Raw genomic sequence first — 72,089 nt, 5'->3', positions numbered from 1 at the left:
TTAACTACACAAAACTGTTTCTTGATATCAAGAATTTTTTTTTATATCAAGAATTCGATTTCGCGCTCGCATCAAATTTTTGTTTAGCCAGGTACTTATTCTGTATTTTGTTCTTGGTTACAAAAAGGGCTTAGAATGTTAAGTTTTCAGATAAGAATATTACATATTTTCAGCCCACCCTTCGCGCTAGCATTATTCAATTGATGAGATATGTATCCTTTTCATCAGTCACTATGCAGTCCTTACCAGCTTCCTTTCCTTTATTTTAGAAATTCAGCTCGCGCCTCGCGATTGCGTCACTTATTTAGGTAGATAGACATCATTTTCATGATTACAAAAACTAATTTTCAGGTCTTATTAGTACATGCAATATCCAAAAGTTTGAGCCCACATCATCTTGCAGCATTTTTTTTCGTGATATTAACCAAAATGCAAGTTTCACAACTTTAGAGATTTGAAAATGTTTTTGCTCGCGGAAAAAAAGCCTAAATATATATTTTTTATCAACTAGAATTCATAGGCTTAGTTTACCCAACTTACTACAAAACATGCAATTACTTAACGCAGATGATATCATGGTGAAAATATAACTTTGCACCAAAATGCCCACTGTGACATTTTGGGGCGCTTTGACCCACCTACAAACGAAAATGCGTTCCGCCGCTCCTGATAAGACATGAAACACACGCAGGATTATCACTGATGCTTGATTACTCTTATTTTCTAGTTTCATGAATTAGATTCACATAGTTATGATATAAAAAAAAATAAACTTGGTTCAGATTTTGTTTTTGATTTCCCCGAAATAATCTGATTTAATTGCCCCAAATGACTTTTGACCTTCGTCATGTGACCTGAAATTCAGGCAAGGTATTTAGTAATACATGATTAATTTTATTTTTAAGTTTCATGAACCAGATCCATTAACTTTTAAAGTTATGATGACATATCAAAAAGTTAACCTTCGGTTAAGATTTTGATATTGATTGCCCAAAATGGTATAAGTTAATTGAGCCTAAATGACCTTATTCATGTGACATCAAAGTCTCGCAGGCTATTGAGTAATACTAGTACTCGATTACTCTTATGTTTAAGTTTTATGAACTAGGCCCATATACTTTTTATGTTATGATGACATTTCAAAAACTTAACCTTAAACTTGATTTTTTGACATTGATTCCCCCAACATGGTCTAAGTTCTCTGACCCTAAATAGCCTTTGAGCTTGGTCATGTGACATCAAACTCTTGCATGATCTTCAGTAATACTTGATAAGCATTATGTCCAAGTTTTCCGAAACTTTACCTTCGGTTATTATTTGATGTTGACGACGCCACCGCCTCCGCCATCGGACAAGCGGCGCCTGCAGTAGTCGCGCTCTGCTACGTAGGCGAGGCAAAACTTGTAAATCTGTTAACTGCAGGGGGGGGGGGGTACTGCATTTTTAGAACAATTGTACACCTTGGTATCTATATTCATTGAACTCATTGGAATATTTTATTTCAAAGAGACACTCTGTATCTATGCAAATAAACCTTGATTAGCATAAAGCAAAATTAGCCTCTGAATTGAGCAGGTATCAAAACATTCTTGTAAAAATTAATACCTTGTAGCTACTTTATGGAAATGTTAAAATTGATATAAAAATGTTTAAAAAAAGAATGCGGAAATCATGTTGAATGATCTAATTTGCATACATGTAAATCATGCGCATTTTCAAATTAAAGTGAGAAGTTTTCCGATGATTCTGAATAATTGGAATTAAAAAAGAATGCAAATTTGACATGAATGCAGTAAATGGATCCATTATAGCTACACAGGTTAAAAAATCTGGTTTACTGTAAGAAATAATGATCAGGGATTGTTTTAAATTCAAACAGCAATGTTCTCTTTGTAATTTTGAAAATATCATTACCGTTATTATTTCCATTATTATTAATATTTTCATGAGTATTACATTACTTTTATTATTATTATCATTGTTACTTTTATTATTGTTATCGTCATTATCACTATTTTTACTATTATTATCATTATTATCATTATTTTTATTATCATTGTATTTTTCATTATCACCAACGCCGTCAACAACAACTTGATGCAATGTCTGATAAGCCTCTTCCAAGCTCTCGGGATATCAATCACAAATTTATTATAAGATAATGTATGATTACAATTCTACCTGTTCGTAAGCTTGCCTATTGCTCAGTTCATTTCTATTTGATATATTACCACACAATTTTTATATTTTTACTTTTCAAAGATGCATCGTGCCCCAGTGGATGGAACAGTGTAGGACCCGGATGCTACAAGTTAGCGAATCACCCAACCGAATACAGTAGTTTTGATGCCCCTAACATTTGCTCCGACATGGGAGGTCAACAGTATGTCCCAAATACCGATGAAGAGATGGCAATGTTCAGTTCATCAAACTACTGGAATCACCTTTTCTCAAGGGATAGTGTATTGTCCATTTGGATTGGGTGTACTTATTCTTTATATGATATCAGCTGTAAAGATGGCACTGAGATAAATGACTTCAATAGGCCAGATGACAATAGTAGTAAGTTCAGCTACATAAGCAAGGTTTCCACTTTGGCGAGTTAACATCGCGAGTTATGGCGAGTTATAGCAAGTTGCCAAAACGGGCACTCGCGATAATTCGCATAAAGCTCACCATGAAACTCGGGATAACTCGCGACAACTCGGCATGACTCGGTGGAGCTCGTTCAAGCTCGGGACAACTCTCCTTGAAGTCGTGAGCAGTTTCAAAATTTTTGAACATGTTCAAAAAATTTGCTAACGCGCTGTAACTCGTGCTGAACTCACCTAAACTCGTTGTATACTCGCAGTACTCGTAATAACTCGTAAGAAGCTCGAGATAAACTCACAATAACTCGTAATAACTCGCCACATCTGAATATACGCGAGTGCGTTTCGAGTTTTCAAGAGCGAGATACGAGCATTGCGATCGTTTTACGAGTCAAGTGGAGGTGCTCACGAGATTAGCGCGACTTTAGATCGAGCATCCCGAGTTACAGCGAGTTTCGTATGAGTTTATTCCGAGTGCGTGGCAATACAAGGGCTCAGAGGCATGCCAGCTGAATGATAAATGTCCAGTGATCTATATTTTCCCCACATATAAACCCCTCAAAAAAAATTTGGAAATCTGAGTTTGGCCACTAATTTCTCCGAACTCCAAAATTTACACATTGCATATTTGACATCATTTAAAAGGTCATTCGATTTTCTTTACAATGATACCATGCTTGTTATGATCATGTCATCACGAAAAGAGCAGGATTCAAAGTGTTGGATGAAGTTTGAATTGAAAAGCTACAAAACGAGCAAAAAAGTTTGGAAATCTGAGTTTGGCCATTAATTTCTCCCGACTCCACTTTTTACACAATGCATATTTGATATCTTTCAAAAGATCATTTGATTCCCTTTAAAATGATCCCATGCTTGTTATGATCATGCCATAAAAAAGAGCAAAATTGAAAAGTGTTGGATGAGGTCTGAAGTAAAAAGCTTGCAAAACAAGCAGAAATAATCATGGAGGGTCAATACAGAACATGATTCTTTTGTCTGTGTCAATACAGATGAAAGTCCATTGGCCCTGCTTTTTCATTACATAATGTTTTCTTGTGGTTTATGTTTGTTTGTTGTGTGTTTGCTTGTGCAGAGGTATGTTTGATTCCATTTGAATGTTGATGTTAAGGTGCATGAAAACAATTGCTGAGAATCTCACTCATCATCATGGATGAAAAGAACATTGACTTTCAATATTATGTCATTTTGCACATTTTGAATTTTGACCTTGACCCACATTTCAAAGAACTGCACCTCCATGTGAGCCAAAATCACATCATGGAAAGTATCATTTTAAAGAAAATTAAATGAACTATTCATTGATATTTACTAAGACCGAGGCGAGATTACCGATCAAACTCAAAAGAAACCGCTTAAAAAACTCACTCATCACCACGGAAAAAGGAACAGTGACTTTCATTATTGTGTCACTTTGCAACTTAATTTTTGAATTTTGACCTTGCCCCACATTTCAAGGCACTGCACCTCCATGTGAACCATAATCATATCATGTAGGGTATCATTTTAAAGAAAATTAGATGATCTTATCATTGATATTAATAACAATTGATATTTATTAGAACCGAGGAGGGAGTTTATTTTAAAGTGAACATTTTAACTGACCCACGCAATGTACACTTACTCTTAAAAAGGCTGTTGCCACTGCATTATTACAACTTTAAACAAATAAGGAGAGAAATATGCCTCGATCCAAAAGATCCAAGAGTTGTGGCCATTCAGGTAGGGCAAACAGCGAAAGAAGATGACATTCAAACAAGGGTAGAAGAAGTGCAGGAAGAGACAATTGAAACGGAAGAAAAGTTCAATGACGAGCAGAGCCAAGGTAAAAGAACAAGACATCAAACTAGACAAGGTCCAAGTGGAGAGCCTCTGGCAGTCTAACCTGCATCACGCTATCCAATATAGTAGCAGTGCTGACTTTGAAAACTACTATAAAATAATTATTCACAAAAACACCATTCATACAATGATACAATACTACGTTCATTTGACAATAAATGACATTTGACCTTGATCATGTGACATAAGACTTCAGTTGTCAGTGATACTTGATTACCTTATATCCACATTTTATAAACTGTATCTAAACTTTGAAAGTTATGACAGCAATATAGTATTAATATCCAAAATGACCAAAGTTCAGTAACCTTAAATGACCTTTGACTTTGGTCATGTGATCTGAAACTGGCATGAGATGTTCGGTCATACTTGACTACTTTAAAATCGAAGTTGATGAATCATATCCATAAGCTTTCAAAGTTATGATGGTAATTCCGCAAATACCCCCAACATGGCCAAAGTTCGTTGACCTTAAATGACCTTTGACCATCGTGTGACCTGAAACTCTCACAGGATGTTCAGTAATACTTGATTACTCTTATATCCAAGTTTTATGAATCAGATCTATACACTTTCTAAGTTATGATGGTAATTCAACAGATCACCCGAACATCACTAAAGTTCATTGACCTTTAACCTTGGACATGTGACCTGAAATTTGCACAGGATGTTTAGTGATACCTGGGGAGCGTTTCATGAAAGGACTTGTCAGGCGTTTTATCCGACAAGTCCCATTTCATCCGACAGTTACCATAGGAACAGTGCCTCCCAGCCAATCAACATCAGGGAAAGATGACAGACCTGACAACTTGTCGGACAAAAACGTTGATGAAACGCTCCCCAGATTACTCTTATGTTCAATTTTCATGAATCAGATTCATAAACTTTCAAAGTTATAATGTTAATTTAACAAATACCCCAATTAGCCAAAGTCCATTGACCCTAATTGAATTTTGACCTTAGTCATGTGACTTGAAACTCAAGCAGGATGTTTATATTCTTTAATAACCTTATGTCCACGTTTCATGAACTAGGTTCATATATTTTTTAAGTTATGATGACATTTCAAAAACTGAACCGTAGGTTAAGATTTTGATGTTGATTCCCCCAACATGGTCTAAGTTCATTGACCCCAAATGTCATTTCAAAAACTTAACCTTCGGTTAAGATTTGGTGTTGACGCCGCCGCCGGCATCCATCTTTGAGTGCCAAAAAATGTGCATATCTCGTCCCTTGGTCGTATGAAACTCTTATCACTCGTAACAAAATCTTGATAACTCGTTCATAGCTCGCTTTAAGTCGTATAAAGGTCACTGCAACTCATACTAAGCTCGGCCTTACTCGTTTCGCGCTCGGTTCACTCGTACAGCGAGCGTAGTGAACTCGATGTTGAGTCTTTTGTCACTGAAGCAAATTCCAGGAAAAAATGTAAATTTCACGCGAGCTTGTGCGAGCTTACGCGAGTTAGAGCTCGCGCAGCTCGCGTATGACTCGCAACTCCAACTTTCCACTTTGGCGAGTTGGAGTTGCGAGTCATATACCATGTATACGCGAGCTGCGCGAGCTCTAACTCGCCTTAACTCGCACAAGCTTGCGTGAAATATACATTTTTTCTGGAAATTTGCTCGAGTGACAAAAGACTCAACATCGAGTTCACTACGCTCGCTGTAAGAGTGAACCGAGCGCGAAACGAGTCAGACCGAGCTCAGTATGAACTTTATACGACCTAAAGCGAGCGATAAACGAGTTATCAAGATTTTGTTACGAGTGATAAGAGTTTCATACGACCAAGGGGCGGGACATGCACATTTTTGGATGCCGGCGGCGGCGTCAACACCAAATCTTAACCGAAGGTTAAGTTTTTGAAATGACATTTGGGGTCAATGAACTTAGACCATGTTGGGGGAATCAACATCAAAATCTTAACCTACGGTTAAGTTTTTGAAATGTCATCATAACTTAGAAAATATATAAACCTAGTTCATGAAACTTAAACATAAGGTTATTAAAGTACTACTAAACACCTTGCTTGAGTTTCAAGTCACATGACTAAGGTCAAAGGTCATATAGGGTCAATGGACTTTGGCCAATTTGGGGGCCGGTATTTGTTAAATTACCATTATAACTTTTAAAGTTGATGAATCTGATTCATGAAACTTGAACATATCAAGTCTCACTGAACATCCTGTGCGAATTTCAGGTCACATGTCCAAGGTCAAAGGTCAGTGAACTTTGGTGATGTTCGGGTGATCTGTCGAATTACCATCATAACTTTGAATGTTTAATAGATCTGATTCATGAAACTTAGATATAAGAGTAATCAAGTATTACTGAACATCCTGTGCGAGTTTCAGGTCACATGACTAAGGTCAAAGGTCATTTAAGGTCGATGAACTTTGGCCAATTGGGGATATTTGTTGAATTACCATCATAACTTTGAAAGTTTATGGATATGATTCATCAACTTGGATATAAGATTAATCAAGTATCACTGAATATCCTGTGCGAGTTTCAGGCCACATGACCAAGGTCATACACTGTTAGAAAATTTGTCCTTAAAATAAAAGAAGTTCCTGCAGCAGAGTCTCGAGAACACCTGTAATCTTACCAAATTGCGTAATCTTACAGGAAATTGGTATTGGGTGTATGGAACCTTACAAATTTCCTTTAATAAAACACCCTTATCCCTTTTTTAAACAGACCTGATCTGTTAAATTGCAGAAAAATTCCTGTTTTATGAATTTACAGAATGATTCTGTGATTGCTCTTTGCAAAATATTCTTTCTTTTTTCTGTAAAATCAGGGTATTTTTAACAGTGTATGGCCAATGGACTTTGGCAATATGTTGGGGGGTATTCAGTGGCGTAGACAGGTCCTTAGACCTGGGGGGATGATCCCTAGCTGGGTCATATATATATATATATATATGTATATATATATATATATATATACATATATATATATATATATATATTATACAATTTATATATACATATATATGTATATATATATATATATATAATATATAAATATAAAGAATGAAGGAGATAACGTACTCGATAAAAACAAAATATCAAGGGGCCAAAGCAGACGAGTTAAAGATAACAAAATAACACGATCTGCCTCATGGATTATCTCGTGTGTCTTTTAATCACATTGCTTTCAGCAATAAACAGGGCATCCAGTAATAAACAAACTTCCTTGCACACTTTTCATGGCAGTAATCTTTGTTTGATTAATGACAATGAGTAAAGATGATCATAAGAGAAATGTCATTTGTCGGATGTCTAGTTATCATCTTGGTCATGACAGTCCTGCTAAACATGAATTAGAATAACTAGTATTCCTTATTTTACTAGTATAGTAGTATACTATTTTTAAAAGTAGCGATATTGTTAATGATCAAACGAATGAATCAACAACTAAAGGAATAAACAAATAAACAGCCAAATAACTAAAAAATATCAATTACAATTATAGTAATAGGGGTAAAATAAAAAAAGCTCAACATTATATTTCTTATCCACGTGCAGATATGCGGACACTAAAATGATAAGCACACTCTGTTTAAAATTACCATGATTACAAAGGCTTGATTGAATTAAGTATGGAAATGAAATAAACCTCACCGGGTTGTCGGAAGTAAACTGTATAGATAGTAATTTGATATAATTTCGATTTATTTCTTATTATGTACCTTGTTATGATGATTATGATAAAAACATAGGTAAGGAAATGTAACAGTTTATAACCTTCAAACCTAGAAGACTGCGCACGTACAGAAATCACTGGTATAAGTAATTCCAAAATACATTGCGCCAAAAATATTGAGTGAAAAAAACCTCGGATATCACTGAGGCCATCCAAAATTTGCACTTTCATTCCAAAATCATTCATTTACTAATTCGCTCCTTAGAGACTGAAAATTTTCACCTTTCCTTTGCAAAGTAGGGGTTGAGGACATGACCAGCAGGGAAAAGTGTCAGTGTATGTGTATAGGTAATTTCTTATTAATTCGTTTGAACAGTGTAAATGTGTTATGAAAGCAATTGCTCTGAAAGGGAGTGATTAAGCGACACTTTCTTAAAAATCTGTAATGAAATATTTTGAACTTATCTCCTTTGCAAATACATAATTATTATAAGGAAATGTACTTGGTGAAACTCTGAATAACGATCCTTAAATGTATATATGACGACGCAAGACAGTTGTTATTACTTAAAACTTGCAAGTTGTAAATGCATATAAGATGATTGACTCTGAATAAAAGTCCAATTTTGATCATGTTTGTCATTGCTGTACGTTATGATTATTACTGCTATTATTATTGATTGATTTTAACTAGCATTCATTGCTTTATTACTGTATAGTTTTGCTTCTTCCCCCACAGAAACCTGGGGGGGTGATTGTACACACCATCCCCCCCCACCTAAAATTCTGGGGGGATGCATCCCCCATCCCCCCCGCTATCTACGCCCCTGGAGGTATTCTTTGAATTACAATCATAACTCTGAAAGTGTATGGATCTAGTTCATAAAACTTGGACATAAGAGTAATCAAGTATCACTGACAAGTCTTAGTTCACATGATCAAGGTCAAATGTCATTTATTGCCAATGGACGTAGTATTGTATCATTATATGAATGATATTTTGTGTGTCTTGTTCTTTTACCTGGCTCTGCTCGTCATTGGCCTCCTCTTCCGTTTCAATTGTCTCTTCCTCCACTTCTTCTACTTGTTTGAATTACATCTTCTTTCGCTGTTTCCCTACCTGAATGGCCGCAACTCGTGGATCTTTTGGGTCGAGGCATATTTCTCTCCTGTTTTGTTGGTAGTTGTAATAATGGAGTGACAACAGCCTTTTTTAAAAGTACGTGTACATGCGTGGGTCAGTTAAAATGTGTTCTCACTTTTACTCCTCAAAAAAAGTCTGGAAATCTGACTTTGATCGATAATTCCTCCCCGATTTTAGTAAATATCAATGAGTAATCTGATCATTAATTTCTTTTAAAATTGATACCCTACATGATATTGATTATGATATGATTCAAATGGAGGTGCAGTGCCTTTAGATGTGGGGCAATGTCAAAATTCAAAAGTTGCAAAATGACACTATATTAAAGTCACTGTTCTTTTCTTCCATGGTGATGAGTGAGTTTCCCAGCGGTTTCTTTTGTTTTCATGCACCTTATCATCAACATTCAAATGGAATCAAACACTCCTCTGCACAAGCAAACACATAACAAACAAACCAACATAAACCACAACAAAACATAAGAAATGAAGAAGTAGGGGCTTGATTTGAATGAATTTTCATCTCTATTGACACAGACAAAAGAATCATGTTCTGTATTGACCCTTCATGACTATTTCTGCTAGTTTTGCAGCTTTTCAATTCAATTTCAATTTTTTTTTACAACATCAATAGATATCATGCTTACATCATCCTTTTATACCATTGATAACAAAACTCGATTTTATATGTTTCAATTCAACTAGCTTTTCTGAGAAAGGAAAAAATGAATTTCCATATGAATTGAATTCAAAAACACGATTTTAGAAAAAAAAAATGATTTGGTTTATTGTCAAAATCCTGAACTGTCTAATCCCTGAACAGAAACTGCAATTTGTCTTCCCATATATAATTTTCATTGACTCAATTAATTTATTCTTATTTACTACAAAGTGACTAGCCGTGGCAAGAATTCTGTAATCTCTCTGCTAATAACATCTAAAAAAGCAAATATAAACACATGCACATGATTTGTTGCACTACTTGTCTATATTTTTGCCCTTATTCGGATCTTTGATTGAGTGAGTTTTTCTTACGAGTTGCGATAATGAGTTTTTCATCTAAGCATAGGTTGCAGATTCCACTTGAAATCCCGCATTGCCAAGTTGGATTTTTTCATTATTGCCCATTTTAGATTGTATTGTTCCCCGTTCTTTTGTAGATTCCATATTTAGATAGTTCTGTTTCGTGTTGATATTTGTCGTTTCGGAAAGATTTTGTGTGATTTCTGAATCTTTCTTTAAAAGTTCCCCCGGCTAGGCCAAAATACACTTTGGTGATTGAATCTCTTTGGCCGTGTGTGACAGATGCTTTGTATGTTGTATATATTATCAACTTGGTCAGGCAATTTCCCCGTAGAGGGCAGCCTTCCTTCACTCGGCCACAGAGATACGATCTTACGTATACGTAAGCTCCCGCACTCGGCAGTTGCATGGCACGGCATGGCACGAATTGGATAAGTGTAGACATTTTGGAGGGAAAAGTCAGTATATTAACAAGCGTATATGCCTCAATAAAAAGCCTTTTTTGATATTGAATTATTTCGGAAAGGTATAGTTAAGGTCTCGGATATAATAGTTGGAGGTCAATTAAGACCAGTTTCACACTGGTATAATCTGAAATTTTAATCTGAAAATTTGCTAAAAAATCAAAAGATATTTTCAGTAATAACAGCTAGAAAAGTGGATACAAGGTGACTTTATGGAAATGAATATAGACAACTTTGAAATTCAACTGATGATATGTGGGCATGTTCACGAACCATGTGATATAAAATCTAGACGAATATATGACCACTTCATTGAAAATTTTCAAATTGATTAGGTATTTCATGTTACAGATGGGCAATCTGAATATGATTTGGGAATGGGGAACTGAAAGAGGTGTTTCTGAAACTGAAATGTGCAATGCTATGCAATAAACACAGAGAATTTCAATACAAACAATTGCAAGGGGCTGTGTACACGAAAAGGGAACTTTTTAAATTTAGTTTTGAGACAGATAATTTGTGTTCCTTTTGTTAAAAAGAAGTTGAGTCTTTACCAACATTTATTTTTTTTATTGTCCTGAAGTTAAGCGATAATTGGAAGAGATGAGTAGTATATCAACTGAATGAACTTGGCAAAGACAGTTGGAAAATAATTTTCATGGGGATATCTTGAAATACTACAAGAGCAACTTTAATAAACTGTACTATATTCTTAATTAAGTATATTATTTTTAATTCAAGAAAACAAGGAATATTGCCAACCGTACAGAAAGTGACACATTTGGTTAAAGAGTATAGAGATACGGAATATCAAATAGCGTTTAAAAAGGGGGAGCTAGGGGTGCACTTTAGGAAATGGGAACAAATCAATGCATAGGGGAAGGCGGGGTAAGTTGAGCATAGGGGCAAGTTGAGCCACCAGCCCCAGGCCAATAATGAATGAGTCAGACATTGTAGTGGTGTCATGTATTGATGACCCATAGCATAACCCGTAACCCCACCACATTGTTTCCAACTTTGAAACAAAAGGTATTTTTTTAGAAGGAAAAATATGAATTTCAGCCAAAAAAGTAAAAAAGAGTGTGAAATAGATAAGTGCTTTATAAACACATACGTCTTTAAATATAATAAAGACATGATAACAACATTATTAGTCCAGGTATGAATCTTCATTCTTGTCATAGTCTTTTATAGGATGGATGCAAAATAAATGTGTGGATACAAATTATCGCACTAAGTTGGGACTGGGGTAAGTTGAGCCAAACAGCATGGGGCAAGTTGAGCCATGGTAATTCCTATGGTAATGTATCTTAAAAAACAAACAAACCATAAAAATCGATTGAAATGCAAGCTGAAAGGAGCAAATTTACATGATTGCTCTTTTCCTTTTACAGGATGTTAGTATTTAAAGAGAATTAGCAAGTGAAAAGACTTTAGACAAAAAATTGACATGCTGGTTCTCCCCCATACATTTTGTACATAGTTTTTGTGGCTCAACTTACCCCAGAAGGTGGCTCAAACTTACCCCATATATGGGGCAAGTTGAGCCATTTGACATCGTTTTTTTTCAAAGGTCATGATGACTTTCAGTGTGGGGATAGAAAGTTATATATAGGTGGAAAATATTTCAGAAGAATTAAATTTCAAGGCAAGGTACATATTTCGACAAGATTATTAATCATATCAATTCTAACATGCAAAAAGTAAAAACTGTCACAACTTACCCCGCCTTCCCCTACCTTAATTAATACTATGGCTGTATTGGTTGCTTCATGTTGTTTCTGTTTTGTTTTGATTATTTGTTCAAATACAGATAGTTGTACCAGAGCAGGATGCATCGTGTTTGGGTGTACGTGTGTAGATGGATGTGTGAGTTTTGTGACGGGGAAAGGGGGGGGGGGGAGCTGTGGGTGGTTTGAGTTTAAGTGAGCTTGTGTGAATGTCTGGGGAGAGAGATGAGGAGGGAGGGGGTATGGGGTGAGGTGAGTGTGTAGGGACGTTTTAGGATAATAACCTTCCTTTAAGTAACCTTTAAATCAATCTTTATTTTTTTTTTCTTATTCTTGTACAATTAACATGTTCAAAAGAGATTATTTCTATTCTATTCAGGGAAAAAGAGTCCTCTTTTAAAATGTATGTTTTTCTTGTTTTTTTCTTGTCTATTCATATGGGGTTTCCCCTCTGCTTTGACATTGTTATAGAAGCGAAATTTGGCAGTTTAACTTCATTTGTAATCATTTTAAGAATATTTGTAATCTCATTGATATTGATATATTCATTTGTTTGATTGCTCATTGTATAAGTGCAAAGACTATTTCAATTGTGATGGTAAACTTATTGATTTGAAAGAGGAAGAAAATTAACAAAAAAAAGTTTTTTTCCGGAGAGTTCTCTTTTTCTTTTGATTTTCTGATGACTTTTTCGTTGTTGCTCAGGGCTTCGCTGTATACCAGTGCTGCGGTCTTAAAATTTTCTTTATTTGAAGATAGGGATGAGATTCTTACTTGTACTGATGTGGGAATTTGCTATTATATATATGATATATATATTCATACCTTGGTCAGTTCAGTCCACTACCGTCGGTTTCACGCTTTCGGGGATCTTCAGGCAGACTGATGTTTTGACCGTGGTTGTGTCTGCGTACTGCGATGGGTCGTCACACCTGATTGGTTTTCTGGGGGTCTTGGCCGGTGTCTGTGGCGGCACTTTGATATTATTTCTGATCATTTGTTGAGGCACTTTTTGCTATTGGTGATAATGACGTATTTCTCTTCTAGGCAGAGATTTCAAAGCCTACTCTTTCTTAGGTTAGTGTCATCCAGCACATTAAAATCAAATTTGGTATTTGCTTCCTTTAGTTTCCATATATATACTTAGAGAGTTGAGTTTCATTTTTGTATTTTTCGTGTTTCATTGATTTGATGTGATTTCTGTACCTGTCCTTGAAAGTACCACCTTAAGACATGTAAGACCATAGTAGCATTTTTCCTCGTTTCCGTGTAGGGACGATGACTTTGTAGACGAGGGCCGTTTCTAAACATCTCCCTTGTAGTGGGCACTGTGTTTTTACACGACACTTACATTTCTGCCTCGGCTCCTCGTCTATAGTCTTGGCTTGTTTGATAACTCTCTAGTTGTGTGTTTTCATTACTGCATGTTTCTTATGCAGCTGTAGCTGACTTTAAAGTAGAAATATATTGAAAATCGTAAAAATGGAGAATCATATGGAGAAAATATAAAAGGAGGACATGATGGTGTACATCATTTATCATGGAGACCGATGAAACTCGGTTAATTGAAAGTTTAAAGTTCTCTCTCTGAATGCTTCAAACACGCGCAGAATTACGTCCGCGAAATTAGGGTTTTTTTAATGACGTCACTGTCTGTACGAGTGGCGCGTGATCCGGGGGGGGGGGGCAAAAAAGTGATGGGGGTGTGCCGCGGGCGAGACAAAAATGGGGGCCTTGGAGCGGGCTTATTGTAAAAAGGAGGGTCCTCGGAAAGGGCTTCGGAACTACAAATGTTTGTGAAATTAAACGGGGATCCTTGGAACGGATCGCCAGCGTGTGAGTGCGTATGCATCCCTATAAGGAACGGGTATGCGTGTATGATGCAGCTAGCCCGGTGGCAGAGGCGATGGTTGGACAGTCACGGTGCTCTGCCGCAGTGCAGCCGCTTTTCACCAAAATTGCAGCTCACGTAGCAGATCACATATCGAATCCTATGGGACACTAATAATGATAATAATTATACTTGCTTATATAGCTTAATACTTGCTTTGTCAGAAGTCTCTAAGCGCTCTACAGTATGCAGCATAATTACCCTGGCTTTAGCAGTGCAGCTGTTACGCTAACTGCGCATGCTGTCCGCGCGTGTCTACACTGTTAGAAAATTTATCCTTAAACTAAAAGAAGTTCCTGCAGCAGAGTCCCGAGAACACCTGTAATCTTACCAGATTGCGTAATCTTACAGGAAATTGGTATTTGGTGTATGTAATCTTACAAATTTCCTTAAATAAAACACTCTTTTCCCCGTTTTCTTACAGACCTGTTCTGATTATGCCATATCCAGGGTTATGCCATATCCAGGGTTATGATTTTGTATATAACAATAGGATAGGTAGAAGAGGCGGTGGTGTTGGCGTTTTCTTAAAAGATTCATTATGTTTTAAACGTAGACATGATTTGAATGTGGACAGTGATGTTATTGAAGGTTGTTTTGTTGAAATAGAAAATAAATCTGGCAAAAACATAATACTGGCCGTCATTTATAGGCCTCCTGATCAACCATTGCTCGAATTTTTTGATACATTACGATCTATTCTTAGTGTTGTTAATAATGAAAATAAAATATTGTATTTCATAGGTGATTTCAATGTTAACTTGCTTACTGCCACTTCTTGCCATGAATCTAATGATTTTTTGAATTTGTTTACAACGTTTTCCATGTACCCGCTTATTCACCACCCGACTAGGATGACAGAACACTCATTAACATTATTGGATAATATTTTTACAAATGACATTATGAACAAGTTTAGTGGTGTTATTGTAGTAGATGTTAGTGACCACTTCCCGGTTTTCAGTATTTCCTGTTATAAGATATTTGAAAAAATAAATCGTATATACAAAAGAAAAATTAATGATAATAATATTAATGTATTAATTCAGCGGTTGCACAACGTTAGTTGGAATTTAAAATCTGATGACCCCAATGTTAGTTATAACCAATTCTTGGATAAGTTTTTACGTATATATGATGAATGCCTTCCTTTATGTGAAATAAATATTAAAAATAATCGTAAAAACAAACCTTGGATTACTTATGACCTTTTAAAAATGGTAAAGAAGAAATATCGATTGTATAAAAAATTCATTAGAAAGCCAACCGAATTCAGAAAGAGTGTATTTAAACAGTATAGGAATAGAGTCACTTGTGAAATTAAAAGAGCTAAATATCAATATTATAAGAACAGATTTAATAATAATAAAGGCAATATGAAAGCCACATGGAAAACAATCAATGAAGCATTAGGAGTTGGTTCTAGTTCAAAGCAACGAGTTGATAAAATAATCGTCGATGGTCAGGAGGTTACAAATAAACTTGATATATCCGAATCATTTAATAATTACTTTGTAAACATTGGCTTTAATCTAACAGATAATGATACATATTGTAATATTAGATCCCACCACCAGATAGTTAGAAATAATAAATCTGCCTTTTTTCCCCCTGTAACTTGCAAGGAAATCGTTAATATTGTGTCTGCTTTAAAGAATGGAACAAGTGCAGGATATGATGGTATCGATATTCATGTTATAAAAAGGATAATCAATTTAATTTCTGCTCCCCTTTGCTTTATTTTCAATTCATATATTTCAAATGGTTTATTTCCAGACAGACTAAAAATAGCAAAAGTTATACCAATTTTCAAAAACGGGTCACTCTGCATCGATGGCTCTTCTCGATTTCATTGATAAAGTTTCACATTCTATAGATTCTAAGGATTACATGATTGGTTTATTTTTAGATTTAAGTAAAGCGTTTGATACTTTAGATCATAATATTTTGTTAAAAAAATTAGAAACGTATGGTATTCATGGAAATTTGTTATCTTTATTTAGAAATTATTTGTATAATCGCTTTCAGTTTGTTGATTTCGATAACCATAAATCTTCATATAAGTTGATTCGATGCGGAGTGCCCCAGGGTTCCATACTTGGCCCACTACTTTTTTTGATTTATATTAATGATATTATTAGTTCTTCGCAACTGTTGCACTTCATTTTATTTGCAGACGACACCAGTGTGTTCATGTCAAGTCCAAATTTAAATTTATTGATAGATACATTTAATAATGAATTGATCAATGTGAATGACTGGTTGATCAACAATAAACTAGTCGTTAATGTAAAAAAAACACAATTTATTATATTCACAAAAAGAAAAATTAACCTTAATAATCCAATTTTACGATTCAATGGTCAAAACATATCCCGTGTTTCTGTGGTTAAATTTCTTGGTGTGTATATTGACGATAAACTGACTTGGCATGAGCACATTGGTGTCGTGTGCAATCGCATTGCAAAATGTGTGGGTGTTCTCTACAGACTTAAACACTTTCCTCGATATATTTTAATTATGTTGTATTATTCAATGATTCTATCACACATAAATTACTGTAATATTGCATGGGCTAGTGGGAATGATTATTTTATTTCTAGATTATTTATACTTCAAAAAAAGGCCATTCGTATAATTTGTAATGCCCCTTACAATGCCCACTCATCACCTCTTTTTATTCAGTTGAACATGTTGAACGTATATGACACAAATGTTTTCAATATTGCCTCATTTATGTTTATGTGTTCCAAAGAATTATTACCACCATATATACTTTCTAAATTTTCTCTCAATAATACTTTTCATGAATATAACACTCGCATTGCCACAAATTTTCATTTACCCAAGATAAGAACAAATGTTGCAAAAAATTCAATTTATTTTAAAGGTCCAATAGTTTGGAATAATATCCCAATGCATATAAGAAATATCCCTTCTTCAAAGAGTTTTAAAAAACATTTCAAATCCCATCTTTTGAGTTTGCATGACTTTGATTGAGTAATTCCTTTTTTTAATAGATACAATTCTTGTTTTTACCTCCCCCCCATCCATCTGTTTGTTGTTTATTTCTTGCTGTTCTTACTCTGTATATATACAACGCATTGCTTTAATTTTGTATAAGAGGTCGGCGTTTATAAGGCTTTTAGCTCTTTTTGTCGTCCTCAATTCCCATAAAACCTTTTGTTATGTAATTGTATTTTCTTTTGTTCTTATTACCTTTAATTGTTTATAATATTTCTCCTTTGTATGTATTCATGTTTTTATGGTGAATGAAATAAATGAACTTGAACTTGAACTTGTTAAATTGCAGAAAAATTCCTGTTTCATGAATTTAAAGAATGATTCTGGTATTGCTTTCTGCAAAATCTTCTTTTATTTTTCTGTAAAATCAGGGTTTTTTTTTAACAGTGTACCACTCTATGGAAATACCATTGGAAATAGTTTGTTAACAATTTTGTCATTCCTGAAAAAAGTTCCCACTTTTATCCGTAGTTCCAATGATATAATGCTGATAATATCATATTATTTCCATTAAATAATTTTTGCAACGATGTTAATTACATTCGTGTTTCGGGGCCAAAAACATCCCTTTCATATCAAAAATAGGATGAAACTCAACGTAAAATCCTACTTTATGTCACCACAAACGATTTCCCACTCGATACAACTTCGCTTGATGGTATCTTACAGCTTAATTCCCAAGAGTCATTGTGCAGTTTTCTCTAAGCTTTATGTATTATGATGTTCATTGGTCAAACTTCGCGTTCGCGTTTTAGCTTTAAATAAACATGTGTCAGACCACAAGCCAATGGCAAAAGTTGTCATATTCGGGCCGGGCGCGTACTGTACCTAATACATAGAGATAGGCCTACATCTCTATGACCTAATATGCAGTGCAGCAGGCAGTGGCCACGGCCGCTGTGCCCTAGCGTATAGCCCAAAGGTATAGCCCTAGCCAAAGATACTACAAGGGGAAGATCGGACACTTCGGCGATTTTTTGAAACGCTCGATAAATGCTTATGGGGAAGGGCGTTGAGTAACAGGCGCGGATCCAGGAGGGGGCCAAGCCGGCCCCGGCCCCCCTATTTTTTGACAACCTGCAGAAAAAGTGTACTCTAACTTAAAACTACGAAAAACAGATAGAAAAGTAAGAAAGAGGTATTATAACCATACATGTATGTAATTTACATGCAGCCTCGTAACGGCCGGCCCGACCCCGAAAGGAAACAAGAATAGGGTGAGGGGAAGAATCGGAAAATAGACTATATAAAAAAAAATTCGCTCGCGCTTCACGCTCGCATTGCCTGTGTAATGAATCCCATTTAAGAGGGTTAAATGACACTTAATATATCCAGTTCTAATATCAATTTACTCACAATGTTTTAGCTCGCACATCAAGCTTTTATTATTTTGTTTGATTTACACAAATTGCTATATCAAAATTTTCAGGCTCGCGCTCCTCGCTCGCATTGTTTGATTTGTGAGATACCTATCCTCTTTTGAAATTCTTTCAAAAATTTGTCAAAATGCTCCTTTATCTGTTTATCATGTCAGTATATCAAAAAAGTAAGCTCGTGCTTCGCGCTCGCATTTAATTGTTCGAGACACACAGCTTGTTCTTTTTTTAAATAAAAACGCGCTTAGACTGTCCAGTTTTCAGGTCGGAATATCAAAAATTTTGAGCTCGCACTCATTATTTAATTGGTGATACTTGTATCCTCTTCATTAATCACTAAAAACAGTCCTAATTGAGTCCCTTTTCACGTTACTATAATAAAATTTCGGCTCGCGCTTCGCGCTCGCATTGTTTACTTGGATACTTATCTTTGTTCATGATTATAAAAACTGCTCAGAATCTTCAGCTCTAATAACAAAGAATTTCGCGCTCGCATTACATATTAAGACCACATGAGATACCTTATCTTGTTTATAACAATAACAACTAACATATACTTTAAACTTCAGTCTTTTTATAGGACTACCCCCTGAAAAACCAACAAAAAAATCAGATTATAGCGGCCAATCGAGAAAAATTTTGATGAAAATATTTTTCGGCCCCCCCCCCCCTATTGGCAAAAGCTTGATCCGCCCCTGAGTAAGTAAACCTTCGCATATCGGCACGCGACTGTGTATTAAACATATGGGGAAAATGAGAGAGTGGAGTTTGGAGAGGGCTCAAGAGTGGCTCGTGAACATGTTTCCATATTTTCTTGCCAAGAAACATCTGAAATATACTCATCTCAAATATAAGGGGGAAAATTTTGAAGAAAAAAAAAATTGAAATGTAAAAATAGTCTATCCCTACAAACCTTCACCATTTCTCTCATATGTTTTGTACACAACTATCTCGCGATACGCAAAGGTCAAAAAAGGTCGTTACTTACTCAGAGACGGGTTAATGGTTAGGGCGAGCCAGATCCGATTGACCGTCAGATAGACAGATTTTCGACACTATACCAATTGTATTTTCCTTTGTCGGGTGAAGGTGAGTTTTGAACAATGACAAGCCGCCATGCCTCAGCTGGATCTGTGGTCTAGTGGTTAAGGCACCGGCGTTCAATGCTGGGGGCCCGGGTTCGATTCCTGGCAGAGACATTTTTCGGCATCACCAATTTTTCCAAAGGGTAGATAGCTCTGGGAACCTTGATTTAAACTACGCCTACCATTGTTCTCTTCATCCATTTCTTTACAATATTTAAATAAAAAAAGTTGCCAACAGCTGTTGTACATGTAAAGCTTTACACACGCACACACACACACACACACATATATATATATATATATATATATATATATATTTATATATATATATATACATACATATATATGATATAATATAACATCATGTGATATAACATACGATAATTTCTTCTTCTTCCCCCATTACGTTTCATTTTCTTTTTCCTCCTCCTTTTTCCTGATTTTCTGTCACTGTATTTCTTCATTGCAGATTGGTGGCTTAGTTTTAACGATCTTTTTGAACATACAAATTGTGATGACGGCCGGGTCGGAACTTCCATATGGTCCAGCAGTATGATATCAAACATCGATAACAGTGGCAAACAGGAACTAACGCCGTGTACCACGGGCGATACAAAGGCGATGGTCTTCTGTGAAGGTGAGTTGGACTTATCTGGTACCCCTCGCATCTATTGTGGCCCTGAAGGGACATCGCATGTAGACCAAATCGCGACTATTCGCAACGAAATTGGCGACGAAATTCACGACGTCGCTAATTTCGTCGTGTTTCGTCGCGATTTATTCACGACGAAATTCGCGACATCGTGAATTTCGTCGCGAATTATTCACAACGAAATTCACGACGTCGTGAATTTCGTCGCCAATTTCGTCGTGAATTTGTTTTGCTGCCTGGGCGGTATGCGGGTTGAAACCAATTTGCCTGCTGCTAATTCCTCCACCATGTCCACTCACAACAGGGTCTACATTCATTTAGTCTAATGCAATTCTGTCCATTAACTTTTCGCCTAACAACCATGGTCCAATAACCATTTGGTCCAGTCATCACTTCTTCTTATCACCAGTTCGTCTATGACCACTTCGTCTCATAAAATTAGCTGGTTGGTCTAATATCAATTTTATTTTCCCTAATTTCGCCCAATTAACACTTAGTTCAGTAAGAGCAAATGGCATATGGAATAAATGGAAATTGGACCAACTTGGTTATTAGACGAAATGGCAGTTAGACCATGTGGACAGTGGACGAACTGATGGTAGACCAAATGATAGCAGACGAGTTTGCATTAGACCGCTTAAATATAAACCATTTATACGACAGAACGATGTTCACTGTATCCATAGGCGGATCCAGCCCCCCCCCCCCCCATTGGCAAGGAAAAAAAAGGGAAAAAAGGAAAGAAAAAAAAGGAGGGAAAAAGAATCGAAAAAAGGAAGAGGAGAAGAGTGAATAATACAAGATGAGGGAAGACATGGAAATAAAAAGAATCTTTCATGTCACTATTATAAGATTTTCGCTCGCGCTTCGCGCACACATTGCCTGTTAGGTGATTGTCATATCTTGTTCAATATGGAGTTTAAATATCAAGTTTTGAAGTCAATATACAAAACATATTTCATCTCGAAATCAAACTTTCATTAAACTTTTGCATGATTTACAAATTTATTTTTAAAAAGTGCTCTGTAAATATGACAGTTTTATGATCTAAATATCAACATTTCCCGCTCGCGCTGCGCCCTCGCAAGTTTAGAAATATAAGGTACCTATATTATTTTCGTGTATTCCATAAAGTTTTCAAAATATCCCTTTTTAGGTCTGATTGTCAAAACGTATGTCTCTATATTGATAATACAATCCCCTTTTCATGACAATGTATATACAAAGATTTAGGATCGCACTTTGCGCACGCATTAATTGTTAAATATATATTAACTGCATTACAAAAGTGCTTGAAATGTCCAGTTTTCAGGCCATAATACCATCAGACTTCGCGCCATCATTAGGCATTATTGAATAAGATATTAATTTAATAATTGAATTGTCCCTTTTGTTTCATCTCACACTTAGCAAGAGGAATAGGAAGACATTCATCATTTTCATATGATGACATGTCCTATGTCAAAACTTAAAGGAGAATGAAACCATTGGAACAAGATACCTTGTGTGAAAACAAAAAATCAAAGAAACAGATCAACAAAAGTTTGAGAAAATTCGGACAAAATAATGAGAAAGTTATGAGCATTTGAAAATTGCGATCACCAAAGCTATGGAGATAGCAAATTGGCAATGTGACAAAGATGTGTGATGTCACTTGTGAACAACTTTCCCCATTACTTTAGTACATATTTCACTTGAATTGCCTCTTTTATCACATATATCCATAAATCATGTGTTATTTCTACATGATTTTTTTAAGAATACATCACGGATAAAGAGTTTGTATCATCATAAGAAAAAACAAAAAGAGACATTTTGAGGGTATTTCATAGTCCACCAAAGGGAAAGTTGTTCATCAGTGACATCACACATCCTTGTCGCATTGCCAATGGGAGGATCTCCATAGCATTAGTGATTGCAAATATTCAAATGCTCATAACTTTCTCAATAGTGTCTGATTTTTCTCAAACTTTCTTTATTCTTATTCTTTGATTTTTCTGTTTCTACACAAGCCTATTTGTTCCAAAGGTTTAATTCCCCTTTAAAGTAATTATAATGGAAAAAAATCAGTTCTGTGCGATCCATATCCACCTTAAAATTTTCTTACAATGAAACTGCTTGAAATATAGAGCTGAAATTGACTCTTTTTTTTTTTAAAGATCGGAATATCAAAGAATTTAAGCTCGCGCTTGCTTTGATTTTCATGATAAAAGATGTATTTAGAATGCCTAGATTCTAGGTCTAAATATGAAACATGTGCGCTCATGTTTATTCAGATATTCAACTTGTTCTCCATTTAAATCATTATCTAGTTTCAGATCCCCGGGGGCAACTTACATTGACGAGTGGATACCATGCGCGACCCCCCCCAAAAAAAAAAACACGTAAAAAGATGTCTTTTTCACGATAGGGCACGTTAAGTACGTAATTAACGTGATAAGGGTGTCAAAAACACAAAAATAATGAAAAAAGGGTATCGATTTCGCGAGGAAGATTACGTGTTTAGGGTCGAATTTGTGGGGATGATAAAACAAAATTAAAATGTTTTATAAAGGAGTCCTTTTTGCCCCAACACTTGGTGTTTAGAGTCCGATTTGCGAGAGGTGTAGAAGGTGGAGTCCTACTAAACCAAATAAGGTAAAGCCGACGACCGAAGGACCCGTAACAATAAAACATTCCTGCACTTGTTCATTTCAGGGAATATTTGCCAAGAGTATCGTTTTGTTTCCAATACTTGATAAGGGTAGGGTTTCACACGCCAATACTTGTTAAGGGGTGCATTTTCAGAATATGGAAATGACGTTTTTAGGGTGCTTTTCGAGACCCCATGGTCGCGTAAAGTATCCACTCGTGAATGGAAGTGCCCCCCCCCCCCGGGTTCAGATCACAATATAAACAATTTTCTGCTCGCGCTTTGTACTCGCATCATTAATGTAGGACTTATGTCAGGCTGACACTTGCACGACTTTTGGCCACGATTTTGTCGTGGCAAGTCGTGCCATTTTGGGGCACGAACTGGGAGGCTCCCGCACTGTTTTACAACTTGTTCACGACAAGTTCACGACGAGTTCACGAATAGTTCACGAATGCGTGCACGTCAGTGTCCACATTGACACGAACTGTCAAGACGAGTTCACGCATAGTATGCGCATAGTTTACGCACTTCCCGCATTGGCACGACGAGTTTGCGCAATTCGGACGGTGTCGTGCTGAACTATTCGTGAACACGACGTGAGCTGTTCGTGAACCATTTGTGACAGTCGTGGCATGGCGCGCACTGCCATGCACTGGCACGCATCATCCCGCATCATCCCGACGAGTTCACGAACAGTTTGGGCATAGTTCACGTCCCGGTGGCTAAATTTTGTAGTGACCAAAATTCTGAACATTTCAAAATTCTCGTCCCGACATGGCACGCAGTCACGACATGTCACGACGTGTTTACGCACACTTCACGGCAGTTCGCGACTAGTTTGCGCACTGGCACGACTCGAGTCGTGCCCGGCAATGCGTGACACAAAATCGTGCAAGTGTCAGGCTGGCATTACTCATTCTTTTCAAAATTTACAAAACATGAATAGAGTGTCCGCATTTAGGTCTAAATCTCGATTCTTTTCCGCTCGCGCTTCGCGCTCGCATCAATTGTTTAGTTACATAGATATCCTGTTTACGATAACAAAAATTGATTAAAAATTTCCACTCTTTATGTAGAGAGGTAGGCGGTAAAGACGTCATCAGGGGGGGGGGTCTAAATCTCGATTTTTTCCGCTCGCGCTTCGCGCTCGCATCAATTGTTTAGTTACATAGCTATCCTGTTTACGATAACAAAAATTGATTAAAAATTTCCACTCTTTATGTAGAAATGTCAAAAGTTTTTAGCTCGCGCTTTGCTCTCACATTATATACCTTTTCTGTTTAAGTTAGAAAAAAGTCCTTAGAATTTTCATTTTTTAGGTAAAAATGTAAATAAATTCAGCTCGCGCATCTCGCTCGCATTATTTGATTTTTAAAATATATAACGTCTTCATGACTAACTGCACGCAGTCTTTAACAGGTACCTTTTCCACCAGTTCATTTCTGCTCGCGCTTCGCGTTCGTAGTAATTATTTATTTGCATACACATCTTTTCTAGGAAAACAAACAAAGAAATTTAACATTTTAGGAAAAAATACATAAGATTTTTATCAACTCGCGCTTCGCGATCACATTATATAAAGGATTATGATATCATATATTTATGTTGATTTATAAGAATAAAGCTAAGAAGACCTCTTTTCAAAAAAATTAGAAGTCATCTTCGAGCGGCCGATCGGGGAAAATATGGATGAAAAATGATTCCCCCCCCCCCCCTGTTGGCGAAGGCTGTTTTGTTCAACAATTAAGTCTATTACTATAACACTGTAGTTACAAACACTATACACACATGACTGCTCTGCTGGTCAAAGAACAAATGCTTTATTTATACATATGAAACATGTGGTACCACGCAGGGTCCAGGGTATAACTCTCGACACGGTGGTGAGGGGTAACAACGAGAACAGATTAGATAGGGTAGGGTATGGAATGTGCTGACCCAGTAAAAAGTCTGCTGCTGGGAAATGATGACATGGAATGATTATATGCCAATGCATGCAGGCCTATACAAACACAATTGCTGAACCGCCGCAGAACACCTAGGCAATGCGAGCGCGAGCGAAAATTTGATATATTTTTTTCTCTCTTCTTCCTCTTCTTTTTCTCCCCTCTTTTCCCTCTTTTTTTCTTTATTTCTTTCTTCCCTTTTTCATGTTTTTTGGCTCCGCCAATAGGGGGGGGGGGGGGGGACTCGGCCCCCACCCCCCTGGATCCGCGCCTATGCATATGGATAGCAGTGGACATCGTTCTGTCGTTTCAATGGTTTATTTTCAAGCGGTTTAATGCCAACTCGTCTGCTATCATTTGGTCTATACCATCAGTTCGTCCACTATCCACGTGGTCTAAAAACTGCCATTTCGTCTAATAACCAAGTTGGTCCAATTGCCATTTATTCCATATGCCATTTGGTCTAATTGAACTAAGGTATTGGGCGAAATTAATGAAAATAATGTTGATATTAGACCAACTAGTTATGAAACTAAATGGTCATAGACGAACTGGTGATAAGACGAAGTGATGACTGGACCAATTGGACCATGGTTGTTAGGCGAAAAGTTAATGGACAGAATTGCATAAGAATAAATGAATGTAGACCCTGTTGTGAGTGGAGGAATTAGCAGCAAACGAATTGGTTTCAACCCGCATACCGCCCAGGCAAGCAAAACAAATTCACGACGAAATTCACGACGTCTTGAATTTCGTTGTGAATAATTCGCAACGAAATTGCCGACGAAATTCACGATGTCGCGAATTTCGTCGTCAATATTCAAATTGGCGACGTCGTGAATTTCGTCGTGAATAATTCACGACGAAATTGGCGACGAAACTCACGATGTCGTGAATTTTGTCGCCAATTTCGTCGTGAATATTCAAATTGACGACGAAATTGGCGACGTCGTGAATTTCGTCGTGAATATTCGCGATTTGGTCTATATGCGATGCCCCTTCAGGGTCACCATAGTTATACAATAGTATCACTATGAGATCCCCGGCCAAAATCTCTCCTTACTCTCTCGTTATTAACTCATCAATGTCACGAATGGCCTCCAATTCGACTAATTTTCTACTTGGCCAAAATCACTCGTTTTTATCTCGTCAGGGTGAAAGGGGGTAGTTGTAAAAAAGTTGGAAAAAGGATATATTTGAGATTTTTCATACATCGTTGAGCCAATGGCGAAGGTCAGAGAACTTCAATTCCTCTCAAATTTTGACAACGGTCGTAAACCATTGCTGAATCACTAGAAACCGTTTCGATTTAATGTCCCTTTTTACGAGCGGCCGAAGGGCGCTCACTCCCCAGATAGGTCATCAAATAGTCTGTATATTCATACATTGGATTGGATATGATAATGGCATCGACCAACATGGCCAGCATTTTCTATTCTGCAAGTAATATAGTTAATGAATTAACAATGAAATGAATCAATGTATCATATACTTTAATTCATTTTTCCACCAACACCATTATTTATTGTTTTTTTATCTGACATTCCCACCAATTTGGTCTGGACAAACAACTGTACGTAGACTATGAAGTCTGGCCCCGATATAAATAGAAGGTCATTGGTCTGGGTGAAGTATAGAAATTAGCTAATCATGATTATTTCCCTATCTCATTTACATGATATCGACTAAACATGTAAAAAAATGAATAGAGTATGAAATTTCATGTTAAAACAAACTTTAAACGAAGGAAATTGATGCACGAGAAGTCGACTTTCTGCACATGGAACATAGCCTCATGTCAAGACTTTTGGTATCGGTTTATTATTTTGTTCTTTTGGTGGCAGCCCCATAATAAGGCTATTTCTGCTGCCTTCTGAGCTGTCTCCTCATTTCACAAATCATTTCGATTTCTTGTGTATCTCTCGCATGAAGAAATATTAAGCTTACCAACTAAAACTTTTAAAGCAATTTCCGCCAACATCTAAATAATTCTGGCACTATGGTGGTTGTAGCAGGGTTTTTTTTTCAATAAACCTCGCCTGAATTGAATTAAATCAGTGGCGTAATGACCCCCCCCAAAAAAAAATAATAATAATAATAAATGAGGGAGCTGTATAGCTTTTCGGGTATATTCATGAAAAAGATTTCAACATTTCAAAACAAATTTACGATATTGTGATAAATGTTGGCATAATACTCAAATAATAAATTTGACACTTCTCTATTTTTTCATTCTTAATCGTGATTTTAATTTCTTTTAGGGTGGGGGGTAAAGCGCCCCAAGTAGGGGGTGGGGCATCTGTGCGCCACTAAAATGATAAAGCTTTAAGTTGAGCTCCCCCACCAAACTTCGAGGAAAAGGGGCCCAACTGCATAAGGCTCTAAAATACCATAAACACGATTCCACCTATTATAATGATCATGGTACTGCATCCGTATTCATTGAAAATATTACGCAAGCTTTGTTTTCAAGAAAAAAAAATAATAAAAATGATTTTTAAATCATTAAATAATTGATTTACTTATTTATTCAATCATTTATCTATTTTCATGTACAATGAAAATGGTCAGGACAGGCCTAACGGAAGAGCTGTTTTGATTAAATGCAGAGACGCAGTCATGTGAAAATTACATTTATTTCTTGACGTTTGTTTAGAGAACCTCTATTCGTATGCTTATAGTATGCAAATATATTTCTTTCAGGAAGGATTTCCCTTAAATTAATACAATATTAGGTCTATAGGATATATATATATATATATATATATAGGTATATTCTCAAGCATCAATGCGCTCCGCTGGTCATGCATTCTATATTTGTACAGGTCTAGAATTCACTGTTAGAAAAAATAGAAGAAGTTCCTGCAGCAGAGTCTCGAGAACACCTGTAATCTTACCGAATTGCGTAATCTTACAGGAAATTGGTATTTGATGTATGGAATCTTACAAATTTCCTTGAATAAAACACCCTTTTCCCCCTTTTTAAACAGACCTGTTCTGTTAAATTGCAGAAAAATACTTGTTTTATGAATTTACAGAATGATTATTACGCAATTCGGTAAGATTACAGGTGTTCTCGAGACTCTGCTGCAGGAACTTCTTTTATTTTTTCTAACAGTGTTGGTATACATTAAAGGAGAATGAAACCATTGGAACAAGATAGCTTGTGTGAAAACAGAAAAATCAAAGAAACAGATCAACGAAAGTTTGAGAAAAATCAGACAAAAAATGAGAAAGTTATGAGCATTTGAATATTGCGATCACTAATGCTATGGAGATAGCAAATTGGCAATGCGACAAAGATGTGTGATGTCACTTGTGAACAACTCTCCCCATTACTTTAGTATATATTTCACTAGAATTGCCTCTTTTATCACATCTATCCATAAATCATGTGTTCTGTCTACATGAGGGCATGTAATACATATTTTTTAAGAATACATCATGGATAAAGAGTTTGTTTCATCATAAGAAAAAGCAAAAAGAGACATTTTGATGGTATTTTACAGTCCACCAAAGGGAAAGTTGTTCATCAGTGACATCACACATCCTTGTCGCATTGCCAATAAGAGGATCTCCATAGCATTAGTGATTGCAATATTCAAATGCTCATAACTTTCTCACTATTTGTCCGATTTTTCTCAAACTTTCTTTATTCTTATTCTTTGATTTTTCTGTTTCTACACAAGCCTATTTGTTCCAAAGGTTTCATTCCCCTTTAAATTGTCATCGCCATGAGAGTCATGTACAGACGCTGGCGCAAAAGCATATTGAAATTCCTCAGTTTATTTTTTCATTGGGTAACTCCCGCCACCACTTATGGCAGTTACACTATACGGGCGAAATTTTGAGTTATTGTATATCCTTGGTTTCGCCATGGACACATCCGTTGAGAATACACGCATGTATGTGAAAGAGGATAGAGAAAGGGAGAGATGCGTGATTGATTCAATCCATATGTTGGCATTTCATTGTAAGTTTGTGCTCCAACTCTTGGAGCTTGGAGTGTGGTAATATCTGTTAATAGCTCTATGGTAATATTGATAGAGAAAGTCATTAAACTTCTGTTTATTCTAGTGTAGATCTAAACACTTCGTTTTGTCCAATATAAAACAGATAGACAAACAATCAAAGTATAGACACACTGGCGTGAATGTAAGCGGTGGTGTCATACCCTGTCATCTTTGTGGAGGCGGATGATATTTTTTACAAAAAAAAAAGTCCTATCCCATACTGCAAGGCAATCAAGAGTGTATGATGAGATTACATTGATCAAATCAACCCGTTAATGACACATTACGTTTGGACAATATTTCCCATATAATTATCTTTGCAAAGTATCCAATATATATGGTGACTGCATCATTTTTTAATATAAGTTTAAAATCTGTCCTATAAATTTTTATTTTTATTTTAATCATCCTGCTATTTCCACGTAAAGCCTGTTGTGGCCTGTGGTGGATTATAATTATTTCATAAGGCATCCTAGATAATGACAACAACCAATTTGACCAGCAATAACTATTCTGAAATTAAATATGCAGTTTTTAAATTAGCAATTAAATGAAGCAAAGTGTAATAAATATAACACCAACGCCATTGTTTTTGTTTTGTTTAACTGACATTCCCTCCCGACTGGTCTGGACAAACAAGAGCGACTGAAATCTGGTCCAAATAGAAGGTCATTGGACTAGGTGAAGTACAGATGGCTAATCTATTTCCATTGCTCATTTACACGATTTCGAAAAAAAATATGCAAAAATGAATAAAATATGAAATTTTATGTTTAGATAAACTTTGAACAAGAAAATTGACAAGTAAGCTTTTCTCCACATTGAGCATAGCCTCATGCCAATACATTTGATATAGATTCATTATTTTGTTCTTTTGGTGGCAGCACCAATAAGGCTTCTCTGTATTCTATGCCTTCTCCTCGTTTATAGTATTAAGCAAACATATTCGTTTTTATTCATTTTTATCTATATTTTTAATTGCACACATTTTATCTCTCTTCTTTATCATTTACTATTGTGAATATAAATCATTTTTAATTCTCAATTCATTTTTCAATGGGTACTCCAATCTGAACAATATTTACATCTAAATGAATAGAGTATAATTCACAGAGCAAAATGCTGAAAATTTAATCAAAATCGGATTAGGAATAACGAAGTGATTGAATTTCAAGTTTTATCAATATTTTGTGAAAATAGTTATCTGCACGTTTAATATTCATTAGATGGGCTGATGATGTCACATCCCCATTGTCTTTTTTTAAATGTTATTACATTAAATCAATACGTGTAAATGATGTGTTTCCCTTTTAATGAAATCAGTTGAAGCAATGAATATCTGATGCACTTAATATGTTGTCAATGCATTTTTTTTCAGTTCTTGCTTGAAAAAGAATGTATAAAGCTAATTTCATATAATTAAATACAAAAGAACAAGTGGAGATATGACTTCACCTTGCTCACTGAATATTCATAAAGACATGCCTAGAACTGTTTCACCAAAATAATTCAAATCTTTAAAATGCCGAAACTATTCCTTATCCCATTCGGATCCAATGTATTGTTTGCCTGATTTTTATTTATCTCTTTAAATTATATTATTTTCAGCCCGGCTGGAGTACCCCTTTAATTGAATTGAATAAGTGGCATAATGAGCCATTTTTTTGTAAGGGCTGGATATTATAGTAAAGTATTTATTTTCCGTATATTAAAAAAATGCAAAACGGATGGATAGCCCATTTTCAGTTTAGTCTACATGACTATACTGTTCTGGGTCCATATACACAAAGAAAAAAGTAAACACATATGGAACATATACGGTAAATCAAACAGAATAACAAAAGTGACATGATATATGTTGTTATAAGAAAAGATCATAAAATTAAATAGTTTGGCAAGAATTTACACTAAATATTTTATAAAATTGAATGAATTAGGCTGATACCACGTTATTGAAAAGGCTTTCACAAGGAGCAAGGAATAATAAAATAGGTACAATGATTCAAAATGAATATGTAATTATTGGAAACTGTCATCATAACACACAATTCTGGTGCACGCATACAATTTTAAGAGGACAAACAATATAAGAGTGTAAAAATATTGAAAAGAATTCAGGATAAAACTTCAGATTGCATTGAGACAACATCAATATAAATATATAAAAACATGTATAAACACTAATTGGAATCATATGAGGGGTAAAAAATAAAAAGTGAAAAGGATCATGGCTTATTAGACAACATTTATGAAAAGTTGTCAGCGTGCAAGCAAAAATTCTGACATAAGTATTATCATAAATTTTGACATATTCAGAAAATGTATTTCACCTTTCTCTCTTTTCAATTTCTTTTTTTCTTGGTCGTGATTTTTTTAGTCAGGAGCAAGCGCCCCAAGGCCAAGTTCTCCATATACACGCCACTGAGTTGAATAAAGTTTATGTTGACTCCCGCCCCCCCCCACCCGCCTTCATGGAAAAGGGACCAACGCTCAAAAACACCAAAATTATGAATCCTCCTGATATCATACTGCTCGCGCATATTCATTCATTCATTCATTCATTCAATTGTATTTACTCTTATTTACAATGGCAATTTACAGGATTTATTAGGCAACAGGCCTAATAAACGAGCTGCTTTAATTTATGAGACGCCAATCATGTGAAAATAAATGTTGACGTATGTTTCGAAAACACATTGTATGTGGTTATAATATTAAAATTTACTTTTCCTTCGGGACGAATACAATTTATAGGGAAAAGGTATACTCACAAACATCCACGTGTTCTGCTGGTCATTCATGCTACTGGTGGACAATTCGTCGCCATGATATATATCACAATATTAATGTACAGAAGCCTGCGCGAAAGCATATTCCCTCAGAGTTTCCCAGTGAGATAGTTCCCGCCACCACTGACAGTCACGTTACGCGCGAAAGTTATATCCGCGCATCCCAGGGTTATATCCCTGGGTGAACCCAGCTGGGTTCACCGTATAAAATACACACATACATGTGTTTAGAGGATGGAGAGCCAGAGAGAGAGAAAGCATGATGGATTGTTCAATGAAAATATTAATCCATATATTGTTCACATTGTTGTAAGTTTGTGCCAGATGATCCAACCATCTTGGAGGATGGCAATATCCATATAGAGGAAAGTCATTCGTCTATAGATCTGGACGTCTTTATTTTGTCCAATATATGGTCCACGGTATGACCATAGACCAATAAATCATAATACAAATGTTCATTTCATCTACTTCAGACCTTGTAGTTTGAGCTAGGGGTTAAACCCTTGACCCATGGAGCTATTAGCCCCATTCTCAACCACTGCCAGGAGGACTGGACATGACTTGTGTCATGCAGAACATGGATATATAACTTCCACATCCAAGTAGGCAATATATGCAAGCATTGCCCGCCAGTAATAGTATTTTCATTAGAGATAATCAATACGCACCTTGTGAAGAGAAATGTACTTAAAAGAAAAAATATTAATTGATTAATGTTCAAATAATAACGCGTGAATTCATAATTTAATGCACTCAAAATGTTTTATTTTGCCTATTATTTTGCATTCTAAAAACGAAAAGTTCCTCTGCGGTCTTTCCGCTTTTGCAGTCAATCATGATATAATATTTTTTTCTGTTTCTAATTCATTTTATCTCGATTTTTAAGTATACATATTTTTTTTATTTATTGTGAATATCAATCATTTCAGATTCTCATTATTCATATGTTACTGTGTACATAATATTGTGCACAATTAAGTCTATGACCGCAATCATGTTTCTTATTATCATTAACGGCTCCGTATATGAACTGTATGATTTCATTAACTTTAATAATATAAGTTTGATCATGAACCGAACCATCCTGACATTCACTGGCGTGGATGTTAGCGGTGTGTGTGGAAGCGAGTGACATATTCTTTTCTTCTTTTTTTTAATACTTCAAAACAGTTAAGTGTATATATATATATGATCAATGTCATTAATGAAACACTTATACGATAGGACAACAACATTTCCGACATATCTCTACAATTTTATTCATTTGATAGGGTAATTACATCATCTCTGCGTAGTTTTAAAGATTGTTCAAACTCTGTCCTTTTCGCAATATTTTCCTTTTCATTTTAATCATCGTGATATTTCCAAGTTTTTTGTTTGAAGTTGTGGCCTGTAATGGCATAATCATTTCATAAGACATCCCTATACCCGATAACCATCGTCTAAATATCTCACCTCTAAAAAGTTAGGAAACTAGTTTTCATTTCAATTTTAGTTTTATTTTATTGTTCACATGGAAATTTGTTCTGCTCATTATATTAACATTTGTAATAATTACCTAATACTTAAATGATTCGACTTCAAAGAGCAATTTGTTTTTGTTTTTTATCCTTATTTGCCAACTGTGATGTAACAACTAATTTATATTTCGTTTTCCTATTCTTATTAGAGTTCAAGTCCACCTCAGAGCAATGTTGATTTGAATCAATAGAGAAAGATCAGACAAGCACAATGCTGAAAATGTTATCAAAATCGGATGTAAAATAAGAAAGTAATGACATTTCAAAGTTTCGCTTATTTTTAACAAAATAGTTATATGAACGAGCCAGTTACATCCAATGAGAGAGTCGATGATGTCACTCACCCACTATTTATTTATTTTGTTTTATTGTTTGAATTATACAATATTTCACTTTTTACGAATTTGACGATTATGACCTCCTTACCTGACGCACACAATGTTAAAATAATGGAACTCCACGTGTTCAGGTAGGAATAAAACTTCATTCACATGACAATGATGAGAAAATAAAAAATATTTCATATTTCATATAACAAAATACAAAAGAAATAGTGAGTGAGTGATGTCATCAGTTCTTTATTTGCTTACCGACCGAGATGTGCATATAGGCCTAACTGATTTGTAAAATGAAGCGAAACTTTAAATGTCATAACTTTATTACATCCGATTTTGATCAAATATTCAGTGTTATGTTTGTTGAATTTTTTCTCTTTTTATTCAAATCAAGTTTTTGTTGGGGTGGACTTGTCCTTTAAGTTTTCGTTCTTCTTGCGCTTACTTTCTTCTGTAATAATATGGACATTTATACTTTCTAAGCAATCTTCAAGGCTCACTCACTACGCTCGCTTACATACCCCTTGAACGACGTTTTAGATACTATTCTGCCTTTAGCTGCTAAAGATCTAATTTCCATAGCAATAGCCATCTGGAAAAAAAAATCGAGAGAGGCCTTATCTGTTAACACGATATTAAATTCAGAAATGGTAGTATTATATTGTTCACGGAGCCCCATATGCGTGTGATAAATACTGTAAACTACACATTACTTGAAATATGGTTTGGACAACATAATTCTGTCCTTTGATGTAGTAATAATTGAAAACTGTTTCACTCGCCTAGTTCCCACATTGATTTATATCATTTACGCCATCAAATAAATAAAGGCACAATCTATCTGGGTCGAGGGGGGGGAGGAAACTTTCCATCTCCTGCGATCAAACGAAGTCGGGAAACTCTTTCATGAAATTTGTATACGTGTTTCGTAAACAATAAAATCTTGCTAGAAGTCAGTATGGAACCCCGCCTTGACCCCCTGACCCATGGTCTGCACGCTTTATGGTAGGTCTAGTATTAATAGCTCTATGGTCTGAGGCATTTATACTTTCTGGCAGGAGACGATTTTTTTACATGCTATACATGCATGGAGGGAAGGAGAGTATGGGGCGCCAAGTGTCCGCCAGTATATTCTGTGCAATTCAAGCAATTCCGTACACAAAATGTGTTTTTATTCAGACGAAAATCTTTCGTCATGACGCTGTTTTATTTCGTACACGAAATTTATTTTGTGTCACACAAAATTAATTTTGTCTCAACGAAAAAAATTTCGTCTAGACGAAATGTAATTGCGTCCACAAACTTTTTTTGGCGTGCCATACTCCGTCCAATTCACGCCATTCCGTACACAAAAGTTCTTTTGTTCATATGAAAATGATTTCGTCATGATGCAATTTTATTTCGTATACGAAATTATTCTTGTCACACAAAATAAATTTTCGTCGAGACAAAATGTAATTTCGTCCACAAAATTTATTTCGTACACACGAAATGAATTTTGATCTAACGAAATGGCACCCCAAGTGTTCAAAGGAAAATTCTGTAGGAAAATTTGTGTTTCACTCCAACGAAATTCATTTCGTCATGATGCAGTGTGATTTCGTATACGAAATTTATTTTGTGTCACACTTATAATCAATTTCGTCGAGACGAAATAAAATTGCGTCCTCAAAATTCATTTCGTTGCGATGCGAATATCTATTCCGTCGATGAAATGATTTTGTGTCACATCACAAAAAATTCCGTCGACGAAATGATTTTGTGTCACATCACAAAAAATTCCGTCGACGAAATTATTTTGTGTCACATCACAAAAAATTCTGTCCATGTAAAATAATTCTGTCTCCTCTTTCTGGCAGGGTATATGAGATCGTCGCTGATTGGCTGCACCTTGCTCAAGCCGATCTTCGATCGATCGATATCCGGCCGCGGGACGGTCACACTCACAGGTCGGCATGTTGGTGAACCTTTCCTGTTTAGCTTAGATTTCACGTTATCATGGTTATTCATGCCAACAAGAGCTGCAAACAACTTCTCTAATTAGTAGAATGTGGACGGACATTGCATTCGTAAGTTCAGCTATGTTTGAATTACGTTGAAAACAAAATGGGAAATCGTAGTGGTTGCCATACCTGCTACTTTCATTTGCAAGAAGCTGTGTACTGTAAAAATTATAGTCCCATGTATTCAAGTTTGTGTACTGTAGTCAGACAAAGGGGGGGATTGGTCTTTTCTGCACACCTAAAATGGTGAGGAATTATACAGGCTGAAGATATTTTGGCCTAGAACTTAGCAAATAATGTAAAATTCATACAGAGCAAAATGCTGAAAATTTCATTGAAATCAGATGACAAATATATTTTTTTTTAATTTGAAATAACAAATTTATTCAACAGTTTGGGCATGTTGGGCGGGCTTGGCCGCAACTTGGCGCAAGTTTACCCAGCCTCACTAACCTCATACCCGGGGCCGGGGCACTTGAACAAAAAAGTGGTGGGGGTGTGCCGCAGGAGAGACAAAAACGGGGGCCTTGGGCTTGGAGCATGGAGCGGGAGTATTGTAAAAAGGAGGGTCCTCGGAACGGGGTTTGGAACTAAAATTTTGTGAAATGGGGGTCCTTGGAAGTTGGAACGGATCGATCGCCAGCGTGTGAGTACGTGCGTATGCATCCCTATGGAACGGGCATCCGTGATGCAGCTAGCGCAGCCTCCGCCGGGTGCGCTCGCTCAGAGACGATGGTCGGACAGCGCTCTGTGGCCGCTTTTCACCAAAATTGCAGCAGATCAATGCGACCGGAATGGCGTAACGAAAAATATGCGAAGCTTTGGAGCGAATTTCTTCTTTTTTCTAGATAAGAACAAAATGCTTTGCCTTGGAGCAGCTTTCTTTGTTTTTTTCTCAATAAGACAAAAATGCTATGCCTTGGCTTGGAACGGAAATTTGGGTGTAAAAATGGGGGTCCCCTCCGCGGCACATACCCACTATGCATTATATACTGAGTGCCCCCCCCCCCCCCGGGCCTCGTACTAGTGTGAGTGCCCTAGCCTAGGCTACTCCACTTACACGTATTGCGATGTTTCAGTCTTGATTCAGGCCCTCTTCAAATTCAGCTCCTCTGTAATTATGCTCTCGCAGACAAAGTCCGGAGGGGGCATTAAGCGTTCCATCTGTCCATTGATTTGCCTGCCTCCCCCCCCCACCCCCACTTGGTTTCAGTGCAATAAATTGAAATATATTTGATTGTTTTTTTTTTAAATTTAGGTGTGTTGGTAGATGACACTCTAGGCACCGTGCCTATTAATTCCTGTGTTAAAAAAGTGAGTGCACGCGAATTAAAAGTTGGACTTAAATTACTAGATTTTAACATGGAACTCCATTAAGAAAACTATTTTTAATTAGTCCCTAGATACTACTTCTTTTCTTGGGGTATTGAAGCCTATTCGTCCAGAACTTGCTCAACTTTTGCGACTAGCCTTGTCGCCATAGGGTTGTACACATCCTCGTTTAATACTGATTGTCACGTGACACGGCAATGTGTGTGTGTGTGTGTCGTTAGGCTGTTTGGCCTGTATTCAAGGCGTTCTATCCGTTATGATTTTATATTGAAGCAGAATACATCAGGTATAGGCCCATGTCAAGTCAAATCGATACAGGGATCGAGGAGGGGGGAGGGGTAGAGCAAAAAATTCCCAGTCACATGGTATGAAAATGATATTTTTTAATGATTGTTCATGCATTAGGGCAAACCCCTGTGTGGCAGGAGCATGATGAGTAAAAAAAATGAAATAGTAGAAAGAAAGAGGCCGAAACATATGGCACGTGGGAATAAAGTTGCTTTATATGTTCCAAGCGAATGAAGCAAGCGAGAAAAAACCTTTCGTGCAAATCTAAATTTGAGACAGATATCTTACCTTACACTTTTCCTAATTTTGGTTTCTTTAATTCCCTTCATTTTTTTATATCTTGGTTGTACCATGGACAGAGTGGTAGGTCCATGGTTGTACGTAGAACATTCGGGGGGCATGCACTGGGCATAACCCTGGCTTGTGTACCCCAGTGCTAAATCAGCAGGTGGGTTTTGATATCTCTGGATCTTTAGCAATTTTAAAACTTTTTATAGAATGGATGAGAAAATCCCTGCAATCTGATTGGTTGAGAGCAATGCAAAAATTTTACTGGGCTGCATGAACGATATCCCGATAATCAAAACGCAACGATATCCACTGTAAACAAGCAATCGCCCGAAAAGGTCATTGTGATGTCATCGCGCATGTACTGTTACCGGGACTGTTACCGTCACTTGTTTACGTCAAAATTTGAATTTCGATCAAAGCAGAATGAATCAAAGGATGCAAAATGATCTGTAAGTACAAATACGGTACCGTAATTGTCATTGGGATTAAAACTGCCCACATACTCGTTAGTTGAGAAGTCCAGACATACATGTACGATCTAACGTTAGATCTATACTGCCCTGGGCTGGCTGTGCACAGCGAAATATCCACTGCAGGCCCAGGCAGGCGCTGGCCCCCGGCGCGGCCCGCATACACACACACAGCTACATGTATTGGAGGTCGGAGGCTGCCTCAACTGCTCAAGATATAGTCAATGCAAAGCTGTATCTGGCATTTTGGGTATAACAATATCTTTGTGGCAACATTATCCAGTTAAGCCCATATTTATGTTGTCCAGGGTTATCAAAGTGTCTGCGCTCTGCATTAGATTTTGGAATTTTCATGCATCGATCCGGTAAATAAATCATGCGTCCAGTAAATAAATCATGCGTCCGGTAAAAAAAATCATGTGTCCGGTAAATTAAATTTACCGGACGCATGAAATTATCATGCATCCAGTAAATCATTAATTTTTGTGGTTTATTAAAAAAAAAATTCCATTCTATAAAACAGATGATGCATGGGTTTCTTTCGTGGGTCAGTGGAACTGTGTGCATGTGGTTACCTTGTACACAGAGTTCCTACTGACCCACTCTAACGCATCATTTGTATATAGATGGCTACTATTTTTTATTAAATCGCGAGTGTAGACCTAAATGTAATTATAGAAAAACATTTCGTTAAGGTTTTTATTTTTTTGACCCCCCCCCATAAAAGAAGGAAAAACAATTATAAATGAAGTTATAATATACACCCCTTTAATGATTTCGCTTTTTCTTCTCTCTTTTCCCCTCTTTTTTTTTGGGGGGACCTTTTCGTTTATTTCCCAGTCTTCCCTTTCTCCCCCCCCCCCCCCCTCTCTCTTTCTTTCTTTCCTTTTCTCTTATCTGGATTTTTTTTCCGGTGAAATCCACTAGGGATCAAGGGCCAGCCTGCATGCCCCTGCAGCGGTTTACGCCTCTGCCGTGGTATACGCATGATCTTAACCCTAAAAAGACTGAATCAGCCCCCCCCTCGACATTTTTCGTGATAAATCCGCCGCGCAAATCTTTTTGACCGCGTTGCTCGCTGACTTTTTACTTTCAAGTCTCGCACAACTTTTGAGACCAAAATTGTGACCCCCGGGTACACAGTTTCGAAATTACGCAACATTTCGTTCGTGCATGCAGACCCAAAATTACTCAAAAACGTGAATTTGTGTACAAATCCAATACAAATAGTGTTTTTAGCCAAAATTCATAAATGTATTATTATTTTTCCTTTTACTGCTTAAGATCAATTTATTTTATCTTTTTCATGGTCAAAATAAAGTCCCTGACAATTTCCATTGAAAAAACAATGAAAAACAAAGTCGAAAAACAATGAAATACATAAGAAATTTAGAAAACAATAGAATACATAAGAAAATAAACATGATGTTGAAATTTTTTAAAAATAAATTTGATCAGATGCCTATCTAGAGTAGGTGAAACAAAAATTAGCATTTCAGGGGCATTATTTTATTAATTAGAGCAAACTAATGATTTTACGCAAAAATTAGCATAATTAATGAAACATGAGATTTTTTGCATAATTTGATGTGATAATTTGGTAGATTATGCCATGGGTAATGTGTGCCAATTTTCGTCGCGATCGCGCAATCGACGTCCGAGATCATAAGGGGGCGCTGAATCAGCCCCCCTCCCCAGTCTTCTTAGGCATCGAAATAGCCCAGTCTATTAAGGGTTAATCATGATTAAAACTAGAGGTAAATCCAAGATTTTCCAAAGTAGGGGGGGGGGGGTGGGGTGAATTTTCTCAAGTACAATTAGACAACTCCCAAAAAAGGTTCTCACTTAAAAAAAACCGGTCATTTTGTCTCACGTAAAGTGATGGTCACTAAAAATGAAAGTCATTTCGTTCGCGTGATATTCGGCAAGCTCCCCCAAAAAAATAATAAGAAAAGGGAAAGTCATTTTGTCCATGTTATATTTGGCAACCCCCCCAAAAAAAAATTAAAATTAAAAAAAAGGTTTTAACTGTAATAATGATCGAAGGTAATTTTGTCTTGCGTAAAATTTGACAAATGAAAAATAAGATTGTCACTAAAAAAATGAATGTAATTTTGACCCACATAAAATTTGGCAAGCCCCCCCCCAAAAAAAATGAAAAGGTTTTAACAAGCAAAAAAAAGGCTAAAAAGAGAAAGAAGAGACAAGAATATGAACGAAATATATCCCCATTACAAATAATGCTGTGATCATCATGAGGGAGGGGTCGCATAACTAATATAATTCCAAAATATTTACTATAAATCTCAATAGGGGATCGTGTAGAAATGCTCACCAACAGTGAGCATTAATATAATCCATTTTAATTTCAACTAATTTTATAAAGTATTAAATGTCTTCCCACCAAATGAAAGTCATATCGCATAACTCCAATTTGTATTAAGGCGTACATTTACCAAAGTCTTGGGTTTGAAATCAGATTCAGAACAGCATTGTCCAACCGGCAACCCATATTTTGGGTAATGTCGCCTATGAGGTCCAAACATTAACATTAATCATTGGTACTAGGAGTGTGTGTATTTTGAGTTTTTGACAGACGTATATCAATCAGGTTTGATTATTTACGTCTGGGACCGACCTTTAATGTCACAATCCGAAAGACGTGATCAGGGCTCGAACCTCTGCATCAATGTGTAACTTCCCCACAGCTTGGAGTGGGTGACACCATAGTAATAATACCGGTAATAATAATATTCCACATATTTATATAGTGCTTAATGCATCGGAACGACGTCTCTAAGAGACTAAGCGCTTTCCAGACTCAGTATTACCACGGTCATCAGAACCTTGTATGCCTGCGTACAATGTATGCACCTTCTCCACTCCCTGGGGAGCACTCCAACAAGAGTTCCAAGACTCAATTGCTAGGCATACTACATTATACATAGGCTTTCACATCCTACCAGGTACCCATTTAACACCTGGTGGAGAGTGGCAAAGTGGATTAACGCCTTGCCAAAGGACGCTAGTCCATGGCGGGATTCGAACACACGACCCTCTGATAGTACAGGCCAAGTTTGAATTTGGAGTCGGCAGGTCAAAACACATTAAATATGCAATTTAGTTTCCGCATGATAATGTCTTTTTTATGAGTTATGAAATATTCTACTTATTTGAACAAATTTGGGTGTGTAGGTAGATGATACCAATACAGGCTAAGTTCGAATTCGGAATATGCTGGTCAAAGATCACAGCTCATTAAATATGCGAGTTGGATTCCTCACGATATCTTATCAAAAGTCATCAGATTTTTTAAAATTTGGGTGTGTTGGTAGATGATGATGCACAGCATTTATATAGTGCCATATATCTGTTAAAGACATTCCAAGGCGTATTGGAGGAGCCAGCCAATCTGGGTCGCCTACAAGGGTGCGCACACAGAACTGTGACCCGCAGGTATCTCCTCCCAATTACTGGTTGGGGGTATCCGGGTGGACCACTACACTGGGTCATTAAATATGCGAGTTGGTTTCTTATAAAATAACATCAATATGAAATAATCACGTAGGCCTTATATAAAAGTGCAAAGGCAAGCAATTTTTTTTCTTACTTTTTTTGGAACTTTTATATATGTATTTAGGATGTATTTTGTCCTGAAAATTTAACATTCTAGGCACCGTTTGTGATCCTGAACAAGATGTGTGTGTTCTAGATAATTACTGAGAATGCCAAGCACGAACATAATTTTTAATAAGTGTTCTAGCATGATCCTGTTAAGGACTGTTTAACCATGAGGATGGTACATATTTCAATAATGGGAATGCGAAGCACGAGCTGAAAATTGTTGACATTCCGACCTAAAAAAAATGGTCATTTGTTCTATGCACTAGATCATAAAATGATAGGTACGTAACTAAATAATTGATGCGAGTGCAAATTGGGAATTTGAGTGTGGCAAACTGATTCTGTTTGGTTCTGCTTGCGTAGACTGGGGCCCGTTTCTCAACACCGTTAAGTCTTCTAACTTCTTAACTAAATTGGAAATAGTTAGCTACCTGTTAGCGAACTGTTTCACGAATCCCTCTTTGCCAAGATCGGGGACAACTTGACCAAATAGTTATGACATCTCCAAACCTGTCATAACTTACTTCTTTCTTAAGGATCAAGTCCACCTCAGAAAAAATGTTGATTGGAATCAATGGAGAAAGACCAGACAAGCACAATGCTGAAAATTTCATCAAAATCGGATGTAAAATAATAAATTAATGACATTTCAAAGTTTCGCTTATTTTGAACAAAATAGTTATATTAACGAGCCAGTTACATTCAAATGAGAGAGTCGATGATGTCACTCACTATTTCTTTTGTTTTTTTATTGTTTGAATTATACAATATTTCATTTTTTACAAATTTGACAATTAGGACCTCCTTGCCTGAAGCACAAAATGTTAAAATAATGTAATTCCACGTGTTCAGGGAGGAATGACACTTCATTTCACATGACAATGACGAGAAATAAAAATAATTCATATTTCATATAATAGATTACAAAAGAAATAGTGATGTCATCAGTTTCTCATTTGCATATCGACCGAGATGTGCATAACTGTTTTGTGAAATGAAGCGAAACTTTAGAATGCCATAACTTTCTTATTTTACATGCAATTTTGATGAAATTTTCAGTGTTATGGTTGTTGAATTTTTCTCTTTTTATTCAAATAAAGTTTTTGTTGGAGTGGACTTGTCCTTTATGTAGTGATATCATGTGGATAGACTGTGACATTCAAATGAGCCTCGAAATTTGAAAATTTTATTACGTAATAATTTAAAGAAAAATGAATTATATAGCAAACAAGTGGGATAAATCATTAATAGTAATTGTAATGCACAGAAATTATAACAAGTGTTAATTTAAGGTAGTAAAATAATTGAATTGACAAAGATTCTACCACTTCAGGTCATCCATAATTGGACTCGTTTTCAGACCCTTATCAAAATTTTAATAAATTCTTCCTCTAATATACGCATAGCATTCATAAAATTGTGCGTTTAGGTATCTAAAGAGTTTAACAATCCATGATAATATATTTTTTGATGATGTTTGGAATCCTGAAAATCTGTTTGATTATCATCATATTAAAGGCAAAAAGAAGCTGCTGAAAACTGCTTATCTAAAAAAAAAAGAGCCAATGGAGTAAATTAGAGAGTCAAAAGGGGGCCTAAGCTTTCGATCCTAGCAGAATCTTCGTCGGAGGCAAAATGACAAACATAAAGTGGAACAACCATGATATAGACCACAAACATCCAACAGCAACACTAGAAACCATCATGTTAGGAAGAAAGCCTTATGGTTTACTTACGTAAACTATTCAAATTTTATATCTTGGGATAAATATCTCAATGTCCACTTACATGTGATTTTTTTATCATGATATGAATTAGTGTTAATTTCATTTCCTCAGAAATTTAATGCCCATGTCTGCATGTTTAAGTACTTTTTAAGCATATTTTGCCTCTATTTTTTGCAACTTTTGGAAAATTTGCTATTTTGTGACTAAGGCTACGTCTGGTATGTACTTTCCACCAATAGTATCAATATGATATTAATGGATTCTAGTTAATCCTTTTGGGTAATTTTGGAACTAATTCTGTGTTTGGTAGATAAATAGGACTAACTTGTCCAGGTGTTGAGAAACGGGCCCTGCTGATGAGTAGGCCTAGAGTTTTTATGCCCCTGCAGATGAAGCCCGGAGGGGGCATTAAGTGTTGCCCCTGTCAGCCCCCCCCCCTTGGTTTCCGCGCAATAACTTGAAAAACATTCAATGGATTTAAAAAATTTGGTGTGTAGGTAGATGTCACCAAAATACAGGCTAAGTTCACAGCTCATTATGCAAGTTGGTTCAAAATTTATTTTTTTGATTATATTTATATGCGTATTGATTTCTGCATGATATTAAGTTCAATCATATTGAATGGATTTCTGATCGCGTTAACTGGGGCCGGGTTGGCACGTTTTAACCAGTGTGTTTTAAAACACATTTTTTTTACTTGTGTGTTATAAATAAATCCTCTTTCTCTTCCCCCTTTACTCTTTCTTGATTGCTTTGTCATGTTCCTCTTCTCCCTGTTCAATCTTGCACAGCAATCAATATTAAGAATATCATTTTAACAAACAAATCTATGTGATTAGCTCACTTTTATCTACAATAAATTCGTAAACATGGCAGGGCCACACAACATTCAAGACTATTTTTGGAATGCATGCATGGTTACGCAGTTATGATATACACAAGTGCATATTATCAGATTCCGAATTGCTTAAAAACTTGATTTCATGTACAACTCAATGTGAGTCATTGCCAAAATTTGTATCTGTATCATTATTTTCAGAAATTGCTGAAAATTTCTATTAGTAATAAATTTGAAAATCTGTACATAAGAAAAATGAAAAAGTAAAAAAAAAAAACATTACCAGTAACCTACATAGACTGGGCTATTTCATTTCCTAAGAAGACTGGGGGGGGGGGGGCTTTATGATCTGGGCAGTCAATCATGGGATCACAGCGATGATTGGCAAACGCATTACCCATGGTATATTCTAAAAAACTATAATCAAATTTTGCCTAAATCTCATTGCTAATTTATGCGTAAAATCAAAAGTTTGCTCTAATTAACTAAATAATGCCCTGAAATGATCACTTTTGGTTCACAGACTCAATATATTTCAACATCACACTTATTTTCTTATGTGTTTATTGTTGTTTCAATGGAAATAGTCGGGGACCATATTTGACCGTAAAAAAGTTGAAATTAATTGATTTTAATCAGTAAAAGGAAATATAATGGCACATTTATGAATTATGGCTAAAAACACTATTTCCATAGATTTGTACGCAAATTCACATTTTTCCAGCAACTTTTGGTCTGCATGCACTTCCAAAATGTTGTGTAATTTCGAAAGCACATACCAGGGGGTCGCAATTTTGGTCTCAAAAGTTGCGCGAGACTCGAAAAGTGAGTGAGTGATGCTGTAAGTCTGTGAGTGATGCGGTAAAAAAAATTGCGCAGTGGATTTATTGCAAAATATGACAAGGGGGTAAATCAGCCCCCAGTCTCATAAGGGTTAAAAACATTATATAGGCCTACTGATTGTTTTTAATATACATTTGATCAGAATTCCTGAATTAAAAAATAAGTAGTTCAAGGGCTATATTTATAGGTTTGAATTGAATTTGTATTTTATGCCCTAAAATTGGTATAATTGATTCAAATGAAATAAAGCATATTGATTTACCCGAAATGAAATTAAGCTTTGAAACCCAATGTATATCAATTTTTCCATTGTGCAAATTCTCCTCCCCCCCCCCCCCCCTCGATTGACAAGACTCAGGATACCTAGGGACAACACGTATATAATCATGTATTAGGAATGAAATGTCATATTACTTATAAAGTGTTTTTTTTTGTAGGCATTCAATTTCCATGATTTAGTAATTTGGGGGGAAATATCAACTTTTCTGTTCAAAATTCATAAACAAAATTGTGGTAATCTCTTATTAAAACATCAAGAACTGAAATCTTATTTTATTTAGTGTATAGTTTAATTGATTTACAGAAAATTGCATCATAAAACAATAAAAAAACATTTTGTACTACAATTCTGCGGGGGCATCTGTTTCCTTTGGACACGTCAAACTTTCTTAATTATGTGTAATTGATTCTATGACATGTGTTTACATTTGCTGCAGATTCCCATTCAGCCATTGGACTGAACCGGTACCAAGACCGGAACTGTAACACAGTAAGGATGGTCAATATGAAGCGAGCTTCATTGAATTCCTCCAAGAGCTCTGTACTCTGTTCTGATCATTTTGAAGATGCTTGCTTTGACCTGGGCAGACGATACGTCTTAAACAGGATGCTGTCCCAACCATATTTGATTTCCCGCCTCGTCTTCAGAAGGTACAGTGGATCTATATCATACATGCGTTCTAAAGAAATATATATTCTGTTTTATCTACCTTTGTTTTGATAGAACATTGCTTTAATTATTCAATTTTCAGTAGCAAAATAGAGATGAAAATTATCCTAATCAGGAGGATAACCATGGACCGGGGCCTATACTGTGTATTTACAGTAAACTACTAAATAAATATTTTTTTAAAATTTGGTTTAACTCATAATCCTGGGCTACTTTGAGATTGCATAGCCCAGGGAGGGGGAGGTGGGCTTTTTTGGTCCCCCTCTTCAGATCTTGCCTCTGATCAAAACGAAAACCAATGCACACATCAACATCAATGTAATCTGCAAGCATGGAACTAAAGGTTACAGAATTCATTAAAATTTATTGTTAATAAATTAGTAATGCTAATTTATGCGTAATAGAGAATTCTTTGTTTTAAAGGTTAATCTCTAAAGAATTCCCGAAATTCTATGATTTCTAACAAAGTTGCTCAAAAATAAATGGTAAATGACATTTCTAATCTTATGTATTTTATTGTTTCTATAATTCCATATGTATTTCTTTGTTTTGGGGCCTTATGTATTTTATAGTTTTTTTAATGGGATCTGTTCATGGCACTATTCTGATTATAAAAAGCAAAGATTTGATTATTTTCAACCAATAAGTGCAAGAATAATGATAAATTTGTCAATTATGACTGAAAATAGAATTTCCATTGGATTAAATGTGTATACAAAATAATATTTTTGAGCAATTTTTGGTCCGACATAAACTCATAAAATGTTGCGTAACTGAATATCCGGGTATCTCAAAAGCTCTGCAGAATTGACCAAAAAGTAATCATGGTACCTCATTTCTCATTGTGGACTTATCATGAAAAATGTGGATGGGGAGGGGAGTTTATTAAGCCCCCCCCCCCCGGGCTAGATAGGGTTTATATATCATGTATATTTTTAAAAAAATTATCTTGTTGCAAGTCACTGCAAAAGGTTTGATTTCTAAACGAATATTGTTCTTCATGGATAATCGAATATTTGATTGAAAAATTATCTTTGAATAGTTATCTTTTCATTCTTGTATCTGTTTTTGTTCAATATTGTTTTTCTTATTTTTTTATTAATTCGTCTCCTACAGAATTCACCCAAACCAAGGTATTTCCCAAAAGACTTTTCGATTCAGCAAACAACCTCCCAGATACTGCAAAGACACCAGTGCCAAAGTCTTCAGCACCTTAATTTCTCGAAGACCACTCCTACTGAATACCAGAAAGTCCAAGAGGGGTAAAGTGGAAGTCAACAACAATAATGGACTGTATTAAAACTTGGAGAAGAGGCTGAAAACCACACAGAAGTCCTACCTTATACATTACTTGCTTTTAAGTTTGGACAAACATTGATTTGCACAACTTTACAACAAAAAATTTACGCTGTGTGGATTCTGATTATTTAAAATAGCTCAATGAAAACGTTTATCACTGGGCATGTAACAAAAATGAATTCATTGAATTTGAAGATGTCTTACAGTATATTCATTCTGATTTGAATGTCAGAAGAGAAAAAAGTTTGTGAAAAGTAGGAATGACGGCAAGCTGACAGAAGAATAGAATACATGTAGGATAGAACAAGGCCACAGTTATAAATGAGCTGTTGGATAGAGACAAAAAGATGAATTAAGAATGGGGGTGATAGAGAAATAGAGACAGGAATTGGGGAGCCTGTGATGAATGCCTGAGAAAGTAAAAATTACCATATTTTATTTTTTAAGGATTTGAACAGTCAGGAAGAATGTGGTCTTTTTTCTGTTGTTATTTCTCAAAATACTGGTATGTTTTGTGTACAGAAAGGGGTATAATCCTTTGCAATAATCACTCTCACAGAAAATATTAACTAATCAAAAGAAAAGTCAAATATTTCACTGATTTACAATTGTTCGGTCACTCTCATATCTAAAGTTACCCCCCCCATCATTTCAAGGTATTGGAGAGAGAGGTTGGGCAGGACATGGCTGTCAGCAGAAAAAAAATGCAGGGTGGGGCAAAACAATTTTGGATATGTGCGAGGGAGCGAATGCGACAGAGCAGAATTTTGTGGGGGGGGGGGATATATGCGAGAGAGCAAAATGACAGAAGGAAAATGCAGGGGCCAAGAGATTTGAGGAATATGTAAGAGGGAGCGAAGTGACCAAGCAGAAGAAATGTAGAGGACAACAAATTGTTGGGTATGTGAGGGAGCAAAGCAACCAATTAAAAAGGAGGTTAGTCAAAACGTTCTTGAATATGAGTAAGGAAGCAACTTGTTCACTTCCGAGCAGTAGGACTCGTTTTAAAATAGCTTAGGAAATATGTGTTTCCTAAGCATGGTAAACACATATTGTAGGCCTATAGTACAATTTAGGTGCTCTAAGAGTTAAATTCTGAATGAGCTGCATTTGCTGGTAAATCATGCGCAGAGGATCTTTGTCTTTTATCCATTTCTACACTTTTCTTTAGATTTCAGTTTTAAGGCGGGAAGGATCCCACCCTCCTGTGGATGCTAATATTTTGACTGACCCTGGGTAAATAGAATAATTACAAAAACAAAAATGATGTTTTAATATGAGATTTTTTAATGCCCCTTGAAAGTCCACCATCTTTCTCACTCTCTCCATCTTTGTTTTTATTCATTTTAACTTTCCAATTCTTTCTCTCTTGATATCTATAAAGTTCAGGTTCACCCTTTTAACTTGCACTATTCCAAGCCCCCAACCAATTGGCATCCACAGGAATGGGGGAGTGGGGCTTCCCCCTAGAAAATAAAGTCAAACAAAAGAAAAATGTGGAAAATAGAAATGGATAAAGACAAATAATCCTCTACGCATGTCTTACCTACCAATAGTTCATTCACAATTTAATACCTAAATTCTACTGAGTTTACCATACTTAGAAAATGCATATTTCCTATGCCATTTTTAAACAAGTCCCTATCGCTGGGAGTGAACGTGTTGCTCACCAGCACGAATTCGAAAATATTTTGATTGACCTGGGGCCCGTTTCATAAAACATTTGCCGCAGCGGCAACTCCCATTTTCTGCGGCAAATCTCAAAACAGCGGCAAATGACAATTTCTGCGGCAATATTTGATGCAGCTATTTGAGCTGCGTCAAATATTTGCCGCAGATACTTTCAGGGGCAAATGACAATTTCTGCGACAATATTTGATCTATTTGAGTTGCGTCAAATATTGCAGCAGAAACGGCTTTTTCATCAAAATATCAACAATTTGGAGGGCCTAACAACCATATTGCTAAAGTTTTTGATGATATTGAATTGATAAATTGCTTTTTGTCATTCTAAATAGAAAATACAGGTATTTTCACTCATTGACAAATAAAAGTAGATATTTATTGAATCACTAAATTTATTGAATTGAATTTACTGAATTTATTAAAGTCAAATTTATTTCATTAAATAGATACATAGGAACATCCATTGTGTTCCTGCAAATTTACACTTTAAAAAAGTATTTCTTTATCCTGTAAAAGAATGAATAATTGTCTCAGTTTGTCAAAGATGTTGCGTCATTGGCTTTTGAGTTTCAATTAGATTCATTTCATTATTCATAAGTGTTTTTTTGCTGCTGTTGGTTTTTTTCTGATGTGTTTGTTGAAACTCCAGCTGAAGCTGTGGTTGCTGTTAACGTTCCCGGAGTGTTTGTTGGACACCTTGATGTTGTTGAGGTTGCCAGTGTGGTTTTTGCATCTCCTGCAGAAATTGTTGATGCTGCTGTAGTTGTTGCTGTTGATCAATGTAGTGTTACATCTCCTGTGTGTTTGCTGCTGTTTTTGCTCCTACTGTGCATGTGATTGAAGTACCTGAAATAGTAATTAATTTATAATGCATATGAGCAAGATACTAAACTTATTCCTAATTTCAATTTCATTGTTAACCCTTAATAGAGTGGGGGGGGGGGTGGAGGCACCTCTTGGTACTTTGCAAGATTTATCCAAATGGACAAGATCCTCAGGCACTCCCGGGATGACCTACCAGAATAGCCTCACAGTAAGGTGTATTAACAGGATTTTGTACTCATAACATTCAGTTGATTTTGCATGAACTCAATTCATCAAATGAATGTAAAGGGTCTACCAGTAAAAAAAATTCTGTGAGCTTTTTCGGGTAATCTTTCTGAGTCCTTTTACTCCTTTAATGAAATATTAATAATAAAATACATGATGAAGTGAGTTTGACAGTTATTTGACATGTTGCATCTTATGTGCTAGTGGTGGGGTCAATCATTATAGAAATGCAGAATATACATGTACATGTACCAATTTGGCAAGAGAAAGCAAGTCACATTATCGACCAATGATTGATATTGGTTTGTTACTTTTGCAGCTGAAAAAAAAATCATCAACACCTCAAACTAAGAGTTTAATTCTAAAATTTGGATTCCTGACAAAGAGCAAATCAAGAAGACAAAAATCATTCAAATTGTTATTATGACTTACTTTCTATGCCAAAATGAATCAGAATTATAAATAAGTTTAACTTACGTTTAAATCACATTTCTAGGCTCTTTATCTGGCTCTTCAAACCCTTCAGTTGTTGATTCTGGCATGACTTTCTGATACTATTTTGTGTCCTTCTGGAACTGTGGACAAAACCTCACCTGAAGGAATAAATTAAAATTTTCAAAAAATGTTTGGCACTATAATTTTTTTTCTCACATGAATACATTACATGTATATCAAAAGAAAAGAAAAGGAAACTTCATTTGACTATTAGGTTTTTGTCAGGGGGGGGGGGGGTAAAGGGGTCAAGATGGGTCAATATGATGAACAAAAATGCAATAGTAAGTAATACATAAGGATCAATCTCTGGTTGAAAAACGTCACTTCATGCAATTATTCCTCATAATTCATCTTGCACACACATATACACATAGTGAGGATGGGTGAGAGAGAGCGAGCATCGTCATCGTACATGCAAAAAGTATTAAATCCATCACTGATGTATAGATGGGGGCCATGCCCCCAGTCAGACTGCAGGTCCCAAGAGAGTGGCTTCTTTCATCCAAATGATATTCATGACTTGAGATGTTTTGTATATTTAATGAGCTTGACGCGGACCATAACACCTTTTCATTCGGTCATTGCTGCTCTAACTGTGCATCGAATTTCATGAATTTGGTACCATTGTAAAGAAGAAGAATCATTCTTTCATGTCATATGTTTGGATTTATTCAAAGATTTTGTAATATAGGTTCAAAGTTTGATCTAAAATATGCTATAAAATAAATATTTTCACCTGACAAAAGTTGCTATTTTCACACTTTATTTGTGTTTGAGCCCAAATGATTTTTATATCATGATAAAGCTGAATATGTATGCTTTGAAACGATATAGGTTTCAAAATAAGAATTGGTTTAATCGGGTCAAGATCACACTTTTCATTTGCCAAGTACATAAAGCAGTTTGAAAACAAGAATACTGCATTCTGATTGGTCAAATGGACCACCCAGTGGCAAATTCCAACGGTTCCAGTGCCATGGTTCGTAGGAAGGTCACACTTCCCATGTGGTAATCTCCTCAAATACCCTGTGCCTGTTGTTCTGTGAACCTTATCCAGCCAATCAGAACTCTGGATTTCATGCAAGTACAAAATTACAGAAATCTCGTATTGTACCTTAGTGGGAAAAGTGTGATCTTGACCCGATTAAAAGGTGCCGCATATCAAGAGTGGCATTGTGAGAAAGAAAAGAAGTTCAGCTTTATGGTGATATGGATATCATTGAGGCTCAAAATAAAAAGTTTGCACAATGTGCAAAAGAAAATGGAAGAAGAAAATTAAGTTTTGAGGCACACTTTCAGGCCAGAAATTTACTTATTTAACAAAATATTGTATACAAAATAAATGACCAATATGAAAGAGTAACTTTTACTCTATCTGATAGTGCAATAATATTTAATTTAACTTGAGGTTAAAAAGTAATGCCAGTAGTTGCAGTAAACACTGATTTCATGAGAAAGTCTGGCTTAATTGTCAGTATATCATCGAGGATCTAGATTTGGTAAAGTTACATAAACTGAACTTTGTGAAATCTTGAAATCTACGCTGAAAAATGTTCACACTGAAGATCACCAACACAGATAGGCACACGTGGGACAGTGTATTATTATTGCTGGAATATGAGCTTATTTCTCAGCAATTACACAATTTCTTCCAGAATCCTTTGGCACATATTTTTTATTCATACAAACAGACACTTGGGTGGTCATTATATTAGATTCTGTAAAAAGTCATTTTGAGATCGTTACCAATACTGGAATTTCTCTTTAAAACAGGTAAATTCTTAGACTCGAGAAAGAAAATCTCACGAATCACAAGATTTTGCAAGGATTCAGCCACGAGATGATTTGGATGTATCTGGACTTTTTGCTCATTAGCATAGGGACCTGCGGTCTGACTGCCCCCCCCCCCAATGTTTAACGACCAAGAAAGAAAAGGAGAAAAAGAAAGAAAGCGAACGAGAAAGGGTGAAATAGAGAGTATTTACTGGATATTATTACGTCAAAATCTTTCCAAATTTTGATTTCTGTATTAAAAAGTTCTAAAATTTTGCACACTCCCTTCGCTCTCTTTGGAGAACTTTTGTTCCATTCGCCATATTTAGCCCTCTCAAAATATTTGGCTCATTACGCCACTGAATTCAATTGTAAGAATTTTATGTTTGCTTAATGTAGACTTAATCTAACCCTAATAAGACTGCCAGGGTATTTTGGAGGCAGGAAAGATGGGCGGAAGGGGAGTGGGGGCCCTCAAGATTGACCGTTAATTGCGCAATTGTGAAGAAATGCAAAATGCCTGCCACAGATGAAAAAATTGTATATTTGATCATTCTAAAATTATTTAGAATTATATATTTTACTAAATCATGCATGAAATTAGAATTTGGCTGGAAATCTATAAACACAGCCCTTGAAGTTTTTGTTCAGACACATAAAAATTAATTGATATCAAATACCTTTCATATGTATTTTTTTCCTTTCTTAAGTATTTCTTTGTTTTTTTTACTTTTTTTATATTGTTGACAAAATTTTCTGATCATAAGCACAATGAAATTAATTGATTTTAATCAGTAAAAATAAACATTAACCGGTATGATACAATTATGAATTCTGGCTAGAAACAGATTTTGCATTGGATTTGTCCATGAAATCACATTTTAGTGCAATTCTGACATGTGTAATTACACAATGCACAATGTTGCATAATTGCAGAACCGGGTACCCAGGTGTCACAAATTTTTTCTTAAAAATCATAAACTTTTTTTAAAAAAGGCTTTATAATGACGCGGCACAATCTTTCACGTTGTGGATTTATCGTGAAAATTTTTGGGCTCCCACCGCCTTTTTAGGGTTAAATCAGATAGCACATCATGATGGGTTTTACTGATATTCATTCTGCAACCCATATTTCAAAGACTATCCATCATATCTGACATTGATTTTTACCTGTGGCAGTATGTTAGTCTCTGCATTTCTACAACTGTGGCCAAATATTCTACTACTAGTTCATTAGATGGGCCCATGGCATTTTTCTTATTGTAGGAGACTGGCAAGCCCTGGCTTTGAAGTTCCTGGTATATCCTTCTCCAGCTGCAATATCTGGTCAGTTGAGGACTTGGGGGCTTTGTGTCAGGAGTGGTCTTGGTAATGGCGGTGGCAATGGTGATGGCAGTGACAGAAGCAGACTTGGTGGTGGTGACTGCAATTGCAGCATTGTTGATGGTGGTATATGCCTCATCACGACCAACATTAGCTCCTGCTGCCATGCTGCTGGTCTCCATCTATTATGTTTTAAATAGAATAAAACATTAAAACAATTGATTATTAACACATCAACTTCAGAACACTAGCATATTGATAATAAAACTTGTAGATTAGCAGTCAAAGCATAAAATGAACTTCCACAGAAGACTACATGTACCTTCTAATAGAATTTCAGACCACCTTGAGGATGTTATGCTCAAAGCAAGGTTTTTATTTGACAACATTGGTCAGAGGGACATGGATTTAAATGTCAGAATACAACTGGTATCATTGGTTGATCAATCATACTGTACAATACCCCATTTAGATATATGTTGCTGTTATCTTCCACTTTACCCCTCTTAGATTTTTGGCATTGAGTAGTAGTCCCAGGGAAGGTGCTGAAGACTTTGGTACAGGTGTCTTTGCAGTATCTGGGAGGTTGCTTGCTGAATCTAAATGACTTTCTTTCGAGGGTTTCCCTGGTTTGTGTGCATTCTGTACGAGAAGAGTGAATAAAAAAAAAAACATTAAAAAAAGAAGAAAAATTGAATAAACCGAGATGCAAGAATGAAAAAAATGACTTTAAATTTGTCAAATTAATATTCAATAGTACATTTAGAATAATATTTGTTTAGAAATGAATCCTTTTCAATGGACTTGCAGCAAAATAAACATGTTTAAATATTCATGATGATTTATTAACCCTATCTGGCCCCAAAGGAGGAAGGGGGGGGGTCTTAAAGGGATGGTCCAGGCTGAAAATATTTATATCTTAATACATAGAGTAGAATCCACTGAGCAATATGCTGAAAATGTCATCAAAATCGGATAACAAATAATAAAGTTATTGAAGTTTAAAGTTTAGCAATATTTTGAGAAAATAGTCATATCATGAATATTCATTAGGTGGGATGATGTCACATCCCCACTTTCCGTTTGGTTCATAAAATTATTTCATACATGTGTAAATGATGTGTCTCCATTATGATGAAATAAGTTTCAGCAATTAATATCTAATGTACTAAATCAGTTGTCAATCCAATTTTTCTAGTTCTTGGAGGATAAAATTTAATAAACATAATTTCATATAATAAAATTCAAAAGAACAATTTGAGATGTGACATCATCAGCCCACCTAATGAATATTCATGACGACCGTTTTCACAAACTATTGTTATAAACTATCAAATTCAATAACTTGATTATTTGTCATCTGATTTTGATGAAATTTTCGGCATTTTGCTCAGTGACTTCTACTCTATTTATTAAGCTACATGTATAAATATTTTCAGCCTGGACCATCACTTTAATAAGCCCCCCTCCACATGTTTTGCAATAATTCCACAGTTAGAAACATGTCCTTTTTTTTTTTGTTGGTCAAGTCTCGCAGAAGTTTAGGGACCAAGTTTGCGGCATCCGGATACGCAGTAATGCAACAATGTATGAGTTCATGTCGGACCTAGAATTGCTCAAAAACATTATTTTTCTTACAAATCTAATCCAATGGAAATTCTATTTTAAATCATAAATGACAAATGCATCATTATTCTTGTACTTATTGGTTGAAAATTATAAAATCTTTGCTTTGTCTCAAAATATATCTATATTTTGATATTAATAGATGCTCTAAGATCTTATCTTTGAAATGGCATTTAAAAAATAAATTCATGCTTGAGCGAACATGGGACGTTTTATACTTTTAGACTTTTGGCTAATCAGCAGACTTATAATATATTCATTATCTTTGCCATAATTTTCGAAAAATGCTGTCAAATTTCACTAATAAATTTATTCATTTACCTGAATTACATTGGTTTTAATTTGAACTTCTTTTACCTTTGAATTTTGCTTCATAAGTAAGAAGAGACTTTCTTGTCAACCCAAGTGAGAAGATTTGCATTTTTAATTGGGAGAATTTGTAATCATTCAAATCCTTTTTATTATGTGAAACAAATTATGTTATGGTACCTTTGATAATAATTATGTGAAACAATTTATGTAATGGTACCTATAAAAGACATGAATCCTATTTTCAAGGGGTCATTGAATCCTTCACCAAGTTTAATTATGTGCTTGACAGGACAAACAAGAAAATATTCATGTCTTTCAATGGCAATGGTGTATTGAGTCAATTTTGAAGGAGCAAGATATGGCAGATCAGGTAAAATGCATTGAAAAGTTGTGAAGCGAGCAAGCAAAAATTTCCAGTTTTTACTAAAATATCCAATTTTGTGATTTTGACATAATATTCAGAATAATATCATATTTCACTTTCTATGTTTTCTGTTATTTTTCTTTCCACTTTTTTCCTTGGTCATAATTTTGTATTGGGAGGGGGGGAGCACCCCGAGCCCCACCCCTCAGTATGCCACTGTTCAAAGGCATCATAACCTTTGCAGAACACAATGAAAGGATTAAAAAAAACACGCTCTACCATAATTTGGTTTTAAAAAATGTTCTTGCCTAAGGAAGGAATATTCAAAACTAAAAGAGAACATATTAAAAAGGAACAACACCACAACTATCCAAATAAATAAGTAGATTTGGAAATGAATTTTGACTGCATAATTCGAAAATTATGGCAAAGATAATGAAAAGGTTAAGAGGAATTCTGCTGATAGCAAGAAGTCCGACCATCATATTATGCCATTTTGGCGCAAGCTTCCTTTTTTACCCCAGACAAAACAAAAATTTGTGTTTGCGTAAGCACGAACAAAACCAAATTATTTTAATAGCATTTGAAGGATAAGACTCCATAGCATGTATTGACACCAAAATATTGAGATCATAATTTGAAACAAAAATTTTATAGACTTTTCAAATCTATCCCATTTTTTCATACGCACTGTAGAACTTGGGAACTTATTTAGAGATTTACTTAACTGTACAGCAGAGAATTCTCTATTTATGCATAAAATAATTTATCAAAAATGAATTTTAATAAATTATGAAAAATCAGCAATACACCCTTAGCTTTGCAATTTCAAAGAAGCTCATGCTAATTATGTAGGGCTAAACCAATTTTTAATTTGTTTGATCATTTAGTAAGCGTTAACTTAAAATACACAGTCCCCTGGTACACAGTATAGGCCGAGGTCCATGGTGACCCTAACGAATAGGATAATTTTCATTTCTCTTTGGCTACTGAGAATGGAATATTCAAAACATTGTTCTGTCAAACCAAAGGTAGATAGATAATACAGAGATTATATTTCTTTAAAACACGTATGATATAGATCTACTGTACCTTCTGATGACGAGGCGGCAAATTAAATGTGGTTGGGACAGCATCCTGTCTTAGACGAATCGTTTGCCCAGTCCTGTCAAAGCAAGCATCTTCAAAATGATCAGAACAGAGTACAGAGCTCTTGGAGGAATTCGATGAAGCTTGCTTCATATTGACCATCCATACTGTGTTACAGTACCAGTTCAGTCCAACGGCTGAATGGGAATCTGCAGCAAATGTAAACACATGTCATGAAATCAATTATATATAATTAAGAAAACTCTAGGCCTACTCAGCAGCGGCCCGTTTATCAACACCTGGACAAGTGAGTCATATTTATCTACCAACCACAGAGTTAGTTCCTATCTTTAGGATTTTTAACAAGAAATAATCCATTAATAACGTTATATTGAGACTATCGGTAGAAAGTACAAGAGATGTAGCCTTAATCACATAATAGCATAATTTTCAAAAAGTTAAATTATGATAAAACTTGCAATTATTGTGATAAATCAGGAAATACATCCAATCAAAAAATAGCAGAGCCAAAACTAGAACTAAAGCTTCGGTCTCTGTTAAAGGGGAATCCAACCCAAATAAAAACTTGTTCTTAGGGGAATAAGAAAAATCAGTCAAGTTGATAGGTGAAAGTTTGAACACTATCTGACAAATAATAAGAAAGTTATTTTTAAAGTTGTGAATATTGGTAATCCCTAGATCCACGAGACTGCAAATTGGCCACATATGTGATGTCACAGTGATGTAAGGCAAGGACTACTCTTCCATGTACTCCAATACATAAAATGGCTAATATGTCATTTTTTCAAATGTTTTACTTCAAATTTTTATTTTTCTTTCACATGAGGACATAAAACAATATACTACCAGGGTTATATTTAGATTACTGCCCCAGGGGAAGGGCAGTTAGGAGAAAAACACAAATCCCTGATAATTAAGTACATGGCCTATGGGAAAGTTGTCCTTGCCTCTTGTCATAATTTACTTACCCAGTTGCCACTTTGAAATCTACATAATCATAGGGATTTCAATTTTAAAGCAGCCATAACTTTCTTATTGCTGGTCCGATTTCTTTCAAACTTTCACCATTCTGTTTTATCTAATTTTCTCCTTTCCAACACTATATTTTATGACCAAGGCTGGATTCCCCTTAAGTGTAAAGGCATCTGGCCGAGCGTTGTTGGAGCGGTCGTGGAGCGGAGAGAAAAAAAAATCATCACCGCTCGCTACCGTTTACCATTTTCAAGTTCGATTTGTTTTTTTTGTTTTCGATTTTTCCCCCATTTTGAGAGAAAAATTCTACCCTCTTTCCCTACCGCTCCAACAACGCTCGGCCGGTGTGACCATGCCTTTATGTTGGTTGTTCAGCTGAATTTCGTTGGCTTCACTCACCAAATACAGAAAAAGATATAAAAATACTCCTCGAGACAGAGGGCTGCCAGCTGTCTACTAAAGGCAAAACATGCATCAAACATAATTAAACCATGCAGACTTGGGGATTAAAATGCCGAGAAAAATGAAATCATCACTAATTCATTTTGAACATGACTAAAAAACAAGGCAAAAGCAATTTTTGTCTCGCCCACTTATGAAAATAACCAGAAATATTGTGATTTGCGAGGGCACGCAAGAATTATATCGAAACTTCATTGTGAAATTACTGGGATGGAATAACACTTGTCATACCAGCCTTGCACGTAAACTTTAATATTGACCTGAAAATGACCTTTGACCTTACCATGTGACATCCGACTGCAGCATAAGTCTGCAAGTTTGGTTGAAAAGTGACTTACGGTTGCGGAGTTAGGTGTCATAAGAGAGTCTTGCATGTAAACTTTAACCTGTAATAACCTTTGACCTTTCCATGTGACCTCTGACTGCAGCATAACATGCAGGTCCCCCAAGTCCATCTACCATCCAAGTTTGGTTGAAAAGTGACTTACGGTTGCGGAGTTAGGTGTCATAAGAGAGTCTTGCATGTAAACTTTAACCTGTAAATGACCTTTGACCTTTCCATGTGACCTCCGACTGCAGCATAACATGCACGTCCCCCAAGTCTATCCAACATCCAAGTTTGGTTGAAAAGTGACTTACGGTTGCGGAGTTAGTTTTCATAAGAGAGTCTTGATGTAAACTTTGACGTTGACCTGAAAATGACCTTTGAACTTATCATGTGACCTCCCACTTCAGCGTAACATGTGCAGGTCCCCCAAGTCCATCTACTGTCCATGTTAGGTTGAAAAGCGACTTACGGTTGTGGAGTTAGGTGTCATAAAAGTGTTGCATGTAAACTTTAACGTTGACCTGAAAATAACCTTCGACCTTACCATGTGACCTCTGACTGTAGCATAACATGCAGGTCCCCAAGTCCATCGACCATCCATGTTTGATTGAAAAGTGACTTATGGTTGCGGAGTTAGGTGTCATAAGAGAGTCTTGCATGTAAACTTTAACCTGTAAATGATATTTTACCTTACCATGTGACCTCTGACTGCAGCATAACATGCACGTCCCCCAAGTCTATCCAACATCCAAGTTTGGTTGAAATGTGACTTACGGTTGCGGAGTTAGGTGTCATAAGAGTCTTGCATGTGAACTGTAACGTTGACCTGAAAATGACCTTTGACCTTACCATATGACCTCAGACTGCAGCATAACATGCAGGTCCCCCAAGTCCATCTACCATCCAAGTTTGGTTGAAAAGCGACTTACGGTTGTGGAGTTAGGTGTCATAAAAGTGTTGCATGTAAACTTTAACGTTGACCTGAAAATGACCTTTGACCTTACCATGTGACCTCTGACTGCAGCTCAACATGCAGGTCACCCAGGTCCATCTACCATCCATGTTTGGTTTAAAAGCGACTTACGGTTGTGGAGTTATGTGTCATTACAGGTTTGTGACGGACGGACAGACGACATTTGGATCCCTTAGTCTCGCCTTCACCTCTGGTGGGCAGGACAAATATGTCATACGGACGTTGAGATATGCCGCGAGAGCTTTTCTCGAAAGGGTGGGTTGAGGAGGAAAGTCAAACAAAACACACCTTTTCGGGACAACCGGGGGAACTTTCCATGAAAGGCTGCATGTGTTTAATATTTTTTCTGAACCAATCGTTTCTATGAAAATTAGTCTTGAAATAACAATATAACAGTAATATAGACACTAGACAGAGGTGCATAGATGGGGGGAGGCTTGGGATGCTCTCCCCCCCCAAAAAAAAAAGGGAAAGAAAAATGAAATATAACATTTTCTGAATATTTTTATGTCAAGCTACAAAATGTGATTTTTTTTAATGAAAAGCTTGCTCGCTCACAACTTCTATTGAATTTTGCCTGATATGACACATCTGACTCCCTCAAAATCTTGGGCTCATTTTGTCTCTGATTATTAGGAGAAAAAGAGAGCTTGCAGTTTTTGTGATTCTGAATAAAATTTCATATTAATGAAGTAATTCAGGACACAAAATAATTACACAAAGCCATATGGAATTATGAGAAATAGTAAACAAATATATCAGGCTTTGAGAAAGTATAGTTGAATTATTTATTCGAGGTTGGTCTGACAATTACTTCCTGAGGGGCGAAGCCCCGAGGGAAATATAGTAGTTTTGCCAGTCCAACCGAGGATTAATAATTCCCACTATGCTTTCGAATGAAACGCCTGATATATTTGTTTTTTATCCAACTTTTTATAATTTATAACCAAAATCTATGTGATGAGCTTGCAAAGTCCGGTTACTTGAGTTGAATTACCTACTTTTCTCTGAGCCATCGTGCTCAGCAGAACGCAGATCAGTGCCTGTGCCGACACATCGCTGGACTTGCCCGGGAGAGAGAGCGCGCTGGCCGGTGTGCCTGAGAGTTTAGCTAGATCCAGTTTTGTGAAATAATGATGTCAGACCTCGATATACTAGTATCCAAAAATATATCGAGGTATGACGTCAGAGTTGAAATATATTCGGTCACATGATGCTACTTGAACCAATAGTACTATACATGATTTACTCTATGTAGGATATAATGTATTCTATTCTATAGGCGTAAGTATTTGCATAGAAGTGTGATGAAACAAATCAGTGGCGAAGTGAGCCAAAGTTTTGAAGGGGCTAGATATGAATAATTGGGCAGATCTTTTTTTTGTGAGCGAGCAAAAAAAATAAAAATATTTAACTTTATAAATATCCAATGAAAGCATAATATTCAGAAAAAATATATTTCACCATTTTCTTTTCTACTTTCTTGGTCATAATTTATTTTTGTAGGAGAGGAGAGGGGGCAAGCGCCCGAAGACCCCTCGCCTCATCTGTGCACTGAAGAAATTACTTTGAAACTGACTTTCCTTTGCAAGCTGCTGGATAATCTTTATATAATAGTTACCATGCAAGGACGGCTGCACTGCCGAGACTATTGAAAATAAATACATGAAAATGCGCAAAATTTGTGTTTTCCCTTCTTTCCTTCCGTTTTGTTTCACCTGCATAGGAGAGTAAAATTATATTATAGGCGCTGTTTTTCTGACGGTGGCGGCATCAACACCAAATCTTAACAAAAGGTTGTGTTTTTTAAATGAAAACTTAGAAACCTAGTTCATGAAATTTGGGCATAAGGTTAATCAAGTATTGCTAAACGTCCTGCCTGAGTTTCAGGTCACTCAGTTGTTGTGTGTCCGTACAGGTTGTGTGTCCACACGATCAATGTTAGAAAGTCATTTGAAAAAAGTTAGAAGCGAAGTTTCATCAAATTTTAGTACAAAATGTTGGGAAATATAAAGAACAAAATAGAAGATGATTACAAGTATTGAATTCATATTTTTAGTGTAATCCAAAGACAAAAAGGAAGGCTTCAAAAAGATTGTTTACATTCATAATTCCGAAGCTTCGTTATTCCGAAGGTTTGGATATTCCGGAGGTTCGTTAATCTGAAAGCGAAATAAGGTTCGTTGTTCCGAAGGTCGGACGATCCAAAAATTGAAATGACGTTCGTTGTTCCAAAGGTTCGTTAATCCGAAAAGGAATAATGAGAGTCATAATTCCGAAGGTTCGTTAGTCCGAAAAAAAATGAGGTTCGTTGTTCATTTAGTTTTTTCGGATTAACGAACCTCATTTCGTTTTCGGATTAACGAACCTCATTTCGTTTTCGGACTAACGAACCTTCGGAATTATCACTCATTATTCCTTTTCGGATTAACGAACCTTCGGAATTACGCCACAAATGTTCGGATTAACGAACCCTTTTTCGATTTAACGAACATTGTGGTTCAGGCAATAATGAATTCACGTGTTTTGGAATTACGAACCTTCTGAATTACGAAGTGTAACCAAAAGATAACATGTCCGGACACTGGACCCCCTCCTATATTAGTTTTGTTTTTAAAGATCGTGATGTTCCATGAGTTTTATATTTCCCCATAAAATCCCACCTTTGTCACTCGGAATATCAGATCGACTTAACGGACACGATGTTCAGCCAGATGGAGCGTATAGTAGTGGTGGTGAAGTGGAGCCGGCACAAACATCGCTCAAAGTAACTAAACTTGTACTAGTAATGAGTGGGGCTAGGACCTAGGCCAAACATACTTAGGCTACCACAACAGGCGATAGGCTTTCTTACCCCTCCAAAGATAACTTCTTAAATTGGAGATAAAATTTTACCTTCTAGGGTGACCTTTTCTTGGACTTGCCCTATACCCTGTACCATGAACCGTTTTGGCAGTGGATATCTAAGTCAGTGGGTCGCGCATGGGATCTCATTCTCACTTCTGGTGTCCATACCACATGATTTTTCTGTGCGCGGTGGCGCATCTTTGGGCCCGAGCCGAGATAGGCCTCGACTCTAACATTAGAGTCTACGGACAAGCCCAACTCATAGTCAAGGGTTCATTACATGCAGAAACAGATCTAGAGGGGGGGTTGCAACCCCCCCCCCCAAAAAAAAAAAAAATCTGGGGACCATTTTTTTTAAATCTTATCTTTTTTAAAAAACTTGTAATTTTATTTTATTCTATTTCTATGTCTTCATTTAATTTATTATTATTATTTATTTGGGGGGAGGGTTGGGCGAACAAATGTCACATAGTCCTTTTTGCCCCCCATCAGCTTTTTTGAGGACACGGGCCACCGCGGAAGTGACAATCTAGGCCAGGGTTGCCGATTCTCATCCCCAAACAAAAATCCCCCCATTAAAAAAAAAAAAATGGGGGATTGCAACTTAATTTTACAAATTTTCATGGGGGTTAATTTGGCAACGACCTCTATATCAAAAATAGTGGTGTTTTAGATGCAAGGAAACGCCATTTTCACACACAGATTTTCAAAAATTTTCCCTACGTGGGAGGGGGGACACCCCCCCAAACACCCTCGCTTGCTCCGCTCGGTTGGACTCGGTCGCTACGCTCCCTCACATACCACCCCAACCCCCCCTTTATAAAAGCTGGATCCGCCCCTGACATGCCACAGCGCACAGAAAAACCAAGCCATTACTTAGAAGTGGTGTGTTTAATGCCTTATGGACGTGGACATCACTTGCAGAAGTGGGATCGCAGCAAGCCAGCATGCGCGACCCACTAACTCATTAACTGTCAATTCGAAATCCACTGCCAAACATGGTTCAATGGTTTAATTTACCAGTATTAATACTAACCTCGCAATGCGTGTGGGTGCCCAAGCTAAAGCTGTTTTTAATAATCTAAAAATAAAATCACGTCAATCACTGACTCAGACAGTCAATAATTATATAAAATTTGTCATCCAATGAAGTTTCCAATTTCAACATGCATTTTGCTCTGAGTCAGTCTGAGTATGAATTTTACACCATTAATCAAAATCTAGGCCTAAATATCAGCCTGTATAATTCATTACCATTTTAGGTGTGCACAAAAGACCAATCCCCCTGGCCTGGCATGGGCATGGTCGACTACAGTAGGACCCTACACAAACTTGAATACACGGGACTATAAATTGCACAGCTTCTTGCAAATGCAAGTTTGGCAACGACTAACGAATTCCCATTTTGTTTTCAACGTAATTTTGAAGTCGAAAACATAGCTAAACTTACGAATGCAATGTCCGTCCACATTCTACCAATTAGAGAAGTTGTTTGCAGCTCTCGTTGACATGAATAACGTGCAAGCTAAACAAGAAAGGTTCACCAACATGCCGACCTGTGAGTGTGACCGTCCCGCGCCCGGATATCGATCGATCGAAGATATCGGCTTGAGCAAGGTGCAGCCAATCAGCGACGATCTCATATTCCCTGCCAGAAAGAGGAGACAGAATTATTTTACATGGACGGAATTTTTTGTGATGTGACACAAAATCATTTTGTCGACGGAATTTTTTGTGATGTGACACAAAATCATTTCGTTGACGGAATAAATATTTGCATCGCAACGAAATGAATTTCGAGGACACAATTTTATTTCGTCTCGAGGAAATTGATTATAAGTGTGACACAAAATAAATTTTGTATACGAAATCAAACTGCATCATGACGAAATGAATTTCGTTGGAGTGAAACACATATTTTCCTACAGAATTTTCCTTTGGACAATTGGGGTGCTATTTCGTTAGATCAAAATTCATTTCGTGTGTACGAAATAAATTTTGTGGACGAAATTACATTTCGTCTCGACGAAAATTTATTTTGTGTGACAAGAATAATTTTGTATACGAAATAAAACTGCGTCATGACGAAATCATTTTCATACGAACAAAAAAACTTTTGTGTACGGAATGACGTGAATTGGACGGAATTTACCATCGGACATTTGGTGCGCCATTTTGTATGGCACGCCAAATGAAGTTTGTGGACGCAATTACATTTTGTCTAAACGAAATTTATTTTGTGCATTTCGTCGAGACGAAAATGATTTTGTGTGACACAAAATAAATTTTGTGTACGAAATTAGAAAAGCGTCATGACAAAAAGATTTTCGTCTGAATAAAAACTCATTTTGTGTACGGAATTGCTTGAATTGCACAGAATATACTGGCGTACACTTGGCACGCCATAGGAGAGGGTGGTGCAAATGGAGCTTCAAAGCTTCCACTTAATATTATACATCTCTTTCGGAACATAGCCCTTGATTGTTATACCAGTGAGAAGAAAAACAAAATAAAAAGAAAGTTGCATAATACGAGAGGCAAAATAATTTTTCTATTAAAAATACTCCCTGCTAACATAAATAATTGTTTATAGCCTAAATAATTCGTAAAAATATTTTTTAGCCAACACGCCAATTTAGACTCTAAAATAGTATATTTTGCTTTAGAATTCAAGGATGAGACCCCCCCCCCCCACTTCGGATCGTCGGGTGTGCCAAAAATGTGGCAGCCAAAAGGCATATGCAGCGTGCAACGATCTTTGGTCGATATCATGGTGCGTGTGCTTATCTGATTTATTTTTTACATGAGTCATGGCAGGCATAACTTAAATAGGGCAATGATTTTTTTCTTCAGCTGATTTTGTTTTGTTATGTTGTCAATTACAGCTGAGATTCCGAAAAAATATACGGTAATCAAATGTAGACCGTGAGTGTAACCCGGGGAGTGTAACCCATCAGTATGTCAGTGATCTTATTAATTTGCAAGGAATCCTGTCCTCCTAGCGCCGAACAGTATTGGATTAAACGAAAATAATTAGAAGTACAGCAATCACACCACATTGGTTTGCATAGCTTAATACAGTTAGCATTTAAAAACAATCAACATGAACCATGATCGTAATATTAAGGCTGTGTGAAACAATTTTAGCCAGATACTATATTTCCTACGTTTTTCAGTTTCATTTTTCATCACAGCTATAAACGTTGTATCGTATTTTTTGTTGCTTCCCAAACTTCTGTTGGCCAAGAATTATTCATTATCGTCACAGTTATTATCATTGTGTTGTTGAATAACTATCATTGTTTTCTGGTACAAGATATATTATTCCAGAGGTGAAATCGAAATTCTATCTTGTTCGAGCCTTTGTGTACGAGAACAAATTTATTTTGATAATGAAATTCATCCCTACAACCTCTAAATTATTGATTGTCCTACATAGTAAAAAAAATAAATACAATGCTGTTTTACTATACGAACCTTACAGTAATTGTGTAAAATGATTAAACAAGGGTTAGTGTTTTACTCTTAAGCAACAAAGTTTAATTTTCAATATCTTATCTTCAATAAATTAAACAGGATTGTTTAAATGGTTAAACAAATACTGCAAGGTTCATATAGTAAACAGCGTTGCATAAAGTCTTAAAACATACCCTTGTTTACTTTTGATAAATTTTCAATTTGATAATGTTCTAATAGCGTCCCTTTTCCTTTTGCACAAGTTTTCCTACTACATGTATAAAGATTCTGGAAACACACATTTTAAATTACTAAATATCATATCGAGCCTCGAGGAAAACGAGGCTGTTGCTAAAATCAAATGATAAGCTATGTACATTAGTTTCATGTCAAAGCTTTGTGAGTGCAGTGAGTGCCATTTCGGGAAAAAAATGTGCCCTTAACCCCCCCCTTTTCAACTTCGCTCCACCACCCCTGGAATTCTGTGAGCTCTTATTAAGCCATACGGGCCAAATATGACTTTCCTTGTCTGATGACAGTTCACCGTTGATTTCCTTCAATTTAAAGGTATACACATATGCAAAATGTTAGGAAAAATACTGTCCACACAAAAATTGATTTGAAATTTTTATCAACTCTGGGTAGTTTTCAAACAAAGCACACATTATGGTTTAAAACTACCCAGAATTTGATAAAGTTTTAACCAATTGTTGTGTGGACTGTATGTTGCCAAACAGTTTTGAGAGTGGGTTTTACAACACTTCTCAAACGCATGGTTTGACCGATGTAGATTACTGAAATTAAATTGTTAAATGCCGTAATTTGAATTAAATCATCTTGATCCATATCCCGTTATTGTATAGCCTACCAATGCAGATTTTCTCTTGAATATGATCGACTGTATTTTGTTTAAATAATAATAATAACACATTGATATAAAGTCATTTTATATATACTATTTAATTTGTATTCAACTTTGATCCTGCCTCATTTAAACTATAGTATAAACAGCATGGGGGAATTGTGCTGACTGCCTCCTGAACAGAATTTTACTTTTGCAGAAAAAGGCTATTCGTATTATTTGTCATGCTGATTTTCGTTCACACACTGACGAACTTTTCTATAAATATAATATTTTAAAGATTGGTCACTTGTATACAATCTCGGAAAACTCATGTATAGTTTAGATAAAAATGAACTTCCAAATATTGTTTATTCCATGTTTACTAAAAATGTCGATATTCATCATTATCCTACTAGGTCTGCCGGCTCTTTCATCCACCAAGAGCTAGAACAATCCTCTTGAATAAAACATTTATTTTTACAGGTATCAAACTATGGAACTCCCTTATAGAATCATTACGTAACAAACCAACACATTTAAGTTTCGGTCGAGGGTTGAAGAAAATTTTTATCCTTCAGTATAAACCCCAGAACTCAAACATTTCTGTGTAAGCAGCTACCACCTCTTTTGTTCTTCTTCCCTTCTTATTTTCTTCCTTCTTATCTTTCTCCTTTTCCTCTCACATTTCTTTTTTCTCTCTCTCTCCTGTCATCTTTATGTCTAGTTCTATTGCTTTTATAATCTTTCTGTCCGTCTATGTTTTGTAGTGTGTTTTGTTATGTTTCTTTTCCTTTTTTCTGCTGTCTTGTCCTGTTCTGTTTTGTTTTTGTTTGTGTGTGTGTGTGCCATTTTGTTTCTTTTCCTTTTTTTTGCTGTCTTGTCCTGTTCTGTTTTGTTTGTGTGTGTGCCGTTTTTGTTTTTGTCTTTGTTTTGTTTTTAGTATTCGTCCTCTCTTGTCCAAGTGATTGTCTGTTCAAACACTCCTGAACTTAGGTTTTTTTATTTATACAGCAGGGGCACGATATAACATTTTTTTTCTGTTAATTGTAACTTATTTAGTAAACATAAAAAGCTTGACCCCACTGGTATTCTTTTTCATTGTACAAACCTTTTTAATTTACGAATTGAATTTCATCGATCAAAGATATACTTTAACTATTTATTGCAGGGAACCCATACTAACAAGCTTTGCTTTCCAGTGGGTTCCCTTTTTTCATTTCTGTATATTATGATATTTTTGTGTTATGCTTTACATTGTAACTTTTGTTAAATTTGGAATGAAAAAGAATAAATGCAATCAATCAATCATTTTTCGGTGCTCTTCCCACCAATTATTACCACTGCAACTTGGCTGTTATAGAGCTGTGGGATAACTTTGTATTCTTGATATTAAACAGATCATACTGGTGGAATTTTTTTAAAAATATATCTTACCAACCACCAACAAATACAAATTTCACAAATACAAATTCAATTTAAAAGGCTTCGGTTCATAAATAACTCCATCTGTATGGTGATGTGTTGTTCTAATAGGGAATACACGACTATGTTTGTGTTCTCTTTAATCCGTTTCAATTATGCAAATTAACTTTTGATGGATGTCATGTAAATTGTATAATATCCAGTTATCTCTATAATTCATATAAACAATCTTCACTTGATTTTTCTGTAAAATGTGCAAAGAATTCTAAATCATGTCAAGCTGGCAATTCCAGCCTGCTGCTTCTACGGCTACGCCTGACGCATCCCGCCTTGAGTTCGGGGGAATTACAGTCCGGGTCGGGCATCATTCCTGCTGGATATTTTGAAAGATTTTATGCCATACGTAATATTTATGTTTTCTCCTTGTTTTCGATAAGATCCGTATAATTGTCCCGTTAACAATATAATCAAATGTCATTTCAACAGAGTTTTCGTTAAATTTGCTCCTCTGAAATTACATGCAACATGTTTGGGCCTATAAAATGAGGTCATTTTGAAAGCTGTAAAGAAAATCAACCTTTCTCCAGCTTCTTAATCAAAGCACTCGCTATTCGATAAAAAGAAATTTTACAAGGCTGATTTTTTTTATGCTGACTAATTAGACATATCAATAATTTATTTCATTATTTGCATGATTTTATTTGCATTTGATGATTTTTAAACAAATATTTCTGTTTTGAAATTTTACGCCCTCTATGGTTGAACATTGATTCAGTATGAATATTATAGAATTATTGTAACAGTTTTCTTTCTTAAAATAGTTTAAAAGTAACATGATTTTATACCATAATACAATGATATTATAGTGCATTCCTTTCCCATCTTTTTAAGACTGGATTCAATGTATAAAAACTTCTGAAATATGGTCATTTTGTGATGTTTGAAGTCAAAAGGCCTACTTTTTTCCATTACATTATGCATGTACTGGTAAAAGGGCGAATGGGATGTTTTTCCTTGTCTGATTATACTTCACTGTTGCTTTCTTTAAATTTACAGGTTCACACATGTACTGTAGTATAAACTTCTCAAACACACCCATGCATCAAACCAAAGTTTGACAGACTTCCCAAATGAAATTGTAAAATGCTATCTTTATTTTGAATAAAAGTTAATAATCTTGATCCATATCCCCGTTATGGCATCGACCAGATCTTCTTTTGAATAGGACTGTATTTTTTATAATAATAACTAAAAATACACTCTTAAACTGTTGGGTAACAAACTGTCCACACAACAATTATTAAAAAAATCAAATTCTGGGTAATTTTCAACCAGTACTGTAGTTTCACCCAAAGCACACATTATTGGTTTAAAACTACACAAAATTGAAATTTTTTTTAACCAATTATCGTTGTGTGGACAGCATGTTGCCAAACATTTTAGGATTGTGGGAAACATTCTAAATATCATATATTGCCAACCACCAACAATGTTTGACAACTGTTCGCTATTCAGGAACACCTTTCACAAATACAAATTTAATTTAAAAGGCTTTGGTTCATTTAAAATAACTCCATCTGTATGACTGAATCTCTGATATATCGAGATCTTACATCAATACATTTATATATTATATACATTATATAGACATCTGTTTTATTTCTTAGATAGCCCTTAGCCTACACTTTGAGAACCACCTAAATGGAAGGGTCACGGTGATGTGTTGTTCTGATAGGGAATTACACGACTATGTTTGTGTTCTCTTGAATCTGTTTCAATGAATATGCAAATTAACTTTTAATGGATGTCATGTAAATTGTATAATATCCAGTTATCTCTATAATTCATATAAACAATCTTCACTTGATTTTTCTGTAAAATGTGCAAAGAATTCTAAATCATGTCAAGCCTGGCAATTCCAGCCTGCTGCTTCTACGGCTACGCCTGACACATCCCGCCTTGAGTTCCGGGGGAATTACAGTCCGGGTCGGGCATCATTCCTGCTGGATATTTTGAAAGATTTTATGCCATACGTAATATTTATGTTTTCTCCTTGTTTTCGATAAGATCCGTATGATTGTCCCGTTTAACAATATAATCAAATGTCATTTCAACAGGGTTTTCGTTAAATTTGCTCCTCTGAAATTACATGCAACATATCCAGGCCTGTATGAAAATGAGGTTATTTGAAAGCTGTAAGAAAATTAACCTTTCTCCAGCTTCTATATCAAAGTATTCGCTATTCGATAAAAACAAATCGTGCAAGGTTGATTTGTTATTCTTATTGATTAGACAAATCAATAAATCATTTCATAATTTGTATGATTTTATTTGCATCTACTGATTTTTAAACAAATATGTCTGTTTTGAAATTTTACACATTCTATGGTTAAACATTGATTCAGTATGAATAAAATTGAAAGTAATATGCCTTTATACCATAATGCAATGATATTATAGTGTATTCCTTTTCCATCTTTTTAAGACCGAATACAATATATAAGAACTTCTGAAATATGGTCATTTTGTGATGTTTGAAGTCAAAGGCCTATACATTTTTCATTATAATTATGCATGTACTGGTAAAAGAGCGAATATGATGTTTTTCCTTGTCTAATTATACTTCACTAGTGCCTTCGTTCAATTTACAAGTTCACACATGTATATACACTTCTCAAACACGTAAAATGCATGCATTCAATCCAAAGTTTGACAGACTTCCCAAATGAAATTGTAAATTGCTATAATTTGAATAAAAGTTAATTATCTTGATCCATATATCCCCATTATACAGCAGTATCAACCATATCTTCTTTTGAATAAGACTGTATTTTTTGTAATAATAACTAAAAATACGCTCGTAAAATGTTGGGTAACAAACTGTCCACACAATTGGCCAACAATAGTTTTCAACCGGTACTGTAGTTTTCACCCCAAAACTACACAATATTTAATACAGTTTTAACCAATTGTTGTGTTTCCAAACATTTTAGGAGTGTGGGAAACATTCTAGAATAACATGTCTTGCCAACCACCAACAATGTTTGCCGACTGTTTTCTATTCAGGCCCACCTTTCGCCAATTTGAATTCATTTAAAAGGCTTTCCGTTCAATTGAAATAACACCATCTGTATGACTGAATCTCTGAATTTATCGAGATCTGCACATCCATCTCCTGTCTGTTTTGAATATCATTGAAGTTTTTAAACCAAGTTATATAGAGGTTATTTCCAAGCCTCGCCTACACTCTAAATTACAGGGATTTAAAATAAGTCCACATGGACTGTAGTTAGGGACCAATCGAATTTTCGGATTTAGTTTGAATCCTTAAGATTCATTTCTAAATCTCGAAAGATTTAAATTTAAATCATTTGAGATTTAAATTTAAGTCTTTGTGATTAAAACTAAGTCCAAAAATCGATTGGTCCCTAACTACAGTCCATCTGGACTTAATATTTTAAATCCCTGTAATTTAGAGTGTACATGGAAGAGTAAAAGTCCCGCATCTAGCTTGCAGCATGTATATGCCTTTCATAATCATGTTGAGCTTTTTTTTCTTCGTACTCGAGTTATATAAAGAATATCAAAACTAGAGCAGGTTAAAGTTTCAGAAAAAGTTCTAAAATTCAGAGCTTCAACGCCATTCGCGGG

At 35.8% G+C, this 72,089-nt stretch overlaps 2 protein-coding genes across 6 annotated transcripts; one reads left to right on the top strand and one right to left on the bottom strand.

Annotated features, from left to right (window-relative positions):
- Positions 1 to 35,589: 35,589 nt before the first annotated feature.
- On the top strand, positions 35,590 to 49,311 carry LOC121408221. Of its 2 annotated transcripts, none has more exons than XR_005969016.1 (3): positions 35,590 to 35,800; positions 45,864 to 46,077; positions 47,213 to 49,311. XR_005969016.1 is itself a non-coding variant. In XM_041599612.1 (3 exons), exons 1-3 carry the CDS (start codon positions 38,088 to 38,090, stop codon positions 47,394 to 47,396), a joined length of 405 nt encoding a protein of 134 aa, XP_041455546.1. In that variant the 5' UTR covers positions 37,991 to 38,087; the 3' UTR covers positions 47,397 to 49,311. The 2 variants fall into 2 exon arrangements, 1 of the variants encoding a protein (XP_041455546.1); XM_041599612.1 differs by lacking the exon at positions 35,590 to 35,800 and adding an exon at positions 37,991 to 38,094.
- Positions 49,312 to 49,714: 403 nt separating this feature from the next.
- LOC121408219 (THAP domain-containing protein 5-like) lies at positions 49,715 to 64,294 on the bottom strand. 4 transcript variants are annotated; one of them, XM_041599609.1, is made up of 6 exons: positions 64,167 to 64,294; positions 57,117 to 57,322; positions 54,224 to 54,364; positions 53,570 to 53,904; positions 50,609 to 50,724; positions 49,715 to 49,927 (listed from the first exon to the last, which is right to left on the bottom strand). In XM_041599609.1, the coding sequence occupies exons 2-5, from the start codon at positions 57,273 to 57,275 to the stop codon at positions 50,721 to 50,723; spliced, it is 639 nt and encodes a 212-aa protein (XP_041455543.1). In that variant the 5' UTR covers positions 57,276 to 57,322; positions 64,167 to 64,294; the 3' UTR covers positions 49,715 to 49,927; positions 50,609 to 50,720. The 4 variants fall into 4 exon arrangements, with proteins under 4 accessions (XP_041455543.1, XP_041455542.1, XP_041455544.1 ...); XM_041599608.1 differs by lacking the exon at positions 64,167 to 64,294 and adding an exon at positions 62,765 to 63,015; XM_041599610.1 differs by lacking the exon at positions 64,167 to 64,294 and adding an exon at positions 60,871 to 61,251.
- Between the last annotated feature and the right edge of the window lie 7,795 nt (positions 64,295 to 72,089).

The sequence above is a fragment of the Lytechinus variegatus genome, chromosome 2, assembly GCF_018143015.1.
Source record: "Lytechinus variegatus isolate NC3 chromosome 2, Lvar_3.0, whole genome shotgun sequence".
Lineage (NCBI taxonomy): Eukaryota > Metazoa > Echinodermata > Echinoidea > Temnopleuroida > Toxopneustidae > Lytechinus > Lytechinus variegatus.
The sequence above is the reverse complement of the archived record's forward strand: the minus strand, read 5'-3'. Positions and strand labels throughout refer to the sequence as shown.

What these genes read in the sequence shown, in the direction of transcription:
- LOC121408221 (XM_041599612.1), top strand. An exon ending in TCCCGCCTCGTCTTCAGAAG is followed by an intron (nt 46,078 to 47,212) that starts GTACAGTGGATC and finishes CGTCTCCTACAG; the next exon opens with AATTCACCCAAACCAAGGTA.
- LOC121408219 (XM_041599608.1), bottom strand. Translation starts at nt 62,810, where the DNA reads ATGGTACAGGGTATAGGGCAAGTCCAAGAAAAGGTCACCCTAGAAG. An exon ending in AGAAAAGGTCACCCTAGAAG is followed by an intron (nt 57,323 to 62,764) that starts GTAAAATTTTAT and finishes CATTTGCTGCAG; the next exon opens with ATTCCCATTCAGCCGTTGGA. An exon ending in TGCCGCCTCGTCATCAGAAG is followed by an intron (nt 54,365 to 57,116) that starts GTACAGTAGATC and finishes CTTCTCGTACAG; the next exon opens with AATGCACACAAACCAGGGAA.